At 36.1% G+C, this 69,218-nt stretch overlaps 2 protein-coding genes and 3 long non-coding RNA genes across 7 annotated transcripts in view; 1 reads left to right on the top strand and 4 right to left on the bottom strand.

The window, feature by feature from the left end:
* Positions 1–16,593: 16,593 nt before the first annotated feature.
* Positions 16,594–18,565, bottom strand: LOC140181947 (protein FAR1-RELATED SEQUENCE 5-like). Its single transcript, XM_072227745.1, has 2 exons — positions 18,169–18,565; positions 16,594–18,069 (listed from the first exon to the last, which is right to left on the bottom strand). The coding sequence occupies exon 2, from the start codon at positions 18,052–18,054 to the stop codon at positions 17,236–17,238; it is 819 nt and encodes a 272-aa protein (XP_072083846.1). The 5' UTR covers positions 18,055–18,069; positions 18,169–18,565; the 3' UTR covers positions 16,594–17,235.
* A 3,523-nt stretch (positions 18,566–22,088) lies between these two features.
* LOC140181785 (uncharacterized) lies at positions 22,089–26,842 on the bottom strand. The gene is made up of 3 exons (XR_011877092.1): positions 25,081–26,842; positions 24,319–24,494; positions 22,089–22,673 (listed from the first exon to the last, which is right to left on the bottom strand). It is a non-coding gene; the product is annotated as an uncharacterized lncRNA (long non-coding RNA).
* LOC140181786 (uncharacterized) lies at positions 26,369–28,669 on the top strand. The gene is made up of 3 exons (XR_011877093.1): positions 26,369–27,504; positions 27,612–27,656; positions 28,435–28,669. It is a non-coding gene; the product is annotated as an uncharacterized lncRNA (long non-coding RNA).
* Positions 28,670–37,545: 8,876 nt separating this feature from the next.
* On the bottom strand, positions 37,546–42,723 carry LOC112780090 (protein SIEVE ELEMENT OCCLUSION B). The gene is made up of 7 exons (XM_025824430.3): positions 42,471–42,723; positions 42,287–42,385; positions 40,988–41,433; positions 40,790–40,884; positions 40,156–40,286; positions 38,813–39,271; positions 37,546–38,369 (listed from the first exon to the last, which is right to left on the bottom strand). The coding sequence occupies exons 1-7, from the start codon at positions 42,672–42,674 to the stop codon at positions 37,794–37,796; spliced, it is 2,010 nt and encodes a 669-aa protein (XP_025680215.1). The 5' UTR covers positions 42,675–42,723; the 3' UTR covers positions 37,546–37,793.
* Positions 42,724–66,918: 24,195 nt separating this feature from the next.
* Positions 66,919–69,218, bottom strand: part of LOC112777635 (uncharacterized) — a 5,017-nt gene continuing 2,717 nt past the window's right edge. For 2 of the 3 annotated variants that reach the window (XR_003190524.3, XR_003816099.2), the window contains 4 exons: positions 68,799–69,218; positions 68,055–68,138; positions 67,584–67,816; positions 66,919–67,107 (listed from right to left, as the gene is read on the bottom strand). The exon at positions 68,799–69,218 is cut by the window's right edge and continues 325 nt beyond it. This is a non-coding gene — a long non-coding RNA (uncharacterized lncRNA). The remainder of the gene's footprint in view (positions 67,108–67,583; positions 67,817–68,054; positions 68,139–68,798) is intronic. The other variant, XR_003816100.2, reaches the window with a different exon arrangement.

Genomic DNA, 69,218 nt, shown 5'->3' with positions numbered 1-69,218 from the left:
CGAGCTCATTTTCTGTAAACCTAGTGATGCGCATAAACTAGTTATGCTACGATTTAGGAAATTGCACGATCGGCAAAATTCCTTCCGGCAAGTGCACCGGTTATCGTCAAGTAAAAACTCACAATAGAGTGAGGTCGAATCCCACAAGGATTGGTTGAGTGAGCAATTCGAATTAGAAGTGTGTTCTAGTTGAGCGGAATCAAGATTGAGATGAGAATTGCGGAATGTAAAATTGGCGGGAAAAGTAAATGACAAGAAAATTAAATGGCGGAATCTTAAATTGCATGAATTAAAGAGCAGAAACTAAATTGCTGAAATTAAAAGGGAATGGGGGTTGATTGCATGAATTGAGTTGCAGAATGTAAAGAGAAGATGGAAATCAGAATTGGGGGATTCATTGGGTTATAGGAGATATTGAGATCTCCGAATCAAAACATGTTTATCTCTTCCTCAAGCAATGCGTTCATTGAATTTTGCTTGGCAATCTTATATGATTGGATCCCAATCCCTTGGCTCACCAATTCTCTCTAAAAATGAACAAATTCCCAATCCCTTGGTTTAAATGTTCATAAGAAGAGATGATGCTCGATCACTGATTATACCACACAGTTTCATGAACCACAATTTGGTAGGATTACATGTCACAATATCCATCCAAACCCCAATCCAATTCACTGTGAGAAAGCTTCTCTAGCATGAATCCTCCATTCCTTTCCCAAGGTTCCGAAGGATTCCAATTATGGGTAGTTTCTTTCCCAAGACAACTACCCAATGGAATTAGATCGAGAAGCTTTCTAACAAAATTCAAGAGAAAAGATTGAAGAAGAAGATAAACTATTATTGATTCATTGAATTACAATAGAGCTCCCTAACCCAATGAAAGGGGGTTTAGTGAGTCATAGCTCTGAATTCAATTACAAAGATATGAAAACTAGCTAAAAGTGAAGGTAAAAGTCAAGTCCCCCTCAGGGGCTGGATTCCCTTCAATCCCCCCCTTTTCAAATGCAGAAACTAAGGCCTTTAAATAGGCTCCCTAAATTACAAAATGAAAATGAAATTCAAAGCAAATTACAATCAAATGAAAATAACTATTCTAGATGATTCTTGTGGCCTTGATTTGGTGTTGTTGATGGGCCTTGCTTGCTTGAAGGGCTGAGTGACATAATTGATCCAAAAAGGATAATGATCCATTAAACTACACTCAAATGTTGCACCCCTTTCTTGAGTCGTCACTTTGTTCTCTTGTCAACCTTGCCAATTTGATGCCAAATATAGACTATTATACCTCGTTGGAAAGCTATGGATGTCAGCTTTCTAACGCAACTGGAAGCACCTCAATTGGATCTCTACAACTCGAGTTATACTCCATGGAAGGTGAAGAGGTCAGCTGGCCTGATTGCATGTTGGTACTATGCTCTTCTATGCACATTACGGGGCTGTTTTCTCCCTCAATTTTTAGTATCCACCATGCATGCCATATATGCTTGGAAAGCTCTAGATGTCTTCTTTCCAATGCATTTTGAATCACCTCATTTGGAGTTTTGTAGCTCAAGTTATTTATGTTTGAAGAAGGCATGGTCAAGCTGTTCCATATAACACGTTTAAGCTTCAGTTTAAGGTTAAACTGAAGCTTAAACGTGGAAATGGAAAAGGTAGCCCTGGAGGTCGAACACGTTTAAGCTCCAGTTTGAGGTCAAACTGGAGCTTAAACGTGGAAATGGAGAGAGCAACCCTGGAGGAGAAAACTTGGTCGAACACGTTTAAGCTCCAGTTTGAGGTCAAACTGGAGCTTAAACGTGGAAATGGCTCCCTGGTGCTTTTCCCATTCTGGCGTTTAACCTCCAGTTTAAGGTTAAACTGGAGGTTAAACGTGGAACTCCTTCCTGAGTGGCATTATCATTCTGGCATTTAACCTCCAGTTTGAGGTCAAACTGGAGGTTAAACGTGGAATGCTTCTTGGTGAGACTTTTCATTCTGGCGTTTAACCTCCAATTTAAGGTTAAACTGGAGGTTAAACTTCAATTCCAGCATTATATGGCTTGGTAGTTTAAGTTCCAGTTTAAGCTTAAACTGGAACTTAAACTCCACATGTGATATTCAAGCTTCCTTTATTGATTTTGTTGCTTCCTTGCCTAGCCTCTTCTTCCCTGAAATCATCCAAACAATTGCATCAAAGTCTTGCAAAAATTCATGAGAATTCTTCCATTCATAGCTTTCAAGGAATATAACTAAAAACTCATGGAATTTGCATCAAAATCTTCATGTTGAATGATTTAAGACAAGCATGACTATTTGGCCCAAAATGATTACTTAAGGCTCAAGAAGATGCATAAAACAACTAAAAATAAAAGAAAAAGCTAGTGAAACTAGCTTAAGATGCCTTGGCATTACAACACCAAACTTAATACTTGCTTGTCCCTAAGCAAGTTCTGAATTATTGAGAAGAAAGAATGAAACAGAAAGTAAATTCATTAGCCATATCAGTAAGTAATTGACATTGATTAATGGGGTGTTCATGCAGAAAGTTGTTGCAGCATCACTTTATTGTTTCTTAGGTAAGAATGTCACTTTTTATGTTTCCACTAAAACACTGCTTATGGCCTCTTGTTATTCACATATCCTTGGCAAGTTTCTTTTCTTTGTTTTTCTTTTTCTTTGAGCTTATTTGCTCCTTGTTGCTCAGTGTCATGTGTTGCTCAAGCCTTTGGCATTTTCTTTTCTTATTAGTGCACTACACATATCCACTACAGGCATTTTAGTTCACATTTCTTCTTGAGACATTGGTGCCCAGCACCTCTTTGTGTGACTAAATGTTTTGTATTTAGGTTGCTCTTGATAATGGACTTTTGGTTGATAATCCCGGGTTAGTTAACCCAAGTTACCAAGTGTTGAAACACTCCTCAGAACCTATTCATCCAAGCATATCCTTAATACATAAACACCACAGGCATTTGTCTCAGAAGTTCAAACCATTGGTGCCTAGCTTATTTTCTCAATTTTTTTTGCTTTTTGGTTGCCCTTTTTCAGTGGCTTTTTCTTCTTCTTTTTCTTTCTTTTTCATGGCCAAAGACATTTATTCATCAAGATCCATAGACAGCATCCTAATTTCCACTAAAAGTGACAATTCTAACTTTATTTCTTAGTGAGCTGACTATTCAATCAAACATGCATACCACCACTTAATCTTATTTGATTTCTTACCAAATGGAATTGAGTTACTTTTGTTCAAACATTTCTTTTATTTTATGGAAACAGAACAAGCATGGCAAGCATTTGTTTAAGAAGATGAAGTTATCCAGACACTTAGACTATCACTTATTTGAAAATTAAACAAACAGACAAACAAAAACTGCAATGACTCAAACTTAAAGCAGGGGTGCATGCAAACTTCAAATATCAGCAATTCAAAGTACAAGCAATTAAGTGACAATACAACCTTTTAGCATCTTCTTTGTTGTTCATCATCCTTCCTAGCCTTGGTGTTCTCTTTGATGATGATGTATATTCCTTCCATGAGATTGATTGTCTTCCTGCAAAGCTATTAGAAGTTGCTTGTTCCCCAAGCACTTTGAGAATTGGTTAGCATGCATGTATGTTTGTGGGCCTCTGAACTTAGATTGGTGTGTGAACACCAAACTTAGTTCCTTGCCATATGCAGCAAATTGGATCATATGCAGAAAACCTCATGTGCTTTTATTAAGAAAATAACTATGAACTAGAAAAAGAAACTATGAACTAGAAATTAAACTATTGGTTAAGTAGTTTCCCTGATTGGTTGGAGCTAGTGACTAGTCATGCTGAGGTAGAAATGTGCTTTTAATGAAGTTTTTGGTGGAACACCAAACTCAGAATCTCACATTCACCCTTGAATTGTTTTGGTGTGCAACACCAAACTTAGCTCCTTGCAATACAGATAAATCTACTTAACTCTTTTATTGAAATAACTAGAAAAGAAAAACTACCTTTGGTTGGGTTGCCTCCCAACAAGCGCTTCTTTAACGTCATTAGCTTGACATGCTGTTCCTGACTTTCTTCCTCTTCTTCCAGTTTGTTAAGAGGAATGACTTCAACTGGATAAAGGAGCTAGTTAGTGCCCCTTGTTGTGAATGCTTCTTTCCAACAAGCTTTCCCTTGTGATTGGCTTGAGTGAACTTGCTTGTTGGCTCAGGAGTTGGATTGTTCTTCGACCTTCTCTTCTTCATGGATATGATCCTTTGTGTCTCGGTCACAATCCTCATTTTGGTGCTTGTTTCTACTGCCTTCATATCCTTGATCTCAGAACTTGGTTGTTGTTGGACAGTTGGAGTATCCTGTTCATCAAAAGCTTCCTGAATTTGTGGTTCAATGAACCCTTCCTCTTTGCAACTCTCTGTGTCATTGGAGTGTGATCTCCCTTGATTGACTTTCTCCCTTTCTTGTTCTTCTGATTCCTCCCTTGGGTTTGCCATGGTATCACTAGAAGAATTTTGGGTAGGGATTTGCTTTGATAGATATTCAATTTGTGCTTCTAGCTTTTGAATGGCAGCACCTTGATTTTGTAAGTTGGATATCACTTCTTCCTTAAAGCCTTTCAAATCGGCCACATCTCTGCCCATAGTTGCAATCATTCCTTCTATCCTGTTTAATTGATCTTGAAATTGTTGGTTCGGATTGGGTTGATGAGGTTGATTATCTTGGCTGTGATATGGTGGCTGGGAGTATGTGTTTTGTGTGGGCTGATAGAGTCTTTGGTTGGAGTGTTGGTAGTGGTATGACTCTTGTGTGTAGTGGAATGAGTCTTGTGGATAGTGAAATGAATTGTATGAATTTGAGAAGGAATTTTGTGCTGAGAAATGCTCAAGTGATGAAGAATTTGGATATGTAAAACTAGGAGGTGAGGTTGGATAATTCAGAGGTGATGGCTCTTGATGAATGGGGTGTGAATAAGTGAAATCTCTTTGGTTTTGATCTTCCCAGCCACAACTTGAGTAGTGATCAAATTCACCAAAACATGGACCATTTTGTGGCTCTGGGAAGTACCCCGTTTCCTGTTCCTGATACTCCCACCCACCATGAGCATAATAACATGAATCATTCTGTGGTGGTGGAGAGTTTCTCATGAATTTTGATTGACCAAAAGATGATGGATACTCCTTTCTTTTTTGCAATGTGCTCAGTCTCAAACAATACTCATCCAAAGATAGTGGAAATTCCATAGTGAGGCAATATCACAAACAGCTAGTGGTTAGTATGCTAACAAGTGAATAAGCAAAGAAAACAAATTAAAATTTGTAGAAATTAGCAGTAATAAACTGAAACAAAAACTATTCACAAAAGAAAAGAAAAATTGCTCAATCTAGTTAACTTCCAATTGGAGAATTGTCAATCGAAAACCAATCCCCGGCAACGGCGCCATAAACTTGATGCGCATAAACTAGTTATGCTACGATTTAGGAAATTGCACGATCGGCAAAATTCCTTCCGGCAAGTGCACCGGTTATCGTCAAGTAAAAACTCACAATAGAGTGAGGTCGAATCCCACAAGGATTGGTTGAGTGAGCAATTCGAATTAGAAGTGTGTTCTAGTTGAGCGGAATCAAGATTGAGATGAGAATTGCGGAATGTAAAATTGGCGGGAAAAGTAAATGACAAGAAAATTAAATGGCGGAATCTTAAATTGCATGAATTAAAGAGCAGAAACTAAATTGCTGAAATTAAAAGGGAATGGGGGTTGATTGCATGAATTGAGTTGCAGAATGTAAAGAGAAGATGGAAATCAGAATTGGGGGATTCATTGGGTTATAGGAGATATTGAGATCTCCGAATCAAAACATGTTTATCTCTTCCTCAAGCAATGCGTTCATTGAATTTTGCTTGGCAATCTTATATGATTGGATCCCAATCCCTTGGCTCACCAATTCTCTCTAAAAATGAACAAATTCCCAATCCCTTGGTTTAAATGTTCATAAGAAGAGATGATGCTCGATCACTGATTATACCACACAGTTTCATGAACCACAATTTGGTAGGATTACATGTCACAATATCCATCCAAACCCCAATCCAATTCACTGTGAGAAAGCTTCTCTAGCATGAATCCTCCATTCCTTTCCCAAGGTTCCGAAGGATTCCAATTATGGGTAGTTTCTTTCCCAAGACAACTACCCAATGGAATTAGATCGAGAAGCTTTCTAACAAAATTCAAGAGAAAAGATTGAAGAAGAAGATAAACTATTATTGATTCATTGAATTACAATAGAGCTCCCTAACCCAATGAAAGGGGGTTTAGTGAGTCATAGCTCTGAATTCAATTACAAAGATATGAAAACTAGCTCAAAGTGAAGGTAAAAGTCAAGTCCCCCTCAGGGGCTGGATTCCCTTCAATCCCCCCCCTTTTCAAATGCAGAAACTAAGGCCTTTAAATAGGCTCCCTAAATTACAAAATGAAAATGAAATTCAAAGCAAATTACAATCAAATGAAAATAAACTATTCTAGATGATTCTTGTGGCCTTGATTTGGTGTTGTTGATGGGCCTTGCTTGCTTGAAGGGCTGAGTGACATAATTGATCCAAAAAGGATAATGATCCATTAAACTACACTCAAATGTTGCACCCCTTTCTTGAGTCGTCACTTTGTTCTCTTGTCAACCTTGCCAATTTGATGCCAAATATAGACTATTATACCTCGTTGGAAAGCTATGGATGTCAGCTTTCTAACGCAACTGGAAGCACCTCAATTGGATCTCTACAACTCGAGTTATACTCCATGGAAGGTGAAGAGGTCAGCTGGCCTGATTGCATGTTGGTACTATGCTCTTCTATTCACATTACGGGGCTGTTTTCTCCCTCAATTTTTAGTATCCACCATGCATGCCATATATTCTTGGAAAGCTCTAGATGTCTTCTTTCCAATGCATTTTGAATCACCTCATTTGGAGTTTTGTAGCTCAAGTTATTTATGTTTGAAGAAGGCATGGTCAAGCTGTTCCATATAACACGTTTAAGCTTCAGTTTAAGGTTAAACTGAAGCTTAAACGTGGAAATGGAAAAGGTAGCCCTGGAGGTCGAACACGTTTAAGCTCCAGTTTGAGGTCAAACTGGAGCTTAAACGTGGAAATGGAGAGAGCAACCCTGGAGGAGAAAACTTGGTCGAACACGTTTAAGCTCCAGTTTGAGGTCAAACTGGAGCTTAAACGTGGAAATGGCTCCCTGGTGCTTTTCCCATTCTGGCGTTTAACCTCCAGTTTAAGGTTAAACTGGAGGTTAAACGTGGAACTCCTTCCTGAGTGGCATTATCATTCTGGCGTTTAACCTCCAGTTTGAGGTCAAACTGGAGGTTAAACGTGGAATGCTTCTTGGTGAGACTTTTCATTCTGGCGTTTAACCTCCAGTTTAAGGTTAAACTGGAGGTTAAACTTCAATTCCAGCATTATATGGCTTGGTAGTTTAAGTTCCAGTTTAAGCTTAAACTGGAACTTAAACTCCACATGTGATATTCAAGCTTCCTTTATTGATTTTGTTGCTTCCTTGCCTAGCCTCTTCTTCCCTGAAATCATCCAAACAATTGCATCAAAGTCTTGCAAAAATTCATGAGAATTCTTCCATTCATAGCTTTCAAGGAATATAACTAAAAACTCATGGAATTTGCATCAAAATCTTCATGTTGAATGATTTAAGACAAGCATGACTATTTGGCCCAAAATGATTACTTAAGGCTCAAGAAGATGCATAAAACAACTAAAAATAAAAGAAAAAGCTAGTGAAACTAGCCTAAGATGCCTTGGCATCACCTAGGCTACTAGTTTAGTATTTAAACAACTTTTAGAGACTTATTTTACATCTGATAACATTTTTAGATCTGAACTTTGTACTCTTTGATGGCATGAGTCTCTAAACCCCATTGTTGGGGGTGAGGAGCTCTGCTGTGTCTCGATGAATTAATGCAAGTATTTCTGTTTTCCATTCAAACACGCTTGTTCCTACCTAAGATGTTCATTCGCGCTTAACTGTGATGAAGGTGATGATCCGTGACACTCATCACCTTCCTTAACCTATGAACGTGTGCCTGACAACCACCTCCGTTCTATATCCGATTGAATGAGTATCTCTTAGATTCCTTAATCAGAATCTCCGTGGTATAAGCTAGAACTGATGGCAGCATTCATGAGAATCCGGAAAGTCTAAACCTTGTCTGTGGTATTCCGAGTAGGATTCAATGATCGAATGACTGTAACGAGCTTCAAACTCGCGAGTGCTGGGCGTTAGTAACAGACGCAAAAGGATGAAGAATCCTATTCCAGGATGATCGAGAACCGACAGATGATTAGCCATGCTGTGACAGAGCATGTGAGCATATTCTTCACTGAGAGGATGGGATGTAGCCATTGACGATGGTGATCCCCTACATACAGCTTGCCATGGGAGGACGTGCATGCGTGAATCAGAAGACAGAGGAAAGCAGAGATTCAGAAGACAAAGCATCTCCAAAACTCCAACATATTCTCCATTACTGCATAACAAGTAACCTTTAATTTATGCTCTCTTGGTTATTCGCAATTCAACTGATAAACATAACTGACTTCCTGACTAAGATTTACAAGATAACCATAGATTGCTTCAAACCAACAATCTCCGTGGGATTCGACCCTTACTCACGTAAGGTATTACTTGGACGACCCAGTGCACTTGCTGGTAAGTGGTACGCGTTGTGAAAAGTGTGATTCACAATTCGTGCACCAGCTATAAAGGTTGTAATCGGGGTTTAGAAGATGAGAAGCAAGTAATTTGAATGACAAGTAAAGTAAATGGCAATTAAAATAAATAAATACTGTAAAGCAGACTTTTGGCAAGGTAAGAGAAGTTGGAGGTCCAACGTAGTTATCTCTCTCAACTATAATGAAAGTTGAATCTAAACTCCACTTGATCAACCTGTACTAGGGCAAAGGAAAGTCAAGGGACTAATTAAATTGACCTTTGAATCCTATTTATTTCCTAAGAAAAGGTTGGGATTACTTAAGTTCAGCTCAATTAGCAAGATAACGATTATCAATTATGTTGAGTTTAATAACTGTTGAGTTACTGAATTCTTAACCAGGACCAAAAGGGGAAAAAGTAAAATTGCTGGAATAATAAAAATATCCTTAGATGGGAAGCAATGGTAACTTAAATCAAAGGGAACAATCATAAACTGAAAATACCTCAAATATTATTAATTCAGATAACAATCTATAACATGGAAAAAATTCATAAATTCACTGATCAATTCAAGTGCTGGAATAAATAAAAGTAAAAGGAAGCTAAAACAAAGGAACGTAAAACCTGGATTGAGAGTCACTCTTAAAGCAAGAAGAAATCCTAAATCCTAATCCTAAAAGAGAGAGAGAGAGGAGAAGATCTCCCTCTCAACTAAATCTAAATCATTGAAAAATAAAATATATGCGAGCTCTCCTTGAATGGATGCATTCCCACACTTTATAACCTCTGGTCTATGCTGTCTGTACTTAGATCTGGGCCAAAAAGGGCTTCAGAAATCGCTATGAGCATTTTCTGCAAATTCTGATACGTGGCGTCTGTCACGCGTCTGCGTGGGTCACGCGGTCGCGTCATTCGGAGCTTTTCCTTGCCACGCGGTCGCGTCAGTCATGCGGCCGCGTCGCTGCATCTTCGCTTCTGGCACGCGATCGCGTCGTCCATGCGATCGCGTGAATACCAGTTTCCTTCAAAGCTCCGTTTTGCCTTCTCCTTCCATTTTGTATGTTTCCTTTTCCATCCTTTAAGTCATTCTGCCTTAGAAAATCTGAAACTACTCAACACACTAATCACGGCATCAAATGGAAATAAAGGTAATTAAAATAATTAATTTCAAAGCTTAGGAAACATGTTTTTCACATACATCACGTAATAAGGAAGGGAAAGTAAAATCATACAATTAATGTGAATAAGTAGGTGAAGGATTGTATAAATCACTCAAATTAAGCACAAAAGAACTCATGAAATATGGGTTTATCAATAGTCTTTGAAAATTCTTGAGTATCCATTCAAGGTGTAGTCAAAACAGCTTGTCAAAACAGCAACCTTCGTTGATAATTAGTTTATATCAAACAATAATTAGTTTATATTGTATACTAACTATAATTACAATAATATGACATTATTATTTCTGAACAGAGATTTCAACTTTAGGCAAAGTCATTGCTTTAAGGTACAAATTAAGTAGCAGCAGCCAACACAAGAACAAGGCAGCAATAATACTATGCAGTAGCATCATATAAACTAGTTTAGCATAAAAGTAAATCAATGAAACAGCAACATAGGATCAATAACAGTTTAAACCTAATCAACAGCACCAAGCAAACTAATTTAGCACACAACAGATCAATAAACCAGCAGCATGAAACTAAATTAGAACAAGGCAAGTCATTACCGGCACAGGAAAATCAATTTCAGATAGAATAAACATCAGAGTTCAAACCTAAATCCACTACAAAATCAATTGACTACCTAACCACCTAATTCAACTAAGCTAACCTAATCAAACAGCAACCTAATATATCAAGATATTTGTTTCCATTAGGTGCTCTGCTTTATTAAAGCATTACTATGCCACTCTAAGGATCAAGTACATCTCAGTAAAAATCTTGTGATGTGCAGCTACCAATATCTTATTCAAACCTTCCTGCCCAGTACTCTGAAGAAACAAAAAATGTGCCAAACTTCACCTCAATAGAGTTGATACAAAATTCTCATCATAAGCTTCAAAATTCAAATTGCAATATTAATAAACTTGACTCATTGTTCACTAGTTGCATCATACAACAATATAAAAAAAAATTATATTTATATCTTTCTTGAAATTTTGGGAAAGGGGGGGAGGGAATGTTCTTAAAATTGAAACGATAACATTAAAAACTTGTTTCACTAATTAGAATAAAGTATTAAATTAGAAAATTAGAAAACTTAGCTAATTGAAATTATGAGATCAAATGCTCATTAGAATTGAAATTATGAGATCAAATTGAAAAAACTTAGCTAATTGTAAAAACTAAACTAATTAAATTGAAAAGAAAAGAAAGAAACTTACTTGGAATACTCAATGGTATGAATGAGTGCTGACACGAAGAGCTTTGAGGGCTATGCACACCAGCGGGACTGATGCCCAGCTTCACGGGTTGGAGCAAGACTTCGACGGACGGTGGCCTTCGAAGCTGGTGACCGGCGATTGGGTTTTGCCTGTAACATACAACAAAAACCCTCAGGCCTCAGCAACCAATAAACTCAGCAACCAATGACAAAATAAATTAAGCCCAGCAACAAAAAAGCTCACCAGACAAATCATGAATAGAATAACAATAAGCTCAGCAAGAAAATAATAACCTAAAAAAAATCAAGACCAGAAAATCAGAAATAACAACCAAATCACGAATAGAGTAACAATAAGCTCAACAAACAATAAGCTCAGCAAGCAAATAATAACCTGGGCAAAAAAAAATCATGAAGAGAAAATAAGAAAAAACAAATAAATCTATTCCAGCAAACAATAACCTCAGAAAATCCAGCTACTCAGCAAATGAATTACTAACAAATTACTAACAATAACCTAAGCTAATCCAGCTAATCAGAAAATCAACTTCTAAACCCTAAACCAGCAAGCACACGTCGAGGAAATCGCTGCAAAGTTTGTGAACAGAGTATTACTTACCGGTGGCGAGGAGGAAGGCGAGCAACGGCGACGGTAGAGGAGGCGACACCGACGAACACAGAGAAGGCGAGCTCGGTGACGACAACGACGTGGTGGGGGCTGTGGTGGTCGAACCCGTTGCTGCGGTGGCTACAGAACGTAGCAGCTGCTCGATTCATGGCTTCTATGGACTATGGTCCTCAGAGAAGAAGAGAGGAGCGGTGGGGGCTGTGGTGGTCGAATCCATCGCTGCGGTGGCTACAGGACGTAGCAGCTGCTCGATTCGTGGCTTCTATGGACTATGGTCCTCAGAGAAGAAGAGAGGATCGATGGGGGCTGTGGTGGTCGAACCCATCGCTGCGGTGGCTATAGGACGCATGCAGCAGCTACTCGATTTGTGGCTTCTATGGACTATGGTCCTCAGAGAAGAAGAGAGGAGCGATGGGTTTGTGTCTTTGTGAAGAGAGGAGCGATGGCTTCTAACGGACGGGCATTGAAACGACGAGAGAGGGGAGGAGGGTGCGCGTGGCTGGGCAGGCACTATGGTTCTCTTATTTCTTTTAACCCTAACTTAGGAACTTAGAAGATGATGAGGAGGGAATGAGGAAATTTGGGGGGGACACTCTTTAGATGCACTCACTTTTCCGATTAGAAGATAATAAGATTATAAGACCATACAAACATATCAGTATAAGTTAAAATGATATTGTACAGCTAAATACATTTCTTTTATTGGTTTTTCTAAAATTAATCATCACATTATTAATAACAAAAATCCACAACGAAGATAAAGATTTCATATTTTATATATAGTAACAATATAAGGGAAAGCCAATGAGTAATAGCTCAAATGGCATAGACTCCCCATTCTCAATTAAGAGGTTGCGGGTTCGAGTCTCCTATCTTTCCAAATTTTTTGGAGTAATAGCTCAAATGGCATAGACTCCCCATACTCAATTAAGAGGTTGCGGGTTCGAGTCTCTTATCTTTCCAAATTTTTAGCCAATGAGTAATAGCTCAAATGGCATAGTCTCCCCATACTCAATTAAGAGGTTGCGGGTTTGAGTCTCCTATCTTTGGTTTAAAAAAAAAACAATATAAGGGAAATGCACACAAATAGACACACACGAAAGTGTTGATTACAAAAAAAACTTAATTGGCTATCTAATTTTACATGAAAGTTTATGTGAATGGAATTTATTAAAATTTCTAAAAATAATAATTACTTAAGAGTTAAGAATGTAACTGCCATGCTATTTAATAAAAATACTTGTATTTATTCAATTTTTGTGATGAATGCTGAATGGTTTGAGTAGTTTTTAAGGTGTGGCAATACAAAAAATTGAACTCGATGTAATCTTTTTTTTGCACCGTATGTATATACATTAAATTAATTATATTCTTAAAAATGGATTTGCTAAATATAAATTAAATAATAATAATAAAGATAATTTATTTAAATAAAATAATTAGCTTTTATATTTAAGCAAATAGAACATAGATATCTTTAGGTCACTCTAAAAAATCGTGACCATAGATACCTTTAGGTCACTCTTAAAAACTGTGACCATAGACCCTTTTAGGTCACCCTTTCAAAAAACCGTGACCATAGACTCTTTTAGGCCACTCACCAAAATCGTGACCATAGACCCCTTTAGGCCACCATCCAAAGCCGTGACCATAGACTCTTTTAGGCCACCCCCAAAACTGTGACCATAGACCACTTTAGGTCACCCCTCAAAACCGTGACCATAGACCCTTTTAGGTCACCGTTTTTTGAAAAACCGTGACCATAGACCCTTTTTGGTCACTGTAAAAAATCGTGACCATAGACCCCTTTAGGTCACCCCCAAAACCATGACCATAGACCCTTTTAGGCCACCCCCCAAAACCGTGACCATAGACCACTTTAGGTCACCCCCCAAAACCGCACCATAGACCCTTTTAGGTTACCTTTTTTTGAAAATCGTGACCATAGACTCTTTTAGGTCACCCCCTAAAACCGTGACCATAGACCCTTTTAGGCCACCCTTTTTTAAAAAACCGTGACCATAGATACTCTATGGTCACCCTTTTTCTTAAAACCGTGACCACAGCTTTTTTTTTTGTCACGGTAAAAAACCGTGACCATAGAGGGTTTATGGTCACGGTTTTTTACCGTGACCAAAAAAACCGTGGCCATAGACTAAAAATGTTGTAGTGTGACTTGATGTTATGTTTATTTATTGAATTTGCTATTGCATTGGATGAATTAATTGGATTCCCTATAATTAGCAAATTGCGCAAATTGATTAGATTTTATAATTTATTACCTTTGCAATTTTTCTGTATTTTTTTTGTGTGCATACACATGTATTTTTTAGGTAATCCTCCATTTCCCGGAAAGCATGGCTAATTTTTGGCTCACCGCCATAAGCTGTCATCCGCAATAAAAAACTACGGTGCCTCGTAACTTTATAAACTTTGATCCTTAGTATTTCCTTCATGTAAACATTGTTGTAGCTTTTTAATATTTTTTTCTGGATTTTGTTTTGTAATTGCGTGTTAATATCAAAATACGCCCTCGCTCTGTTTTTGGGGGGTGTCAATTCAAGAGTGAGTACAAGCTGTTAGAAGATATGAATTGGAATGGCAAATAAATTGGTTTTGTGTGACAATGATACAATCACTATATTAGTATAGGTCTGAATCTGACATGTGACAAATTTTCTATTTGTTTCTGTTGTGCAAAATTGTAGAGCATATAGTTGCTGCTACGGCTTCTGGCAGTGTTGTTTCATATGTTTTGAGTCAAACAAATATATTCATGTGAAGTGTGTATGCTTTAAAGTTGGGTTGATGAAAAGGTATAAGTGAGAAATGTGAAGTGTGTATACTTTAAAGTTGGATTGATGAAAGATTGAGAAAGTCATTGTATGTGATGTTAGTTTGTTCTTCCTCTTTTGTCTTTTCTAAAAATAATTTTTACTATATGTTAGTATTTGTTCATGATAGATTTAGTTGCGATTAAAATGAATTGATTTTGTAGGGTGAATTCAAAAGACGAAAGACATAACTTTCTCAAGTAGCTTTATCCTTGGATAATGAGGGAGATGTTGAGGCATCTAAGGAAGGCCTAGATTTGTCAGATGATTACAATATTTAGAACGAAGTTGTGACAAAGGGGAAAAAAGCTGCTTTTGGTTTGGAGTTTTTTGGTTTGGATCTCTCTTCAAAGTTGGGTTCCAAAGATTGTTCAGAGATATTCAAAGACGATATAAATATTGTGCAAATTCACATGTGGAAAGAAAAGACAAGAGAGCAAGAAATGATCAATGAAGAGCAAAAAGTTAAGTTGAATGATGCTGAGCACAAGTTAAAAGATCAAGGACATCAACTAAAAGCTTAAGAGAAAAGAATTGGTTCTACTGAAAGGACATTTCATGCTTTATATAAAAAGTTGAATCTCCACACTTTCTTTAACCTTGTCTGTTCCTGCGAAAGATGAGCTTGAGACAGGCTTTAGTGATGATGAGGATGATAACATAAGTGATTGATGTTTGGAGTATATGTTCTTTTTTTTTTTTTAGATTAAGGAATTTTAGGTGAATTAGTTAGTATATTTTATTTTATTCATGATTTGTGACCTTTTTAAAAGCTTTCTTTATTTTAGTTTAATTATTTTTTTTATTTTAGTTTGATCACATTTATGGACAAAAGTTTTTTAATAAATATTTTTCTTAACTCTTTTATGGTAATTAACTTTTTCATGACTTTATTATGTGTTTATAATTTCAATGATGTAATATGAAAAATTTGTTTATTATAATGATCTTAATATAGAAAACAGACCGAATACAATTTATTTTCTAAAATATTTATATTATAAAATAGCAAATTATTTTGTATGAAAATTGTTTGAAATATTATATTAAATTCGTAAAAAATTTGTGCGAAAATAATTTTTTGTTTTGTATGAGAATTGTTTCAAATACATAAATTATATTAAATTAAATTTGTTTGAAATCTAATCAAAAAGAAATATTTGATTTGTCTAAAATTTGTTCGAAAAAAATCGGTTATATTTGAGTAAATTCGTTAGATATTTGTCTGAAATGAAGTATATTTTTTGTTTGAAATTTGTCAAAAATAAAATATTTTTACGTTTGAAATTTGTTTGAAATACATTGTCTTTATGTTGGCTAATCTGTCTAAAATTCGTCTAAAATACATCATAATAGTTAGAAATCTAGCAGATAAATGCCTATTCGAAATCTGTTACAAAATCGTCTGAATAAAATTTCGGACAAAATGTAAATTAGCAACAAGGCTTTTTGGGACAAAAAAAATTCGTCCCAATTTTGTTTGGAAGAAAAAATTTGTCTCTAATTTGTTTGAAATTTATTTCAATTTCGTCTCAAAATTCGTCCGAAAAAACCCTATTTCTAGTAGTATATCTCAAAGAAAAACAAGTTAACTCAATTGGTTAAAATGATATGCTTCCAACCTATATACTTGGGTTCAACACCCATCTTCATCATTCTTGGAAACTTTTTTTCTTGCATTAATATATTTAAATCAATATTACACCGAATTATATTTGGTTTCTCATATATTTTCATGCATTATTTTATTTTTTGAATAATGAAAATTATAGTATAACTAGTAGTAATATCAGTTATTAATAAAAAGTTAACATTTTATTTTAAATCAACATTACAAGTTAAATGTTACTGTATGATCAACACTGTTTACATTAATAAATTTTGATATTTTTATTTTATTAGAAATTTAAGATTTTATTTTTTTATATTATATTATTTGATTGTAATGAAAATAATACCAAAGATAATTAGTCTGGAGACTTTTGAGAGATAAATATTTCGATGCAATCCACAATCGTAACACGAACAGACTGTTTTAGAGACTCACGATATCTAACAAAAATTTATGTTGTATAACACAGCGCACCTGACTTTTCTAACTCTGGAAACTGAGTCTGAATGACAGTGCCATACGATGAACGAAACTCAAGCTCGTCCTTATTGTCTCTGAGGAAATCAACACATCGCTGGAAGTTTGTGACAAACTCAAGGACACCGTATCTCTTCTTGACAAAGCGACCAAGCTTTGCATGCAATGACTCACACCGGGAGGTTGTCCTTATGCCCACAAAGAAAGAACCATGAATGTAAGTCGTTGCCCAGCTAGACTTCTTTGTGTATAAATCCTAACCCACTCATGCTCACTTGTCCCACATTCTTTGACCATTGCTTGCCAGTGCATTTCAAACTCTTCAACCTCAAAGTCTACAAGCATTCAATGTCTGAACAAAGATGTGAATCTTGGATTACACACATTGGCTGTCGCGTTCCTTATCAAATGCCAGCACAAAGCCGGTGGTGAGCTTCGGGAAACACTTGCTGGATTGCTATGCGCATAGATTTATCCTCATCAGTGATGATTGCCGTAGGTGGTTTCCCACCCATGCACTCTAAGAACTTTGTCAAGCCCCACACGTATGAAGCTTGTGATTCATAGGAAACCACTGCAGTGCCAAAAACATAAGTTTGATTGTGATTATTCACCCCAGAAAAAAATCACCGGAATATTGTATTTGTTCTTCCTATATGTTGCATCAAAAGCAAGAACATCTCCGAATAATTTGTAGTCTTCTTGACTACGTCCATTGCTCCAAAAAAATCACACATGTGATTCCCAACCCCAACCTCATACCGCCAAAACATTCTATCATCAACCCTTGATGCATTGGCTAACACCCTCAAGGCAGCATTCACATCGCCATTTTGAAGGGCTCGCTGCCGCCTAACTTCGTTGTACATGTCTCGCTTAGTAAATGAAACTTGATTAAAACCACCAGCCTGTGCAGCTATCGACTCATATATTTTTGGAACTGATATCCCAACTTGTCTCATGCTATCCATATGGGCTATGTCAACATCTGAAATTTTACGGTGTGAAGGCAAGTACTCAACAAACTTGGCAGGTGGAAGATCATGGTTGTGATTGTCCACAAAACGTGACACATACCATTTGCCGGTGTTATCTCTTGGTTTTATCCGCATCTCAGCTGGACACCTGCACCTAATAACAACCTTATGCTCCCGTTTAAGATGATGCATCTGAAGCCATTTCTTATCTCTAAAGCCTTCACGGTTGCACAGATAAGTGAATCGCACAAATTCACCTTTCTTATTTCTTATTTTCTTCTCTTGTCGGCTACCAAAACTTCTCACACGGCTGTACTCCTCGTACAAACGTGCTACCTGCTTAGGATCATTAAACTCCATCTGTAGAATATCATCCACAGTTAAAGAAATTCCTTCAACAGACGTGTTGCCATTTTCCCGCATCTGCTTCAATGCTACACCAGTTGTCTCAACATCTTCCATTCCCATGTCTAATGTCACGTCCTGCACATATACGAATTAAACAAAAAAATTTATTTGGAGTTAATTATTCTAAAACCACATACTTTCTCACACATTTAATCAGATAACTATGACATGTACCTCTGAATTGCCACCAATATCCACTGTTTGACTGAGTCAATCAAATACATCTGAAATGCCCGCAACATTGTCAACTACAATTGTCGAATGATCTTCCATTTTCCTGCACAGTGCCTTCCCCTACCTCCGACAAACATCCAACGATATGATCTAGGTGCCTGTAGTTTTTTCTTTTAATATACCTATAATTTCACAAAATGTTGAGACATTAATTACTCATGCATAATTATCATTTCCATCATAAGAGCAACTCCAACATTGTCAGTATCACTTTTGACTTCCATAATAATCAAAATAATTTAAAATTAAAATTTTCATTTCATATATTTTCGAAATGATACTTGTATAAGTAACGAGAGATCGTATCACTTTGATGATAGATCCTTCAAATGCTGCAATTTTCATTAAACTCGTTAAATGAACTTTGTAACATTGTTATTGTAAAGTTGTTATAATGAAGACTCAATCAAAATATATCCAAATAAATTACATGTACTCAATTGTATTCTAATAATTTATTATTTTATTTCTTTATCATCTTCTTATCCATTTGGTAAAAAAATAGATCCAAATCTATTTAATGCAAGTTCTTTTCTTAACTATTTACAAAATTCTAAATTTTTCTCCCAATCCAAATGCACAAAATTTTCAATCTTCACATTCATTAAATTATAATTTTTCAATTGAAATTTTTTTAATCCAATGAGACAAAATTCTAATACTCATTTTCCTTCTCAATTTCAAGTCCCATCCAATTTGCAAGTTGTATTTTTCTCAAATAATTAAAATTCAGAATCACCTCCATTTTCTTTATCTATCCATTTAATCCAATAGTCGAAAATATGAGTACACTAGTTAATACATTCCAAACTAAAAGTGTTGGAATTCGTCTAATCCATCAATCCAAACTTCAATTGAATTAATACAGTACACAAATTTTCTCACAATGAAGATTTAGCGGCTATTGATTAATTAAAATTATTTAAAATAACTATAAATAATTTTAGTTTAAATTCAAATGAGACAAGCGTTACAATAACAAATTTCAAATTGAGTTTCTCCCTCAACTTTTATGATAAATAGTCTCACAAATAGTTATGTAACACTTTGTAAGATGCAAAATAAACTCAAACTAAAGCATTATAGATTCTCTAAATATCAACATTTCTAATATTTTCATAAGTATCATTATTTGTAAATCAAGCTATGTATGCCGTCTTCACCGATATTAAAATAAAGATCACAGATCTAATTCTAGAGCTAATACATGAAATAAACAAATCAGATCTTTATACCACTTCATAATTGTTCTATTTACGAAATCCACTACTAAAAAAAATTCCACAACCTCCGCACTACTAAAAAACTAGTTATTACAGATGGATATTTCCGACAGATTTTATTTCACGAAAATACAGACAGATTTTTCGAAGAATTTTTTGTCGGAAGAAAAGAAAAATAAATTAGCATAAATTACAGACGAAAAAAATCCATCGATAATCTGTCGGAAAAATTAATTTTTTTTTGTGAAAAATAGTTATCGACAGAAAATCTGTCTGTAATTAAATGAATAAAAAACGCTGCGTTTTATTAAATTATTATAGACAAAAAATCTTTCAGTAATTTAAAATATTCCATCGAAAATATTAAGTTAAACCCAATCCACTCCCACCCTCTTGAGCTCCATTCACAATCCAAATGAGCTTCTTCCTCTCTGCAGCAACATCTTCATAGTCATCTTCCTCTTCAGCGCCTTCATCCACCGCATTCTTCTCCCAATCTTCATCCGAATCATCACTTCCACAATTACCGTCATCAACACATTTGGAGCTTCCATCACTCTCATCGTCATCAATCACCATCTTCCTAACAATGGCATTATCGAACGATTTGACAGTACCTTCGTCATCGTCGAGCTGCTTCTTCTCTCTGTCGCACGGACTTCTTCTCTCTCGCCATTCGCTGTTTCCCGTGCCGTCCCTTCTCTTCACCTCTTTTACGAGTACAAACCCTAATTCTCCTTCTAGTGATTTTTTTTTTCTTCTCTTCAGACCCAACACCGATGGCGAGTATTTGAATTTTCTACTATATTTTTTTCTGTAATTTCTTTTTTTTCTTAGTGTTTGTTATGTTGAAGTTGTTGTAATTGTTTGTTTTTGGTGCTCTATTTTGTATAATTTATCATAATGATTATATCCTCATATTCATATATGCAATTTTTACTTTGGAATCTCTTATTTCTTTTTAATTTTACTAGCACTCAATATGTTCGATAAAATGCTTCAATTAAATTTCTTTGAATGCTTTATTTCTTATTCTTCTCTTGATTTCTTTGATATTTTTGTGCCTTGATGACATCATGAACTGGTATTATATTATTTACCATTGCTTTGGATTCTCATGCAATCTATTGTGTAGTGAATATACTGTGCGCACTGTGAATATACAATGCAATATAGATTAGATTTTATGGAAATGAAATGCATACTGAGGACAGGATATGTATATTAAAGTTAACGGACGTGTTTTGGATAAGTGATAGGAAGTTCAGTTGAAAATTATTGTATTGAAGCATTGAGTAGTTTATTATGAACAAAACAAATCACTTTCAAGTGGCTCATAATTTTTTACTATATCAGTAACGTGTTAACCTTTCTTAAATTCCAATTTGACGCGCATTCCTTCAATTATTTTTCTCCAAATCTTTGTCATGATTTGCTAAGCATTTTTTGAATGGCGCGCATTTTCTTCAATTATTTTAAATGATACATTTTTGGTTTATTGATCTTAGCAGGGGTCTTCTTCTCATTTTCTTTTTATGACTTACAGAGATGGATGACTAACGAAATTGATGAGTATTTGCATGGAAAAATCTCATATACATCAATTGTAACTTGGTAACATGTCTGGTCTCTAAGATTAAAAAACCATTTCAGGTACAACCAAAAAAAAGAAAAACATTTCTGCTGAACATTTTACATTTTGTGGTCAACTTCTTCTATACTTGAATTTTTTTTAGTCCTAATTAAACCATTCTAGTCCTATTACCAAGAAGTCAATCAACCCAATCGGACTAAGTATTACCCGATTGAGCTAGCAGATAGTTTCACTCTGAGTCTCTAATACCTTAATAATTTTTTGCATAATTGAAAGCATGATTGGAACATTGAATAAGCTTCTTGAAGCAAAGAAGCACTGACGGAGGAAAAATGTCGTTAAAGATTTTCACAAAAATATCGTGTTGCAAGTATAGTTCTAAACCGACAATTAAGCCTCAATCAATGTTTAGATTGTTTGTCACAAACACAAACCCAATAAAATTAACCGAAGTATTCAAACCTTGGGTCGTCTCTCAAGGAATTGCAGGAAAGTGTAGTTTATTATTGGTTATAGGAAAGTATATTTTTGGGGTTTTTGAAATAAGGAACAAGAAAGTAAAATGACGAGAAAATAAACTAATAACTAAGAAAGCTCTTAGCAAGGAAAGAGAATTAGAAGTTCTATCCTCATTACCATCGTCAATTGTGACGGTAAATGTGAATTTCCTTCACTTAGTTAACCTCTAACTAATGGAGGAAGGTCAAGTGCATACAATCAACTTGAGTTCACAAGTCCTAGTCAACTCATAGTGAGAGACTAGCTTTGGTGAAGTTCAAGCTAACCAGCAATCTTCAATCACCAATCAACAAAAGACTTTTGATAACTCAAGAGTATCTAATTAATCAATCCAAGTCAAGAACATAAAAATCTAATTTAAAATCCAACCAAGCATTTTATCAAATACTTGGAAGGCATAAAATAAAAACATAGAAAACTAATAAGACAGCAAAATCTAAGACTAACAATTGCAAGAGGGAACAATAACAACAAATTAAAGAAAGCAATCATAAACATGGGAACATAAATTGCATTAATATGGATTAAAGGAAACAAGAAAATTTCATAAACTAAATTGGCAACATAAAGAAATCAACGAGAGAAATAGATTAGATAAGTTAAAGTATTAGAACAAATAAAAGTAGAAGAGAAACTAAACTAAAGTAAGGTAGAAATCTGAATTTAAGAAGAAATAAGACTAAAAACCCTAAAACCTAGAGAGAGGAGAGAGCCTCTCTCTCTCTAGAAACCTACATCTAAAATCTAAAGTTATGTGAATGAAAGTGTGTCCCCGTTCCAGCTCCACTCTGCAGCCTCTAATCTGTATTTTCGGGCCTGAAACTGGGTCAAAAGCAGCCCAGAAATTGCCCCCAGTGAATTCTGTTTAATACAGCACGTGACGCTCGTCACACGTACGCGTCAGCCACGCGTGCGCGTCGCTGGACTTTTCACTGGCCACGCGTAGGCGTCAGCCACGCGTGCGTGTCGTATGTCTGCTGCACTAGTCACGCGTACGCGTCATCCACGCGTGCGCGTCGCTCCAGCTTCTCAAATCCTCAATTTCTTGTGTTCCTTCCACTTTTGTATGCTTCCTTTCTATCCTCTAAGCCATTCATGCCCTTGAAAACCTGAAAACACTTAACAAACATATCACGACATCGAATGGTAATAAAGGAGAATTAAAAATTAACAATTTTAAGGCCTAGGAAATATGTTTTAAATCATAGCACAAAATTGGGAAGGAAACTTAAAAACATGCAATTTACATAAATAAGTGTGAGAATAATTGACAAAACCCACTCAATTCAGTCGAAAATATATCATAAAATAGTGGTTTATCAAATCTCCCCACAATTAAACATTAGCATGTCCTCATGCTAAGCTCAAGAGAAGCTATAAAGAGTGAAGAAGGATGGTAGGACTTATTAAATGCAACCTATCTATATGAATGCAACTATATGCTGAATGCTTCTACCTACTTCCTTAAAAGTAAATCAACCTTTCAAAAATAAATATGAACTGAATTCCACTTATTCGAATCTCAAAATGAAATACAAATTGACTTGCAAGAAGAGAGCTCGTGAAAGTCGGGAATAAAGAATCGAGCATCGAACCCTCACGGGAGGTGTATATACTCTAATCACTCTTAGTGTTTAAGGTTCGATTCTCTCAATTCTCTACTAATCTTGCTTTCAAATTCTTGCTCTTCTTCTACCAATCAACAAAAATTTAATGCATGAATACACATATCAAGAGATCTTTTAAGGGTTGTAATGTGGTTAGGGTCAAGGTAGGATTGTATTTAGTCAAGTGGACTAAAATCTGAATCCTTCATTAACCTAAACTTCTCACCTAACTTAAGACAATCCATGTAATCAGAATACAAAATCTAACTACCCATTAACTATGTTTACCACATATTCATGTATCCAAATTTGAGTACAACTCATATGCATTGCTACCACCATTTACTTTGGGGCAATTTGTCCCCTTTTTATTTATTTATTTTTTTTTCTTTTTTTTCCTTTTATTTTTGGTTTTCTTTTTCTTTTATTTTTCTCAATGCATACGATTAAGATATTGAATGCATGAACATATCCTCAACATTCTTTTCACATTTTCACAAAAAAAAGTCTAACATACTCAATTCCCAAACCAAATATTTCCAAACTCAACTTACGCTTTCCCACACTTAAATCATAAACACTTTCACTAGTCTAAGCTAACCAAGAATTCAATTTGAGGTCATTCATTGTTTTTCGCTTATAGTTAATGATGTGCTAAAGTAAAGAACAAATGTGGGGTAAAATAGGCTCAACATTGGTTTGCACAGGATAATGAAAGGGTAAGGCCATATGGGTATGTGAGCTATAGTGAAACAAGGGCCTCAATCACGTAAGTGCGTGCATACATCAAACAATAGAAATATAGAATTAAGTAAGACAAAGATCACAATTTTAGAGAGAACAAAACACGTCATAATAAAATATTGGTTGATAAGATGCAACCAATCAAATAGGTTCAAAATCTCACTGGTTTTGTGTGTTCGAGCTCTAAACCATGTTCCAAAATAAATTTCTTCAAACAAGTTCAACAAAAATTTTAATTCAAATTAGTGAAATGCTATAAAATAGTTTCTTGGGAAAGAACTCATCACTTCAACCAAGTAGTACATACATGCAAGCAACTAACTACACATGCAATCTATTATGCAATGCAACAACTAACTAACAAAGATGATTAAACATTGGTGTTAAGACAGGAAGTAGTTACCCACGAAAGTTGGTCTCGACCTCCCCACACTTAAAGATTGCACCATCCTCGATGCATGCAAAGATGTGCAAGTGGACGGGTTTCTACAACTGATGCACTTTCTCAAAAGATTGTACACAGGAACTTGTTTGTCCGTCCCATTTAGAAATTTTTCATTTCCCTTCTTGGTGGCCATTCTGAAAGAAGAGAAAAAGGAAGAAGAATAACCCACAAACAAAGATATGCAAACAATTAAAATATGGGTGAGCTAATGCCAAATAATAATGAGGTTCTCAACTACATGGTAGCTACAACATGCAAGTGAGACAACAATATAGGCAAATGGCATATCAATAGTGCAATAATTGCAACAATGAGGGAGAGAGAGTGGGTCATGAAAGACACTATAAATTCATATCAATGCAAAAGGAATACAAGTGTCATGAAAGAGTAGCATTGACCTATAAATAATATCACCCAACAATATAAAAAAAGTCAAGAAGCACCAAAACAATGAAAAAAATATTCAACAGGTGGGTAAGAAAATATAACACCAATGGAAAAATAGCAAACTTAGAAAAAAAATAAAAACATGCACAAAGTTAAAATACAATGAATGAAAGTATGCAAATGCAATAACTAAAAGAAAATGAAAGATAAGAAAAATGATAAGTGAACTTTTGAAAAGTGAGAGAAGAAGAATGTAAGAAAGGAAGAAGAAAGAAGAAGAAAGGAAGAAGAAAGAAGAAGAAAGGAGAAGAAAGGCATAAACAAGGCACGAACGTGATGCACACGCATGTGTCACGCGTACGCATGAAAATAGAAACAGGAAGGTGATGCGTGAGTGTCGTCCACACGTACGCGTGGATGCCCCAAAATGAAAGGTGACGCGTGAGCATCGGTCACGCGTACGCATGGGTACTCGTTGTACCAGACGCACGATTCCAGCATATTACCGGCACAACTCTCGAGTTTTGGTACCAGAGGTAGCATTTAGGTACGATGCGTGCACGTCGTCCACGCTCACGCGTGGCAGGAAAAAATTGCAAATGACGCGTACGCGTGATGCGTGCGTGTCGCTCCAGTTTCTCAAATCCTCAATTTCTTGTGTTCCTTCCACTTTTGCATGCTTCCTTTCCATCCTCTAAGCCATTCTTGCCCTTGAAAACCTGAAAACACTTAACAAACATATCACGGCATCGAATGGTAATAAAGGAGAATTAAAAATTAACAATTTTAAGGCCTAGGAAACATGTTTTCAATCATAGCACAAAATTGGGAAGGAAACTTAAAAATATGCAATTTACATGAATAAGTGTGAGAATAGTTGACAAAACCCACTCAATTCAGTCTAAAATATATCATAAATAGTGGTTTATCAAGCACTAATACTTTTGTTTTGTTTTGAACAATGTCTGAATTTCATTATGTCATAGGATTTTCTGCATTTTCTGGAACAGTAATATATGCTTGCTTTCAGGTTCCTACTTTTAACTTATTGACAATTCTTGGAAAATAATTTTTTCCCTCAATAAACTAACTCATCAATTGATTTTGTTTTTTGGAGATGGTAGTCACTAGCCTTGGTGCAGCTCTGATAAATCTCTGGAACTGGATTAGTAGCTGGTTGTATATTTATAGCAGCTGCATTTTACCTTAAGGTATACCCTGAATTTGAAATTCAATAATATATTTTATGTAAGGGCAATTATATGGTATAGATTAAGGGATACATATTGAATGGGATGTTGACAAGTGGCGAGGATGGTGGATGCAGGGGACAGGCTTGCTAGAGGTCTGCAAGCTTGCCTGCTAGTTGTGTTGATGGGGGAGCCGGCTCATGGAGTAAAGCTATGTGGTGCCAATGTTTGGTAAATGGGCTGGGGCTTTGATTTCTTTTTTTTGGTCTTGGTCTTCAGTGGTGGACTTGTTTAAGGTAGTTGGGTCAATAGCTAGTGTGGGCTTATTCATTTTGCAATGGGGTAATGTTGTTTCATTTTGCAGGTCCAGAGCATAGAAAACAAGAGGAGGATCTGGAAGAAAAGAACGAGAAGCACAAAATACATATTCTATTGAGATAAGATTCTATCCACATCCAACATCACCCTATCCAACACCAACCGAGGGTTCTACAAATGGGCAGATCATATTCAACCTCATTACTGCTCGTTCGGTTTAGGTTTTGTCTACGGACAGAAATACAAATAGAAACCAACATTGGGTCCACGTGTCCTTGTATTTTGCCGATGCGTCGGATCAGTGGAGGGTCACCGGTATCGGGTAGCGGCAACGTCGCCCAGATCTTGAAGGGGGCTCAACTTGAATGCGTGGCGGCAACATCTCCGGAGGATCTCGCGTGCCCGGATGTCGCTGGAGGAGACACGTGTTAGGGTTTATTGTTAAGGAATCAAATCATGACGTTGGACCGCATCACGAGTCGGAGGTAAGAGATGCCATGGTTGAGTGGCGGCAGCCATGCAAGGAGGATGCTCTGTGCGGCAGCTTGATGGTAACAGTCCATTCAGCGTGCGTCCAAGAAGAGAATCTATTTAAAATACAGTATAATCCAACATCAGAAAAATAACCCATTCATACCTTCCATGCCGACCGACCAAGCACAGCAATTACGTCCGAACAATTCGGCAGCGGTACCGTCCACGGCCAGACGGAGAAAACGCCGATTAGGAGGGGAACCCACAACGTCTTTTGCAATTGGTTGCCAGCCCTATACCTCCATCGCCAAGGGACTTCGGAGGCTGTATCCCTGTCTGTTGAACCTAACTAGTCATATTTGGGGATACCATCTTCGTTTTTGCTTCGGCCTCCATGGTTGTCTCAGCACATGCATCTCTGTTTTCCTCCTCCCATTAACAAAGGGAACAAAAAAAAATATCCATCCTTACATACCCAATTTATTTTTTTTTTGTCAAAGCCCAAATCGAACAACCCACCAGCAGATTCCAAACCAAAAAAGAAATGGCTTATGGCTCTCAGCCAGCCCCTACCATGTACTGGGAGACAAGTCCTGCCACACTATAGCAACGTGTCAAGCTTCCATGCATTTAGGCAGAGAATCTGTAAATCTGTATCACTTTTAATCTGTACCATATAATGACCCTTTATGTAAAAGGTGACAATCATTATTTTGTGAAGGTTCATGAAGTGAGATTGGGGGCACTCCCTGCACTTGCTTTGATTGGCATACTGGTAGTGACATTGATGTTTATTTCTTGATGCTACTTCTTGCATTGGTCTTTGAAATAAATAAATATTGACTCATTTTCTACCTAACTCAACTCTTATGGTGATACTAGGTCTATATAGGATCATTTTCACTTGGAATGGGAGCAGTGCATTAAGTATGTATTCATTTCATAATTTTTTATTTTCTATTTTATTTAATAATGTAGAGAAACACGAAAGTTTTATGGGGAACAAATCAATTATTCATGCATTCTTGCTATATGCGTGGTGGTGCTACTAGGTATATATCTCATATATATGGTCTTTAATTTATTCCAATTATTCAAAAACGTACGAGCATGAATGTTTATGTGAGGCTCGTTTATTTAATCCTTATTATACATCTAAGTATGGCTCATTTTCAACATGAAGTAATCACTATCTTCAAACTCCAAGATATTAAATAGGTGTTTTACACAATGTGAAAAGCAGTCAAATCAATACGAAAACATGATGGACTTGACTGTTGAAATTAATGGAGATGCTGCTTCCTTGGAGGAATGTCTAGATCAGTTTACTGCCAAGGAGTGGCTTCATGTTAAAAATATGTATAAATGTGATGGGTAAGGCTACCTGAGAAAATGTGTGAACTCTACTAAATTAATTAATAATGTTTTAAGTGTCACTTGGTAGTTGGACATAAAATTTTAAATTAAAAACTCTTCAACAAATTTAAGAGCTGCTTTTGGTTCTGATTGTTAATTCCAGATTTCATAGTCAAGTTTTATTTCCTATTTAAATGTGTTTTTGCTGTTGTTATTTTATCATATTCTTTTTAAAGATGTTGTAGTGTATTTTGATGACTGGAATTTGGAAAGAGATTATTGCTATTATGGTCATGAAATATAAGAATTCAAGTACGTGCTATTGGTAATGTGCTTTTGCTATTATTAGGTGGATCCTGTCTCTGTTTGCAGGTGCAAAGATTATGTCAAGACTTGGAAAAGTCTCACTGTGAAACGAGCGCCAGATATTCTTACAATTGCCTTAAAAAGATTTCAGGTCTGAGCACTTGATCTGGATTATTTAACTTTTGGTTGTATGATTCATGGCTATCGCCCTCCATGCAGTGTAAATTGTACCAGTGGATTATGACTATGTTCCAATTAAATTGAGGAAACCATTATTACTTATCTTTTCCATCAATCATCGCTGTTTTCCGTGCCGTCTTTTTTCTTCCCCTCTTTTACAAGTACATACCCTAATCCTTTTTTAGTGACTTTTTCTTCTCTTCAAACCCAACATCGATGGTGAGTATTTGAATTTTCTACTATATTTTCTTCCAGTTTTTGATACAATAAAATTCCATTATTACAATGTAATTTTCATATCGTGTTAGTTTAATTTTATCATCATTATTAGATCTAATCATATGTAAGTCACTTAATTTTCTTTGATCTATTCCATTTATGCAGCTCCAAAGTTCAAGTTTGTGAAAGAAGCAACTTTGGCACCACCAATCTTATATTATGATTATATAAGATTTGTTTAGGAACTGCATGCATTGAGCTGGAAGAAAGGAGTGTTCCTGGTGCTTCATGGAGCATCCGGCTGAAAGAGCCTAGCAGCGGAAACGACACAAATGTCCAACACAAAAACAATATGGAAGCACTCACAACATAATATGGCAGCAACTATAACAAGCAAATATAGCAAGTAAAGCAATAATAAGAACACACCGAGATTTTAACGTGGAAAACCCCCTCAAGGTGAGAGGTAAAAACCACGAGTCGTCCAGACCAATGAAATAGCTCCACTATAATCAAATGAGGTACAAGAGAGTCTCAAACAAAGCACAAAAATGTGCATATAACCAGCCAAAACATCAAAGCACCAAAGCTCACAAATGAAAAGCAAGAAGATGAAATATACCCAAAAAATAGAGCTGCTGTCGAAGCCAATTTCTCTCTCTGTAGACCTCCAATTAAAATCTCCACCGTCCAGAATGAAGAACAAGATGTGAAGAATCTACAGTTCAAATTTCACGTCGATCCAACGGTGAAAGAATGAGAAACTACCGTTCCAAAATTGCTGCTCTGTGTAAAAACGGGAAACCTAATTTCTCTCTTGCGAAGCCAATTTCTCTCACTGAAAATCTCCAATCAACATCTCCACCGACCAGAATGAAGAACAACATGATAAGAACATGCCGTTTAAATTTCAAGCCGATCCAACGGTGAACAACTGAGAAACTGATATTTGAAATTTACTGCTTTGGGCAAAAACGGGAATTTTGTTTTTCCCCTTCTCTCTCACTTGGTGGCTACTCTCACTCACTCTCAATGACCCCAAAAATCTGAACTAGGGTTGTGGCACAATGGGTGCAAGAGACACCCTCAAAATGTTGGGCTTGGGCCTCACAAAGGAGAGAAAAACCCAACAAATCTCCCCCTTCTCGACTAGGTGGAGGCTCTCGCCATTCCGGCGATCAAACAACATGTTTCAAACTTTTCTCTTGACAATGCTTTTGTCATCATATCAGCACCATTGTCATCAGTGTGAACTTTCTCAAGTTCCAACAACTTTGAATCTAACACATCCCGTATCCAGTGATACCTAACATCAATGTGTTTAGATCTTGGATGAAAAGTAGAATTCTTGGCAAGATGAATAGCACTTTGGCTATCACACAACAACACATAACGATCTTGCTTGAAACCAAGTGCTGCAAGAAACTTCTTCATCCACAACAACTCTTTACATGCTTCAGTTGCTGCAATAAACTCTGCCTCTGTGGTAGAAAGTGCAACACACTTTTGTAGCCTTGACTGCCATGAAATAGCTCCCCCTGCAAACTTGACCAAATAACCTGAAGTAGACTTTCGAGAATCAATATCTCCTGCCATGTCTGCATCAGTAAAGCCAACTAGCAAAGGTTTCTCACCACCAAAACTCAAACTCAAGTTAGTTGTACCTTTGAGATATCTCATAATCCATTTAACAGCATTCCAATGTTCTTTACCTGGATTAGAGAGAAAACGACTCACAGTACCAACTGCATGAGCAATGTCTGGTCTAGTACACACCATAGCATACATCAAGCTTCCAACAGCTGAGGCATAAGGAATTTCATCCATTGCTTGTTTCTCCTCATCAGTGGTTGGACACTGCTTGGTACTCAACTTAAAATGAGGAGCAAAAGAACTAGCAACACATTTGGCATCATTCATGCCAAACCTTTGAAGCACCTTCTTTATGTACTTCTCCTGTGACAAATAAAGCTTCTTGGAATCTCTATAACGAGTAATAGTCATGCCCAAAATTTGTTTGGCAGGACCCAAGTCCTTCATAGCAAAGAACTTACTCAACTGTTTCTTCAACTCATTAATCCTCAAAGCATTCTTGCCCACAATCAAAATATCATCCACATAAAGCAAAAGAATGATAAAATCATCATCAGAAAATTTTTGCACAAATACACAATGATCTGAAGTTGTCTTACGGTAACCATGCTTCCCCATAACAGATTCAAACTTCTTGTACCACTGTCTTGGAGCTTGCTTCAACCCATAAAGACTCTTCTTAAGCTTGCACACAAAATCTTCCTTTCCTTTAACAACAAAGCCCTCCGGTTGCTCCATGTAGATCTCCTTGTCTAAATCACCATGAAGAAAAGCTGTCTTCACATCCATTTGCTCAATCTCCAAATCAAGAGACGCTGCTAATCCAAGCACAGCACGAATGGATGACATCCTCACAACAGGAGAAAAAATCTCCTCATAATCAACACCTTTTCTCTGGCTAAAGCCTCTAACAACCAATCTAGCCTTATACCGAGGCTTAGAATTGTGTTCTTCATTCTTGATTCTGAATACCCATTTGTTCTTCAAAACTCGCATACCCTTCGGTAGCTTCACCAACTCATAGGTATCATTCTCAAGCAAGGACTTCATTTCTTCTTGCATAGCTTCAAGCCATTGAGCTTTGCTTTCATCTTCAACAGCCTCTCCAAAGCATTCAGGTTCTCCCCCATCAGTCAACAAAACAAACTCATGTGGAGAATACCTTGACGAAGGCTTTCTCTCTCTTGTAGACCTTCTAAGTGCATTTGCAGGAATTTCTAAAGCTGGTTCTTCATCTTGATCATCATCACCAACTTCATCAAGTATTGGATCAACTGTTCCATCTTCACCTGCACTTGTATCATGCTCATTATTTTGAGCTTCAACTCTACCATCTTCTACCATAGGCATAGAGGGAGTAATATCCAAGTCAGAAAAATCATCACTAGGCTGAACCATTGGCTTTTCCGCATTATCAACATCCTTCAATGTTTGGTCTTCAACAAAGACAACATCTCTACTCCGAATCACCTTCTTGTTAACAGGATCATAAAACCTGTAACCAAACTCATCCATGCCATAGCCAATAAAAATACATTGCCTAGTCTTTACATCAAGCTTAGATCTCTCATCTTTAGGAATATGAACAAAAGCTTTACATCCAAAGACTCTTAAATGATCATAAAAAACATCTTTACCTGACCATACCTTCTCTGGCACTTCAAATTGCAAGGGAACACATGGTGTTCGGTTCAAGACATGAACAACAGTGCTCAAAGCTTCACCCCAAAAGGATTTTGCCAATCCAGACTGTGACAATAAGCACCTAACTCTTTCAACCAATGTTCTGTTCATCCTTTCAGCCAAGCCATTCAACTGAGGAGTCTTCGGAGGAGTCTTCTGATGTCTTATACCATGCTCTTTACAATAAGCATCAAATGGACCTGAGTACTCACCACCATTGTCAGTACGAATGCATTTCAACTTCTTCCCAGTTTCTCTTTCAACAGAAGATTGAAATTGCTTGAACACATTCAAAACTTGATCTTTGGTCTTCAAAGTGTAAACCCATAATTTCCTAGAATGATCATCAATAAAGGTTACAAAATAGATAGACCCTCCAAGTGTTCTTGTCTTCATCGGCCCACATACATCAGAATGCACCAAGTCAAGTATTTCTGACTTCCTTGAAGGTGGGTGGCTCTTGAAAGAAACCCTGTTCTGTTTCCCAGCAAAGCAATGGTTGCACTTTTGCAAAGCAACCTTACAACCAGATAAAAGATTCCTCTTGGATAACATATTCATGCCCTTCTCACTCATATGACATAATCTCTTATGCCATAAATCAGTTTCATCAACAAACTCAGCAGCATTAACAACATCTTTCACAATCTTTGCTTGAGTTAAATAAAGAGTAGAGTGTCGAGTACCTCTAGCAACAACCATGGAACCCTTGGTGAGCTTCCAACTATCACGAGAGAATGAGCTATCCAAGTCTTCATCACACAACTTACCAACAGAAAGTAAGTTCAACCGAATATCTGGAACATGCTTCACACGCTTCAAAGTCAACTTGGTACCGTTGGAGGTTTCCAAGCAAACCTGTCCAACACCGGCACATTTTGCAACACCTTGATGAGCCATTTTTACATCACCAAAATCACCAGGAGTATAGGACGTAAACAAATCCCTCCTAGATGTAACATGAATAGAAGCACCGCTATCAATCACCCAACTAGTGCTATTATCAACAAGGTTAACAGATTCAAACTCCTCAACAACAAGAAAATCATCATGAGTTACATTAACCTTGTCTTCCTTGCTACCATCATCTTTATTTGTGCTCTTATCTTTACTTGCCTTGGCTTTCTCCTTCTTTAGCTGCCAACAAAATTTCTTCACATGTCCCTTTTGACCACAATGATGACACTCAATATTCTTATACTTTCCTCGAGACTTGCTTCTACTTTGATCTCTACCTTTAGGACCTCGACTTTTGCTTCTCCCCCTAGACTCAGAAACAAGAACATCTGAATGTGTAGTCGATGTACCTTGTGACTTTCTTCTCATCTCTTCATTCAAAACACTGCTCTTGGCAAGATCCATAGAGATTACACCATCAGGAGCAGAATTGGACAATGACATTCTGAGAATTTCCCACGAGTCTGGTAAGGAGCCAAGAAGTAACAATCCTTGAACCTCTTCATCAAACTTGATACCCATGGAAGATAACTGATTCATAATTCCTTGGAAATTATTCAAGTGATCTGTCATTGATGTCCCATCTGTATACTTCAAAGCCAACAACTGCTTGATCAAAAACATCTTGTTATTCCCAGTTTTTCGAGCATACAACTGTTCAAGTTTAATCCAAAGAGTCCGAGCATGTGTCTCTCCAATAATATGGTTCAACACATTATCGTCAACCCACTGCCTAATATATCCACAGACTTGTCTATGCAACAAAGTCCAATCATCATCAGATTTATCATTAGGCTTCTCTGTACCAAAAACTGGTTGATGAAAATTCTTGACATAAAGCAAATCTTCCATTTTTGACTTCCACAAATCATAATTAGGACCATTAAGAGTGATCATCCTACTAGTATTAGTATTAGCTTCCATTGTTCACAAACTCACAAGCCCAGAAAAATACCAACAAGCTCTGATGCCAGTATGAAAGAGCCTAGCAGCGGAAACGACACAAATGTCCAACACAAAAACAATATGGAAGCACTCACAACATAATATGGCAGCAACTATAACAAGCAAATATAGCAAGTAAAGCAATAATAAGAACACACCGAGATTTTAACGTGGAAAACCCCCTCAAGGTGAGAGGTAAAAACCACGAGTCGTCCAGACCAATGAAATAGCTCCACTATAATCAAATGAGGTACAAGAGAGTCTCAAACAAAGCACAAAAATGTGCATATAACCAGCCAAAACATCAAAGCACCAAAGCTCACAAATGAAAAGCAAGAAGATGAAATATACCCAAAAAATAGAGCTGCTGTCGAAGCCAATTTCTCTCTCTGTAGACCTCCAATTAAAATCTCCACCGTCCAGAATGAAGAACAAGATGTGAAGAATCTACAGTTCAAATTTCACGTCGATCCAACGGTGAAAGAATGAGAAACTACCGTTCCAAAATTGCTGCTCTGTGTAAAAACGGGAAACCTAATTTCTCTCTTGCGAAGCCAATTTCTCTCACTGAAAATCTCCAATCAACATCTCCACCGACCAGAATGAAGAACAACATGATAAGAACATGCCGTTTAAATTTCAAGCCGATCCAACGGTGAACAACTGAGAAACTGATATTTGAAATTTACTGCTTTGGGCAAAAACGGGAATTTTGTTTTTCCCCTTCTCTCTCACTTGGTGGCTACTCTCACTCACTCTCAATGACCCCAAAAATCTGAACTAGGGTTGTGGCACAATGGGTGCAAGAGACACCCTCAAAATGTTGGGCTTGGGCCTCACAAAGGAGAGAAAAACCCAACACCGGCTTATCCAAAGAACTTGTTAAGTTACCGTTATAATTGCGATTCGTCGTGATTCTCAGTGTTTTTCCATTTTATGATTTTACCCGTCGAATTAAATTTTAGCATGCTTTGTGCATTGAGCATAAGTTACAAAATTGGCATACATTATAATATTTGAAAGTTACCCTAACCATGCAACACATTATCCTTATTTTAACAATTTATAGTGCCAATCCCCTCTTTAATTCTTGACAGGAATGCATAAACCTTGGTGTTAGAAAGTTCAATGTTAATACTAAAGTAAGAAAGGCTTACATGGATTCCCTCGTTACTCCACAGAAAGATCTAGTTCATGTTATGGCTTTTGCAAAGGAAGCCATGAAAGCTGTGGTTGCAGAAAAGATGCATCTCTTTGTTTCAGCAGGAAAGGCATGATTTTAGATTTCTGCATGTTTGCAAGTTGAAATAGAGATCTTCAAATGAGGACTATGATTGAATTTTGTAGTTTCAGTGCTGTCCCACTACCACCGTCACTGCCACCACCCTCAATCTCTTCGGATGAGGACTATGATGATGATGAGAATGAAGATGACACACTAAAGACTATAACTGATAGTTTTAGTATGGTTGAACAATATATTAAGAATTATAGTTAATGTATCCATATACTTTGTTTATGTTTTGAATTATATTGACTTGCTTGTTTATAGTACTTTTCTTTTAGTTTGATAATACGATGAATTTGCTTATTTTTTAAAATATTATAAATATTCGAATACAAATTAGATAAAAATTTGTATTTATTACATTTATATTTATTTTGTATGAAAATAGGTTTATTTTGCAATGAAAAAATTAAAAAAAAAATATTTTACCTTACTGATGGATTTACAGACAGATTTTCTGTTTGTATTCAGAGTTTGGAATGGTTTTCCAAGGCTCCAATTACCAACGAAAAATCTATCGGAAAATATGTTGCTAATTACCGACGAAAAATCCGTCGGAAAATCTGTCTCTAATTATTGACGAAAAATTCGTCGAAATATCTGTTTCTAATTACCGACGGAAAATTCGTCGAAAAATGTCTCTAATTACTGACGAAAAATCTGTCAGAAAGTTTGACATTCCAGGGAAATGGAGGGAAGAATTTACCGAGGGAAAATCTGTCTCTAATTGGTAAAATCTGTCGGTAAATAATTTTCGACGAGGCTTTTACAGAGGGACAAAATCCATCGGTAATTTCGTTAGTAACCAAAAATTCGTCTGTAATAAAGACCAAATCTATCTGTAAATCTGTTTGTATTAAGTAATTTTCTAGTTGTGTCTATGGCTGCAATATACTTTCCAAATACCCCAAACTACTAAACATACAAAACTAATCAAATCAAACTACATCTTAAACAACCCTAATGGCCACGAAAATAGTACAATATATCAGGTTAAAACATGACTCACACATTGCGCTATTATCACTTCAACTTATGGCCATAAAACCAAATACTCAATGCAAACACCAAACTTAACACTTCAAATCCAAACATTATACTTGAAAATGAAGTTTTTTACATTCACGCATTATTCCCATTAAACAACTCTCATATGGGAAAAACCTAATCCCAAAAATATTGCACATACAACAACTAAATTTCTAAAAAAACACCCAACATTAATAGAAAAATTAACTACATTATATTTATCATTTCTCATAACCATTTATCTGCCTTACTAACCTCGGATAGCCAACTATCACACTAAATTTTTGTCGGTTTAAATAATATCCCACTTCTCAAATAACATTGCCGGAGCGGTAATCTTTTCTTCTAATGGCATTTTTTACCTTCGGATTCATGGAACACGGGTATCCTTGATACCATCATCTATCTTTCCCAATAAACTCTCTTTGATACCACTCTAAAACCGAGTACAGCGGGCTCACGAGGGAATTTCATTCCTTATAAAATATGTATATTTGCTAGAGAAGCCTCGCCGAATTAGTTAATTCATTTATCACCAAATAATGTTACTATCTAATTAAATTAGACTTTTCTACTAGACATTAAAAAGACCATATTATAATTTTTTATTTTGCTAAACGACAAATATAACGGATTGACCTGTCCGTATTGAGAACATTGATGTTATAGTCAAGTAGAGTGGAACAACTGATAATTTTCCTATTGTTTATTTTTCAAAACCCACAACCTGATGGTACGTGGTACACTGGTATTCCAATAAAGTAAACGGAACACTTAAAAATTTTCCTGTACGAATAAGGGATTTTAATAGTTAATCTCAATAGAATTAATGTTACATCCATAGCCATAAATATGTATGTAACCAAAATTGTTACTAACATCCATGGTTATGATTAGATTAGGATTAGACTAAAACTAATTACTCTATTCCACAATTCATTATATGCATGGTTTCTATTGGCAAAAATTTCTTATTAAATAACTAATAGATAATAATACAAATAAATTCAGTTTAAATATCGAAATTTAAATATTAAGTTGATCAAGTAATAAACAATCTTCTTTTTTAATAGAAATAATCTTTATTAGTTTGAATTCTAGAAATGAAAATAATGCGTATTAAAAGAAATAACCTCTCATAGTATTTTAAATATTACAATCAGACTTTGATGATATATAGAATTTGAATATATGCAAATAAACAATATGAGAAGAAGCTAAGCTTCAATATTAAAACTTGCATGAAATTTGACCGCGGCAACATACATTACATAGCTAGAAAGAAACACACAATTTCTGAAGTGACACAACCATGCATATGTATGTAGTTAATTATTTCTCAAGAGAAATTTAATCCTCACACACATGACACAACCACTAAGGAAACCATAGGATTAGCTCTCTCTTAAAGGGTTTCAAAGCCTGAAGAGTGAACACAGATACATGCATGAAATGAAAGAAACATAAACCAAGACTCAAACAACTGATTCAACTCTCAATATAGGTAGCTAGTGTTTGTCATTAGCGGTGTACCCAGTGTGGCAGCACTTGTAACTGATGTAAATCTCCATAGTGTTGGGGCAATCAGGGCACTTTATAGTCTCTGGCAACTTTCCGGCGACGTTAGGAATCTCAAGGTGGGAGCAGCGGTGAGTAGTGCGCACAATCTTCTCATGATACTCCTTAAATGAGAACTCAAACCCTTTCCTGATCACAATCTCCTTCCACTTCTCAAACTCCGCAACCGTCTTCAACACCGTGTTTCCATGGCCACTAAGAACCACGGAGGAGCCTTTGGTGAGTAGGACCCACCCTGTCTCGTTCTTGTAGGAGAGCATCCTCTGCACTTCTTGTGTGACCGCATCAACGGTCCTGTGATACTTGGTGACGAACACGCTCTCAATTCCGCTCCAGAAGCGGCTTAGAAGGCTCTTGTCTTGCTTCTCCACGCAGAACAATTCTATTGAAATGTTTGCGGACTTTAGGGTAGCGTCGTTTACAAGTATGGTTGCGTACTTTGTGAACTGTTCGATCCATTCTCTGTCTTTGCCTCCATAGAAGAAGATGTACTTGTGCTGTTGAATCTACATCACATAGTAAATCGGATTTTATTCAAAATATAATTAATGGTGTCTATGTTTCAAAAAATGTTACTAAAAAAAGTATCACTTTAATTTTAATTTTATTTTATAATTAATATAATTATAATTATCAAAATATTTTTAAATAGAATCTTTTTATTTTTATATATTTTTTAATATTTTAAATTTTTAGGAGAGACATAGTATTTATTGTTATAATGGATGCGATAATTATACAATTTTAGCAAATTAGAATTAAAGTAATGTTTTTTATTACTTAACAACATTTTTAATTTAAAAAATAAATATAAAAAAACTATCACTTTAATTTTAATGTTGCTAAAACTGTTTAGTCAAGGTATTTATCATAACCACAAACACTAATCATTCATATTTCTGTTTAAATTATTAAAAAGAAAAAAGATTTCATAACATTTATTACTTACCCAGGCAGTTACCGCGGGGTGAACATCGCCGACAACATAACTAACCCAATGAATTTCTCTGTCAATCCTTTCTTGATCGCCAATGGTGAAGGGGAAGGCCTTCATTCCATAGGCATGGATGAGATAGAAGGCGTTGGAGTGAAGCACCTTGCCTTGAGGGTTCAGCGTCACAACCAAAGGCTTCTTCTTGAAATGCCACTCCTCCCTGATGTACTTGTACCCTGCAATGCTTCCAAAGTGCGTAACCACAAGCCATGGCATCTTTGTCATCAGAGCCTCGAATTTCTTCCGCAATTGCTCCGTCCACGTTTCCACCACCGGAATCCACACGATCTTGTACTGATCATGACTTTTGGTGTAATCATAAACTGGCCTCAGAACTGAGATTTCTTCATCCGTGATGTCAAGGGTGGATATGATCAAGTACACATTCTTCCTCTTTATTACACTGATGTCCACCTGTTTAGTTTAGGCAACAAAATGTCAAGGAGGATGTAACATTGCATTCAACTTGATTAAAGTTAGAATAATGTTTTATATGTTACTATTCAATTATATTGTTCATATCATCTGACCAGCGAAAAATGAGGCTAAACTGCTAAAGAATAAGAAACTATATTTACATCATTTTTTTGATATATTATTAAAAAAAAAGTCTAGGACCAGCACTTTTAAACAATATGGCCAGTACTTAACCATAAAAAAAAAAGTGAATGATGTTTCATTGTTATTTTTATAATAAAAAAATATATTTTTACTTTTTTTTTGTTTTTATTAATAGATCGAAAAGTATGTACTTAAAAGATATATAATTTCTTGTAATGAGTCATATCTGTCTACTGTGCATCATGATTAGTCATCATATTTCCCAGCAAATTTCTAGTTGGTTTTTTACGACGAGGTTTCATTATTGTACGGATTTTGCTCATTCCAGTTTTAGGTTCAGATTTTTTTATTACTTATATTAGCTCAACACAATAAATTAATTATCAAATAATATTTTATATGAAATATTTATTGTAATATAAAATATATATTAAAAATAAATAAATTATATATATTTATATAAATATATAATGACTAAAATGGTTAATGGATCTAACAATTTTGTTTTCCCAATCTGTGTGTAATTATTCATATTGACAGATTCGCAAATGAAGTTGTGACAGTATGGAAAAAACACAAAACAATTATAATTATATGACTAAGTATATTATATCTTACTCTCATTCTCTTTAGCTATCTTAAATAATTGTCCTTGCATTATTAGTTCAAAAGAAGAAGAAAAAAACTTATGGTCAATTGGTCATAGTTCCCTACAAACTTTGTAAAAAGTTACAAACCGTGGTTTTAGTAGCACAGTCAAACAGTTGCTGTGGGGCATCCTTTGGAAAAATGAGAAACCTAAACACCTCCATGATTTCAACTGGGGTTTGGAAAAGTTTCCTGAGCTTGCGAATATATTCTGCCTCCTCTGTAAAGCAAAAGTAGATAATAATAAAAACTGATTAGTATAGAAGATAGACCAAGAACTAACAGTTTTTTTTCTAATAATAACATAATATATTTATTTTCTAAATTTCCCAATCTCTCTATACAATATCAACTCAACCCTTAATTTTATACATTTACTATTTTATTAGCTAATTCTTTATTAAAAATAAAAACAGTTTTCTAGCAGATCTCGCTTAATTTTAATCTAGAATAATCCTAATAAGGAGCCAACTTTATATATAGTAGTTCAATACAGTCAAGGTTTGCACTTTTTATTAATTTTGAGTAAGGAGAAGAAATAAATAAATTACTCTGATCTATTTCATTTAGTTAAAACACGTAAACCATGTAAGTTCTTCATCTTGTCCTGTACATGTCTACATTTTTGACAAAACTATATTTATTAAAGATAATAATAATAATAATAATAATAATAATAATAATAATAATAATACTTTATGGGATCTAAAAATTTCTTCTCACCTATCTGTAGATTGCAGAGAGTGATTTGCTTCCTGAGTTTGCTAAGGATGATGTTGATCTTTTGACCATAGTGGGACAGTTCCTGCTTATGCTCTCTGAAACCAACCAAATATATATAAGCACATTATTCTACGTATTAATTAAGCAGCAAAGTTCACTATAACATTTTAATAAATCATAATCTATTTTCATACGTACGATTGAGTGGTGAGGCAATCAATCTGAGTAACAATGGCCACAACAGTGATGATAGACCAGTATACATCAACGGGGATTTGCTCAATAGCAGGCAACAAAGCAGGCACATCTTTAGTGTCGTAACTTGTGAGCTTCTCCAAAGCAAAGATCAACTCAATCACTTGCAATGTTGTTTTCACCAGATTGTTGAGCTCGATGATGGCCTCACGGTGCTTCTGCACCGCGGCTGGCCTTGCCAGTAGCGGTACTCTTTTAAGCACTGCCACTGACTTGGCCAAAAGATCTGTTGGCTGCTGCTGAGCCAGCAGCCAAAACTCACCGTACTCGAGAGCGAAAGAGGCAAGTGTGAGAACCGCTTTTGCGTCCCACTCATAGTTTGAGAGCTTGTTGAGAATGGCAACTGTGGTCTTGTGAGCAATTTCCTCACCCGGAGGTTTGCAAGACATCTGCCACAATAAATCACCTTACTGTTAGAAACTCTATCACATTGAAATATACCCAAGATCGATAAATGTTTCTTTTTTATCTTTTTTTTTTCTTCACTTTTTTGCTGTTGAGGTCAATTTGTTTTCCACAGAGTTCGGGGCCGATATTTTTAGCAGGAAAAATATGTTTAAACAATTTTTATCCAACCAACTTTAAACAATTACAATTAATAATCATTAATTTTTTATTTTTAAAAATAAAATTTAAATAACACTAATCAATGACAATTAATTAGTGTAGCAACAATATTTTATTTTTGTATCATTAAAGTTTTAAATTTAATATTTAAAATTTAAAATTGATACAATATTAAAAAATAAATTTTATTAGTAATATAATATTTTTCATCTTAAAAATGTACTAATTGAAAACTTATTTATTTCTCTTAACTCGGTGAAAATTTTCTAATAATTTTTTTTCTTTGGAATGTGCATTTGATTTGTCCAAATATTTTAGAAAATCTTTTGGACGCAAAGAGTATCTCTAAATTAAACCTTTTTCATGATGTCTGTCTCTCATATCCGATGCGTGTCTCTTATATTTTTTATTAGTATAAATTAAGTAAAAAATAAATTTTAACGGAAAAACATAAAAATTTGTCCAAAAAAATATACTTATACTATGTTAAAATAACATATAGTCATATAGTTGAGTCTTCATCATATATCCTACTAGTGGAGTAGTAGTGGTTATGACTTATGACATTATGTTTACTTCTCTTTGATAATGAACATTATTTTTTGCTACTTTTCTGTTGATATATGCTACATATATGTTTTAGTTTATTTATTCTTGTGAGAAAATGAGAGTGACCTCGTGCGAAATTTGTTTGAGGGTACAAAGTGGTGAGTTGAAATTAGGTTCGGCGTTCTTATCCTCTGCGTGGAGCTCAACGGTGCTTGTTTTGGAGCCCTGTAAATAAAATGAAGAGTCAGAAGAAAGTGTATCTGAAGGAGATTGAGTAAAGAATGATGAGAGGGAGAGTAAAGAGTGGTACCTGGACAACGTTGTCAACAATGGAGGTGGAACGCTTAAGGGTGTTGTCAACGAGAGTGAAGAGAGACTGAACGTCAAATTTGGTGTCAGAGTGGACATGGGTTGAGTATATTTGCTCCAATATCTGCTCATCAGACATGGTTAATGGGCTCTGAGTCTGCACGTTTTTGTTTAGGATGGTCATTAGGGAATGCTTAGTAGCCATGAGAGAGAACTCAAAAGAGATGTATAGAGATGGCAAAGAAGGATGGATATTCAAAGATGAGAGTATTGGTTTTGGTGATTATCCTGCTTCCCCACCTCCCCCTATTTATAACCTCCAAAGCTGCTTCATTTTCACGGGAGAAAAAGAGTTATTTATTTATTTGTATTTGTTTAATCTTATAATTATTACACGATTTCGTACAATGACTCAATGAGAGTAGTGAAGTATACAGTGACAGTTGGGTGGGTACGAGAGAGAGGACAGAGTACATAAACTCAAGTGTGAAAATAAGGAACTTTTTATTTTTAATATTGGAGTGGTAACGATGTTTTTTTTAAATATAGATTGTTGGAGTGTTATACTTAAATGTGGAATTGTTTAACTAGAGAAGTAGAAATCGGACCGTCCGATTTATTAGAATTGCAGAAATCGGACCGTCCGATTTCTAGAAACACACAAATCGGACCGTTCGATTTGTAGAGGTACATTATATGTTATGCAGGGACGAGTGACTCATTCGTACATTCACGTCTCGAGTAGGGACAACAATGGTGGAGGAAGAGGATGTAATGCCGACTAATGCCGAGGCGAGGGAGGACGCAGAGGCGAGTGACTCATTCATACATTCACGTCGCTATCGGAGATAGGTGAGATGAATGGCATGTCGCAGTTCTCCTTTAGGCAGTTACAAATTTTGATAATTTAAATTTTTAATTAATTTAGGTCAATTCAATGCTAATTGTAATTAAAATATAATAATTAATTATTGTTAATAATAAATTGGCGAATAGTATATTGGTATCCTAAATTTTTCCTTTTAATTTTGATGTAATGCTTTTTAATGAAGCCCAGTAAAAGACTAATCAATTAAGTGTGTATTTAAATTATTGTTTGTCAAATAGAAGTTTGAATAAAAATAATTTTAAAGAATTAATTTTGGATAGAAATAAATTTGTGTTAATATAATTTATGTTTGAATTTTATACTAAAATTAATTTTGATAGAATAAATATTATTTAAATAATATTAGTTAAAATTACTCTTAGATAAATAATTACTAAAAAGTCATAATATTAAATTATAATATTATTTTTTTAAACATATTTAATTTTTTGATAATTTTTTAATATTTTTTTATATAGTATTTTTTTAATATTCTTAATACTTTTTTAGTATGTTATAATTTTTTGTTACTATTATTATTTATGATTAATTTTATTTTAATTTACTTTAGCTAATGGGATCAATAAATTATATTATAAATAATAATAATAAATATAATACACAAAAACTACAATTATAAAAATGTATAATATCAAACAAAAAATTAATAAAAATAATAAATAATAAATAATAAAAAAAAGAGCTGATATAAAGAGAAATAATAATAATTTCATAAATAAAACAATAACATGTATGAAAGATAAGGTTGGTAGGAAAAAATTAAGAGTTTAGAGTCATTTCCTAAACCTCAATTAGTGAACGCAGAATGTAAGACCCGGTTAATTAACGGCTAATTAACCCATATATGAGAATTTATTCTAGAAAGCCAAAAATGATATTTTTATGGCTTAATATGATAGAGGAAATTGAGACGAGAATTTCGGTACCAATTTTATAGAATTCGGACCAAGATTGGACCGAACGGGCCAAACCGGGCCAACCGGACCCAAAGTGGGCCCTTGGCCCAACATAACTAAACCAAAACCCTAGTTTTCAGCACTCTCTCTCCTCACAACACACTCAAACACGCTGAAATTGAAGAGAGGGGAGGAAGAACACTCTCTCAAGTTCTTTCTCTCACTTGATCTTCAAACCACCATAACTTTTGATCTAGAGCTCCGATTGCCACTCCGTTTGCGGCCACGCGTTCACCGCGGAGAGCTCTACAAAACCTATACAACTAATCTTGAGGTAAGCCACGTGTTTCTGTTCGAAATTCCAGCCCTTATTTTCGAGTTTCATGGGTAAAATGTTGAGATTTTGGGTTCTTTGATGTTATAGGACCCAACTCTCTTGAAGGAGAAGGTTAATGTTGTCTCCTTGGACCTTGGGTGTGGTAAGATTCTCAACCCTAGTGTGATTTTGTTGTTCTATGACGTTTGGGTTTTGAGATGTTGTGTATGGGTATGATGGTTGTGGCTTAGGTTGTGTATATGTGAATATTGGAGCTTGATTGGTGACTTTGAAAAGCTTGGAAAGGGTTTGGTGGTGAAAAATCTGTTCTTGGAGGTGTTGAGGCCTTGAGAGCTTGTGGATAAGTGGTTTGGAAGTGCTCCGGGGGAGCTTGGGAAAATCGGCTAAGGTATGGTTTCGGTTTCCCGTATCTAATATGTAATGTGGTAGGAAATACTTAGGCTAGAGGACCTAAGATAGGCATTGAATTGTTGATGTTGTTGAATGATTGAGATATATGATGTGGTCATATATGTGATGATGATTATTAAGGCCTTAGTGGTATGATGTATGAGAAATATGCATGTTGTGATATATACTTGATGATTGGTTATGGTTGAATTGTGGGTTGAACCATGTTGATGGTGAGTATGATGTTGATTGTGTACAATAATAATTTACTGGAATTGGTGTTGTTGAGAATTGGCATGAGGAATAGTATATGATATGTCAATGTGTTTGAGTTTGAGCCACTTGGGTGAAGTGGGGTAAAATGATGAGATAGTGATTTTGGTAATTTGTGGTAATGTGTGTCAATGTGTGAGTTGAGGAGGCTTGATGTTGAATTTGATATATTTTGATTGATTTCAAAGAAAAGGGATGAACCTAGCATGTTTTGATTGGTTTTGAAAAGAGTTGGAAATGGCTTGTTTTGAAATTGGCACTTTGTGGTTTTGTATGAAAATATGGTTTTTGGGCACACTTTGGCGGGACATAACTTGGACTACGGATCTCCGTTTTGTACCAAATCTGTTTAGAAATGAAATTGGATCCGGGATGTCCATGCCGTTCAAAGAACGGGTGAAAAACGATTTAAAATGAGGAAGTTATGTCCGTTGGAAGATTGGGGTTTAAATCTGTGAATTCTGCAGCTTTTAACTTAGAAAATTTTTAGCAGAATGACCCCTTGCGCGTGGGCGCACCTGGCGCGTACGCGCCGATCTTCCAGAAAGCGCCATCCACGCGTGCGCGTGATGTGCGCGGGCGCGCCGATTGTGCTGCACCCAATGCCCAGCCATTTTCCAGAGAGTTATGCCAGAACTGTGCCAGTGTTGTGCCTGGGGCACGAGAACACCCACGCGTACGCGTGGTTGGCGCGTGCGCGTCGATTGGCAAATCTTTAATCCACGCGTTAGCGTGCATGACGCTTGCGCGTCGATGAGTTTTTGAGGCCATCCACGCGTGCGCGTGGAGTGCACGTACGCGTGGCCCTGTTTTCATCCCAAAGTTGATTTTTGAGTTTTAAAAGCCAAATCTCATACTTCTAAGCCTCCGATCTCACCATTTATGTCTTAAATCATTATGACATGCCTAGCTATTAAAAAGGGGCTAGTGAATGAGGTAACTTGCGAGTGAAGCAAGGGAAAAATGAATGATCAATGAGGATCAAGATGATTATGTGAGATGCGGAGGATGGTGGTGGAAGTGCTTGTTAAGCCATGGGCCGAAAGGCTATAATTGCTAATGAAACGGCTGGTTATGGATTTAACCGTGAGCCGGAAAGGCTGTGTATAATATGAATATTGGCTGGTTCTGGACTGAACCGTGAGCCGGATGGCTGATATGGATGTTGATCCATGGATGAGAATTCATGCATGCTTATGCTGAATTATTGATAATTGAGATTTGCACTTCCACTATCAGAGGCACGAGATCCCTGGGAGGAAGCAGTGGCTAGCCACCACGTGCTCCAGGTGGAGGCTCGAGACTCTGTTGACCCTATGTCGTAAGTGTGGCCGGGCACTGTGAAAGACCCGGATGAGCTCGCCCCCGAAATATTCACCAGTGAGGGTGATGGATATGGATCATGTTTATGATCAAGTTTATAACGAGTATAACTCGAGTTGGGGATGCGCGACAGAGGGACAGTCCAATGGTTAGCTACCAGGACTTGTCGGGTTGGCTCTATAACCGACAGATGATATCATCAGCCACTAGGGACAGGCATTCATCATATGCATACTATGTGAATTGTTTGAGATTGCCTATTTGACTGCATATTACTTGCTAATTGTCTAAATGTCTTAACTGCTCCTATTTGTATATTCTTTGTCTGATATAACTGTGTTTGCTATAATATACTCCTGCTGGTGGTTGGGAGGTTTGAAGGAATTGGAAAGGGAAGTATTAGTTAGACTGAAGAATCTTTAGTCAGATACCCTTATATGGTTTAGCTTGTTTATAAGCTTTGATATTATCTGGAGGAAGTTCTAGGATTGCCTTTGGCTTTCCTCTATTATTATGTATTATATATGTGGAAGCTGTTATCGTGCTGGGGACCTCTGGTTCTCACCCATGCGGATTTTGTGGTTTTCAGATGCAGGACGCGAGGCTTCTCGTTGAGGCATGCTGGAGACTTCTGGATTAGCGAAGATCCTTTGTTCTTGGGACTCTGTTTTGGTTTATATATCTTGTTTAGATACTTTTATCTCCATTAAATAATACAAACTGTGATGACTCCTTCTAGAGGGGATTTTGGAGAATAGGTTGTATGTATTTGTATCCCTTTGGGTTTCCTTTGGGGTTTCCTTATTTTATTATATGTATATATTATTATGCTCGGACCGGTTATCTTCGCAGCCGGATTTTGAGTCTTGATATTCCCGTTTTTGACACTCTTTATATATATGATCTTGCGTTAGCTTATCCTTTGCTCGTTACGTTATCGATCGGAGTGTTGCGCGTTCGAGTTACGGTTTTTGTTTACCCCTTTTTCTACAAAGGCTCCTAGTTATAATCAATTATTCATACTACTATACGTACTAAATTTTTGTTTTAGAGGTCGTAATACCTTGCCATCTCTGAATTATGACTTAAGCATAAGACTCTGTATGGTAGGGTGTTACATTATGGTATCAGAGCAGTTCGTTCCTATAGAGCCTGAGATATGGACTGACTATGCTTCTGTGCATTCTCTGTGTGTGTGTTATGTGCTATTAGTATATCTGCTTGATATAATTGGCATAAACGTTCATGAGCATGCATTTGGGATTTTGAAGCACTAGACTTCCGATATTGAGACTGATCAACTTAATATCGATTGTTGGGTGTGTATAGGAACCAGATGGCGCCTCGTGGACGCGGTAGAGGTAGTGCGAGAGGTCGTACGAATGCTCGTGCACCGGAGAATAACCCTAATGACCCGGTGAACTTTATGGCTGCGTTGGAGAACATGGCTGCTGCTATGCAAGCCACTGCTGAGGCTCTTGGTCAACAGATGAACAACCATGGTAATGATGGAGGTGGAGTTCAGGGTCCGATGACCTTGGCAAACTTTTTGAAGGTTAATCTGTCTAAGTTCAAGGGAACTACTAGCCCGACTGAGGCTGATACATGGTTTCAGGCTATAGAGCGAGCATTACAAGCACAAGTGGTACCTGAAGGACAGCGTGTCGAGTTTGCCACTTATATGCTCACCGGTGAGGCGTCGCATTGGTGGCAAGGCATCCGACGTCTTCTGCAGCAGGGTGATGACTATATCACCTGGAATGTCTTTCAAGAAGAGTTCTATAAGAAGTACTTTCCGACTTCTGCTAGGACGGCTAAGGAACTTGAATTGTTACAGCTGAAGCAGGGTACTATGTCCATATCAGAGTATACTGACAAGTTTGAGGAGCTGTTCAGGTTCTCTCGTATGTGCCAAGGGACTCCGGTGGAATATGAGGAATGGAAGTGTGTTAAGTATGAAGGAGGACTCCGGAGTGATATCTTCAGTTCAGTAGGACCAATGGAGATTAGGACTTTCTCCGAATTAGTGAACAAGTGTAGGGTTGCTGAGGAGTGTGTGAAAAGGGCAACCGCTGAGAAAGGGAGTCACAAAGGTTCATTTCCACAGAACCGAGGGAAGGGCTTTGCACCTAGAGGTCCGTCTTTCAAGAGGGGGAGCTCTTTCAGGAGGCCCAACAACAACAACAATTTCCAAGGGAAGAAGTTTGGGAAGCAACCTCAGAATGAACAAGCTTGTACTAGGTGTGGGAGTCACCATCCGGGAGTACCATGCAAGGCCGGATGGGGTTTGTGCTACAATTGCGGAAAGGCGGGGCATAAAGCCGCAAGTTGTCCAGAGAAGCAAAAGCAAGGTGCTGGGAAAGCACAACAGACGGGTCGGGTGTTCACCACCTCAGCTGTGGGTGCAGAGGGATCCGAGACACTCATTCGAGGTAACTGTGAAATGGCTGGTCAAACTTTAAATGCTTTATTTGATTCGGGAGCATCGCATTCATTCGTTGCATTTGAGAAAGCCCATGAGTTAGGGTTGAAGATCGTAACCTTAGGTTATGACTTAAAAGTGTATAATGCTACCCATGAAGCTATGGTAACTAGACTAGGATGCCCGAAAGTTTCGTTTAGGTTCAAGCAGCGTGATTTTGTCCATAATCTAATCTGCTTACCGATGATCGGTCTTGATCTTATCTTGGGATTGGACTGGTTATCCGAAAACCATGTCCTGCTTGATTGTTCTACCAAGTCGGTGTACTTTATGCCGGAGGATACAGAAGGGCCGGTTGTGGTGAATAATTATTACTTGAATTCAATGATGGTGAACTGTTCTGGAACCGAATGTCAGGGTATCCTGTTGTTAACCGCGGGTGTTTCGGGTGATGATCAAAGGTTGGATCAGATTCCGGTAGTGTGTGAGTTTCCGGAAGTGTTTCCCGATGATATTGAGGAATTTCCACCTAACCGAGAGGTCGAGTTTGCTATTGAATTGGTGCCTGGGGCGGGACCAATCTCAAGTGCTCCTTATAGGATGTCACCGTTAGAGATGGCCGAGCTAAAGTCTCAGTTAGAGGAATTGTTGGGTAAGAACTTTATCCGACCAAGTGTTTCCCCGTGGGGAGCTCCAGTGTTACTGGTAAAGAAGAAAGATGGAAGTATGCGACTCTGTGTGGATTACAGGCAGCTGAACAAGGTCACCATAAAGAATAAGTACCCATTGCCGAGGATTGATGATCTCATGGATCAGTTACAAGGAGCTGGGGTTTTCTCTAAGATTGATTTGCGATCCGGTTATCACCAGATAAGGGTGAGGGGTGAGGATATCCCTAAGACCGCTTTCAGGACTCGTTATGGTCATTACGAGTACACTGTAATGTCCTTTGGGTTGACGAACGCTCCTGCAGTATTCATGGATTACATGAATAGAGTATTCCGTCCGTTTTTGGATAAATTCATTGTTGTCTTCATTGACGACATACTGATTTACTCCAAGACTGAAAAAGAGCATGCGGAACACCTGAGGACCGTGTTGCAGATTCTAAAGGAGAAGAAACTCTATGCGAAACTGTCTAAGTGTGAGTTTTGGAAGGATAAGGTGAAGTTTTTGGGTCACGTGGTGAGTAAGAAGGGAATAGCCGTAGATCCAACCAAGGTAGAAGCTGTGATGGATTGGAAGCAACCAACCACAGTAACTGAGATAAGGAGTTTTCTGGGTTTAGCTGGCTATTACCGAAGGTTCATCAAAGGCTTTTCGCAATTAGCTTTGCCGTTGACAAAGTTAACTCGCAAAGACACTCCGTTTGTTTGGACTCCTGAGTGCGAGGAGAGCTTTCAGACATTGAAGAAAAAGTTGACCACTGCACCTGTGTTAGTGTTACCTGAGCCGAACGAGCCTTTTGAGGTGTACTGTGATGCATCGTTAAAGGGCCTAGGGTGCGTGCTGATGCAGCACCATAATGTGGTGGCGTATGCCTCACGACAGTTGAGACCTCATGAAGTTAGTTACCCTACGCACGATTTGGAACTCGCTGCGGTTGTGTTTGCCTTGAAGGTGTGGAGGCATTATCTCTATGGGGTTAAGTTCCAAGTTTTCTCTGATCATAAGAGCTTGAAGTATCTCTTTGATCAGAAAGAGCTTAATATGAGGCAGAGAAGGTGGATGGAATTGTTGAAGGACTACGACTTTGAGTTAAATTACCATCCTGGAAAGGCGAATATAGTGGCGGATGCGTTAAGTCGAAAGTCGTTATATGCGTCTTGGATGATGCTTCAAGAGGAGAAGTTGCTCAAGGGATTCGAGAGTCTAAAAATTGGTGCTCGAGAAGTATCTGGAACCTTGTGTTTGAGCCGATTAGAAATCTCGAGCGACTTTAAGTCCGAACTCCTAAAGGCTCATGAAAATGATGAAGCGTTATGGAAGGTGTTACCGGCTATCGAGCAAGGAAAACAGTGGAGAGTGTCGGAAGAGAAAGATGGGTTATGGAGATTCAAGGGTAGGATCATGGTGCCGGATGTTGGCACTTTGAGGCAAGATATCTTAAAGGAGGCACATAAAAGCGGATTCTCCATTCACCCGGGAAGTACTAAGATGTACCATGATTTAAAGGCGATGTTTTGGTGGCCGGGTATGAAGAATGATGTGGCGGAATATGTTTCAAAGTGCTTAACTTGTCAAAAGGTAAAGATTGAACATCAAAGACCTTCCGGGATGTTGCAACCCTTAGAGGTTCCGCAATGGAAGTGGGAAAGTATTGCAATGGACTTTGTGTCGGGATTGCCAAGGACTAGGACTGGTTTTGATGCTATCTGGGTGATCTGGACCGACTGACGAAGTCAGCTCACTTTTTACCCGTTCGGATGACTTACACCCTTGAGGAGCTAGCTCGGTTATACATAAAGGAGATTGTGAGACTCCATGGTGTACCTGCTACTATAATCTCTGATAGAGATCCTCGTTTCACTTCGAGGTTCTGGGGTGCATTTCAGAAAGCTTTTGGAACTCGATTAAGCTTGAGTACAGCGTACCATCCTCAAACAGATGGTCAATCCGAGAGGACGATCCAAACACTAGAGGATATGTTGAGAGCTTGTGTTTTGGACCAACCAGCGAGTTGGGATCGGTATATGCCGTTAGTAGAGTTTGCATACAATAATAGTTACCATGCGAGCATCGGAATGGCTCCGTATGAGGCTTTGTATGGGAGAAAATGTCAATCTCCACTATGTTGGTATGAAGCTGGAGAGAAAGGCTTGTTGGGGCCGGAAATGATAGCTGAGACCACTGAACAAGTCAAGAAGATCCGAGATAGGATGCTTACGGCGCAGAGTCGTCAAAAGAGTTACGCCGATCAAAGGCGGAAGCCCTTAGAATTTGAGGCAGGAGATCATGTTTTCCTGAAAGTTACTCCGACCACAGGAGTAGGTAGAGCGATTAAAGAAAAGAAGTTGAATCCTCGATACATTGGTCCATTTCAGACCTTGGAGAGGATTGGGCCAGTGGCGTATCGGGTGGCTTTACCACCCCATCTTTCAAACCTGCACGACGTATTTCACGTGTCGCAGCTTCGAAAGTACACTCCTGATGCTAGCCATGTGTTAGAACCCGAATCGGTTCAGTTAAGAGAAGATTTGACGCTTCCAGTGGCTCCAGTCAGAATTGATGATACTAGTATCAAACGGTTGCGTGGAAAAGAGGTTTCATTAGTCAAAGTGGCTTGGAGTCGAGGCAGTGTTGAGGAACACACTTGGGAACTTGAGTCGGAGATGCGAACGGATTATCCGCACTTATTCTCAAGTAATTGAATTTGAATTTGAATTTTGTGGGCAAAATTCCCAATTAGGTGGGTAGAATGTAAGACCCGGTTAATTAACGGCTAATTAACCCATATATGAGAATTTATTCTAGAAAGCCAAAAATGATATTTTTATGGCTTAATATGATAGAGGAAATTGAGACGAGAATTTCGGTACCAATTTTATAGAATTCGGACCAAGATTGGACCGAACGGGCCAAACCGGGCCAACCGGACCCAAAGTGGGCCCTTGGCCCAACATAACTAAACCAAAACCCTAGTTTTCAGCACTCTCTCTCCTCACAACACACTCAAACACGCTGAAATTGAAGAGAGGGGAGGAAGAACACTCTCTCAAGTTCTTTCTCTCACTTGATCTTCAAACCACCATAACTTTTGATCTAGAGCTCCGATTGCCGCTCCGTTTGCGGCCACGCGTTCACCGCGGAGAGCTCTACAAAACCCATACAACTAATCTTGAGGTAAGCCACGTGTTTCTGTTCGAAATTCCAGCCCTTATTTTCGAGTTTCATGGGTAAAATGTTGAGATTTTGGGTTCTTTGATGTTATAGGACCCAACTCTCTTGAAGGAGAAGGTTAATGTTGTCTCCTTGGACCTTGGGTGTGGTAAGATTCTCAACCCTAGTGTGATTTTGTTGTTCTATGACGTTTGGGTTTTGAGATGTTGTGTATGGGTATGATGGTTGTGGCTTAGGTTGTGTATATGTGAATATTGGAGCTTGATTGGTGACTTTGAAAAGCTTGGAAAGGGTTTGGTGGTGAAAAATCTGTTCTTGGAGGTGTTGAGGCCTTGAGAGCTTGTGGATAAGTGGTTTGGAAGTGCTCCGGGGGAGCTTGGGAAAATCGGCTAAGGTATGGTTTCGGTTTCCCGTATCTAATATGTAATGTGGTAGGAAATACTTAGGCTAGAGGCCCTAAGATAGGCATTGAATTGTTGATGTTGTTGAATGATTGAGATATATGATGTGGTCATATATGTGATGATGATTATTAAGGCCTTAGTGGTATGATGTATGAGAAATATGCATGTTGTGATATATACTTGATGATTGGTTATGGTTGAATTGTGGGTTGAACCATGTTGATGGTGAGTATGATGTTGATTGTGTACAATAATAATTTACTGGAATTGGTGTTGTTGAGAATTGGCATGAGGAATAGTATATGATATGTCAATGTGTTTGAGTTTGAGCCACTTGGGTGAAGTGGGGTAAAATGATGAGATAGTGATTTTGGTAATTTGTGGTAATGTGTGTCAATGTGTGAGTTGAGGAGGCTTGATGTTGAATTTGATATATTTTGATTGATTTCAAAGAAAAGGGATGAACCTAGCATGTTTTGATTGGTTTTGAAAAGAGTTGGAAATGGCTTGTTTTGAAATTGGCACTTTGTGGTTTTGTATGAAAATATGGTTTTTGGGCACACTTTGGCGGGACATAACTTGGACTACGGATCTCCGTTTTGTACCAAATCTGTTTAGAAATGAAATTGGATCCGGGATGTCCATGCCGTTCAAAGAACGGGTGAAAAACGATTTAAAATGAGGAAGTTATGTCCGTTGGAAGATTGGGGTTTAAATCTGTGAATTCTGCAGCTTTTAACTTAGAAAATTTTTAGCAGAATGACCCCTTGCGCGTGGGCGCACCTGGCGCGTACGCGCCGATCTTCCAGAAAGCGCCATCCACGCGTGCGCGTGATGTGCGCGGGCGCGCCGATTGTGCTGCACCCAATGCCCAGCCATTTTCCAGAGAGTTATGCCAGAACTGTGCCAGTGTTGTGCTTGGGGCACGAGAACACCCACGCGTACGCGTGGTTGGCGCGTGCGCGTCGATTGGCAAATCTTTAATCCACGCGTTAGCGTGCATGACGCTTGCGCGTCGATGAGTTTTTGAGGCCATCCACGCGTGCGCGTGGAGTGCGCGTACGCGTGGCCCTGTTTTCATCCCAAAGTTGATTTTTGAGTTTTAAAAGCCAAATCTCATACTTCTAAGCCTCCGATCTCACCATTTATGTCTTAAATCATTATGACATGCCTAGCTATTAAAAAGGGGCTAGTGAATGAGGTAACTTGCGAGTGAAGCAAGGGAAAAATGAATGATCAATGAGGATCAAGATGATTATGTGAGATGCGGAGGATGGTGGTGGAAGTGCTTGTTAAGCCATGGGCCGAAAGGCTATAATTGCTAATGAAACGGCTGGTTATGGATTTAACCGTGAGCCGGAAAGGCTGTGTATAATATGAATATTGGCTGGTTCTGGACTGAACCGTGAGCCGGATGGCTGATATGGATGTTGATCCATGGATGAGAATTCATGCATGCTTATGCTGAATTATTGATAATTGAGATTTGCACTTCCACTATCAGAGGCACGAGATCCCTGGGAGGAAGCAGTGGCTAGCCACCACGTGCTCCAGGTGGAGGCTCGAGACTCTGTTGACCCTATGTCGTAAGTGTGGCCGGGCACTGTGAAAGACCCGGATGAGCTCGCCCCCGAAATATTCACCAGTGAGGGTGATGGATATGGATCATGTTTATGATCAAGTTTATAACGAGTATAACTCGAGTTGGGGATGCGCGACAGAGGGACAGTCCAATGGTTAGCTACCAGGACTTGTCGGGTTGGCTCTATAACCGACAGATGATATCATCAGCCACTAGGGACAGGCATTCATCATATGCATACTATGTGAATTGTTTGAGATTGCCTATTTGACTGCATATTACTTGCTAATTGTCTAAATGTCTTAACTGCTCCTATTTGTATATTCTTTGTCTGATATAACTGTGTTTGCTATAATATACTCCTGCTGGTGGTTGGGAGGTTTGAAGGAATTGGAAAGGGAAGTATTAGTTAGACTGAAGAATCTTTAGTCAGATACCCTTATATGGTTTAGCTTGTTTATAAGCTTTGATATTATCTGGAGGAAGTTCTAGGATTGCCTTTGGCTTTCCTCTATTATTATGTATTATATATGTGGAAGCTGTTATCGTGCTGGGGACCTCTGGTTCTCACCCATGCGGATTTTGTGGTTTTCAGATGCAGGACGCGAGGCTTCTCGTTGAGGCATGCTGGAGACTTCTGGATTAGCGAAGATCCTTTGTTCTTGGGACTCTGTTTTGGTTTATATATCTTGTTTAGATACTTTTATCTCCATTAAATAATACAAACTGTGATGACTCCTTCTAGAGGGGATTTTGGAGAATAGGTTGTATGTATTTGTATCCCTTTGGGTTTCCTTTGGGGTTTCCTTATTTTATTATATGTATATATTATTATGCTCGGACCGGTTATCTTCGCAGCCGGATTTTGAGTCTTGATATTCCCGTTTTTGACACTCTTTATATATATGATCTTGCGTTAGCTTATCCTTTGCTCGTTACGTTATCGATCGGAGTGTTGCGCGTTCGAGTTACGGTTTTTGTTTACCCCTTTTTCTACAAAGGCTCCTAGTTATAATCAATTATTTATACTACTATACGTACTAAATTTTTGTTTTAGAGGTCGTAATACCTTGCCATCTCTGAATTATGACTTAAGCATAAGACTCTGTATGGTAGGGTGTTACACAGAACGCTAAGAACTGTTGCTTCATATAAAGGTGGTTTTGAGCATAAAATCATATTTGCTTACACAAGAAAAAAAAAAGTAGTAAACCAAAAATTAAAATTTTTAAGAAACTTATATGTACTTTTCCCCTTCCAAAAGTTAAAACATATACCCTAAAATGGTAATCGAAACACAAACACACAAAGTAATTATTTTTTTGGAAAGAAAATGTGTAATATTTATGTATGTTCAGATCAAGGACTAATCCGCTGTAGATTAGAGCTTCATTTTAAAGGTTTGTCGTTGGCTAGTGAGTTATTGAATATAGAAGGCGGGATTCGAACTCTCAACACTTACTTAAGCAAACTAGTGAATTAATTACTAGACCAACCCAACTTAATTTCAAAGTGTATTTTATTATTATGGTCATTTTATAAAATAGAGGTATTGATTTGTTTTGGAAAATTTTACAAATTTTATAATGTTAAAATTGAACCATTCGATTTTATTTTATTTTTAAATTAAAAAATTTAAAATATTAAAATCGGAGAAAATCAAACCATTTGATTTTATTTTTTTAAAAATTAAAAAATTTAAAATATTAAAATCGGATTTTTTTATTTTTATTTTAGAAAATAAAAAATTTTAAAATCAAAGTCAAACCCTCTTATTTCATCTTTTTTTTTTGCCTCTCAACAAATTTGATCTGATTCTCTGATTTGTTTAATAACAATTTAAAAAAAAATTAATATCATATTAAGAAAAAGTACCAATTATTTTGATAATGATGCATAACACCATTTTTATCCATATTAAAAAAAATTTGCCACAAAAATAATCTTCTGATCCCAAAAAATTTTTGATATATGTTTTAAATGTTCGAAATATAAAAAATTTAAGTATTATTCAATAGTTATTAATTTATATTTTAGATATTAAAATATTTAATTTAATTTTATATATTTTGATTTTATTTAGTTAATAGATTAGGTTTTATATTAGTGGACTTAAAATTTTTTATTTTAATCTAAAATGAGATTATAAATATTTTTTAAATTATTATAGTTACCATAGTGATTAGAGGTGTAAAAAATTCTTTTTTGATTTGGTGATAAGATAATGATGTGGATAAATAAAATTATTGAGTAAGTCTCTTTTTTATTGTATCAAAAATTTGGGTAGAAGATTGAATAATTTTTTTCGATTTAATTACCAAACTATGATATGAACAAGTTAATTTAAGTGAATTCCTTTCTTGTTGTATCAAGAAATTAGATAAAAAGGTTGAATGCTTTTTTGTATTCAATTTCAATCAATCTCTTTCACTCTTTATATTTTCAATTTCAATTTATCTTTTATATTCAATTTCAATCTTTATCTTCTCGTTATTTTTTTATCATTTGATATCATATTTTAGGTATTAAATTAATCTTTATTAATTTATATTTTTTTTCATGTCCTAATCATTAAAAAAAATACTTTTTTTTCAATTGTGCCTTTATTTTGTGGCTATTTTTTTCCAATATGAAAAGAACTTTGGAGTTACACGTTGAAATAGATGTACATGAAGTAATTACACTAATATGATGTCAGAGTAAAATGCAGGTAACAATTTATATAAAGTAAAATTTTTTTAATCTTTTACCTACAAAATGCAAGTTGCGATTTAATTTTTTAATTTTTTTATAATTTCAAACCTACAAAATGTAGGTTGCGATTTAGTTTTTTGTTTTTTTAATTTAAAACCTGCAAAACACAGGTTGCATTGCGATTTAGTTTTTTTTATTTATTTTGAAACTTGCAAAACGTAGATTACGTTTTGATTTTTTTTTAATTATAAACACAAGTTGTATTTTGTATAATAGAGATATTTTAATATGAGAATCTTGGTTATAAATACATTGCCATTTATCTTTCTATACTTGTGATTTTTTTTTTGTGACAATCAGTAGTATAAAAAAAAATTGGGGAGGTGAAGTTTAAGTTATGGAAGGTATTGCAAATTTGTAAATGTATTATATCGGTGAGATCATACCACACACACAAAGGTGTGACTTTTGTGTGTGATTCTCTATTTTTTTTTTGCTATTATTCCATGCACCATGAGTTCTGTAAAGTTACAAAACGATCTTTATGATAACATACAAAGTCACATTTCAAAGAGGACGAGCAATATTTTATATAGAAATTCTGTTGTCGTATTTGGTAGGCTAATATAATTTCAAATAATGCCCATCACTAATGACACATGTATGTCGCAGATGTTTTATATTTATTCTCGATTTTTCGTGTCGATGATAGAGCTGTACGTTGAGTTTGAACAACATATGTACCTAGACGCGGTTGGTGAGGAGTTGAATATGGATGAAATCAAAGACATATATTGGGAAGAAGATAACAACGACAATGAAGAGGAATTTGAAGCCAACTATGAAGTTGATGATGAAAACAATGATGGGAACGAGGGAGACAATCTAGCGGTCACTACAAGAAAAACGCTTAGTACCATCGGATTCTTCAAATAAATCCGTCGGTAATTAGTTTACCGTTAAATTTATCGTCGTCCTAGAGTTGACGGTATAAATGATGCCAAAAATTGTTTCCCGGCGGATCAGCAGATTTTCCGTTGATATTTTCAATGGATTTGTCGAGAGTGAGTTGATGATTATCGTCGGATTAATCCGACAGTAACTTTGGTGCCGTATCACATGGTTAAGTGCCAAGTTACCGTCAAATATATCCAATGCTAAATCCTATGGTAGTTTTTTATTTTATTTTATTTTTTTGACATAGTTAAGCCATAATTAGTAGTCAAATTTAAACTCTTATTAACAAAATTATTAGCAGAAATCTAAAATTATCAGAAATCAACAAATTAATTTATTAAAAATAAATTGTCTGAATATAATAAAATGTTACAAAAGTAGAATACAATGAAGTAGATAAAAAAATAAATTCCTAAACCTTATAGATCTAGGTAATCGCCACCGTCATTGTCGTCGAGGTCCCTCGGCTGAGGTGGCAGAGTAGGTGCTGATGTTAGTGCCCACCAACAGTGTTGCCGCTGCCTCCAACACAGATCTACTGGTTGTACACCTCTATCTGCTCTTACAAATGATCTAGCTGCTCCAATTTCTCCGTCAGGACCGAGTTGATGCCAACGGCTCCTCTCTCGCATGCAAGAAGGTCGTTGTACCTCTACTCTGACTACTCCGCTTGCTGATGAAGCTCTTGTATCAGCTTCTGCACCTCCTCCCTCAAGTCAACAACTTCCTAAGGATCGGCAAGACTAGTGACAGAGGCAGAGGCAAAGGTAGAGGAAGCCATCAATGCTGAGGAGCGGAGGCCACTAGCGAAGAACAACTCCAACGCGAAGCGGTGATTCTTGTGGGGTTCAGAGGTGGTCTCACACCAAACCCTATTAGGATCTACCATTGAGGTATCGAAGCCAGCTTCGTTGTTCCCACTAGGCGGCTGAGATTGCTAGGTCGCAGCCTCCAACCTCTACGTGTGATCCTCCTGTGTCACATACGTGTTGATTAGGATAACAACTAATTTACCTTAAACCAAATAAATTTGGAACTAAGATTGAATTTAAATTCACATAATGGAACCCAGACCACTCGTGAGCAAATCTCTCCTTGTTGGCCTTCAAGGTATAGGTATACTTGAATGTCTCCGCCAATATTGCCTCGCGATCCAATGACTTAGACTACAAATTATATCAATCAATAAAATAAATCAACAAATTAAACAAATAATTCAAGTAACTACTAAAAAATTAAACATTACTAGACTACTTACCAGTCTGCTCTTCATCTTCATGAAGGTTGCCAACCCACCCGTATACTTCGACGACCTAGGTGAAGCCTTATTAGCGACATTTGTCAGACGGTGACGCTTGAACCCCTCATCATTTCTAAAATGGGCCTCCAGTTCTTTCTTGAGAGAGGAACAGATCCAAGTCGTTAGGTGGTCACGCCCTTGACGAACGTCGCTCTTCATATGCTGAAGTGGTTTAGCTGTTCGATAGTCGTATATCTTCTTGATCATGAGATTTTGTTCCGCATCCCATATGAATTTCAATTGCACAAAGTGATTTAACAACATTAGTTAGTCATAATAAAATACAATTCAAATATAGTTAATTAATTCAACATTATTTGGTTCTTACCGCCCACTTCTGAAACCATCGCTCTCTGGTCTTAGCAGGAATCTTCGTGTAGCTCAGTCACGGATGGTCGTACATCGACTTAATGACCTCAGAGATCTTCTGTGTGCAAGAATTGTTGTTTGGTGCAAACCTATCGGAGAAAAAACCTAACATTAACAAACACACGTATATGTATAAACTTAATGTTAATAGACTTAATCTTAAAAAATTGTATGTACTCACACCTGCATGCCATCAGGCCAAATCCTCAGCCGGATGACAGGCGGTGGTAGAGAGGCATCTTGCTTGGGGGGCACTAGAGGAATCACCACCTCAGTATCTGCCGCTGGATTTGCAAGGGCATAGTAGAGGGAGGCACATTGATAAATCCATATTTTATTGATAATTTTTTGCTTGAAAAAAGTGGATTTTATAAATTTATCTTGCATTTATTCATTGAAAATGTATAGTTTTATGAATTTCTCCTAATTTGTGTTTAATGGTGAAAAACATACTTTTTATGATTTAAAATTGCTAAATTTAATTCATTATTATCCTATTTGATGCCTTGATGTGTTTATTTGAGTGAATTCATGGTTTAGAATGCAAGAATAACTTGAAAAAATGGAGAAAAAGCATACAAAAGTAGAGAATCATGAAGAAATGAAGATTGGAGGTTTTTATAGTTGTGCATATACATGGGTCATGCGTACGCATCATTCGCAATTCACGCGTACGCATGACCCCAGTCTCGTGCCTCACTTAAAATGGCACGTGACTCGTGATTTCTGACCCAATTTTGGCCCAATCCAACTCATTTCTGATGCATATGGAGGCAAGACTCAAGGGGGATGAACGAAGTAGAGTAGGAAGTAGTGTAGGAAGTAGTTTTAGTCATGTTTTAGGGTAGAATTTAGGATTTTTAGTTTAGTTTCTTCTTAGATTTAGGTTTTAATTCTTATTTTAGTGTAGTTTCCTTTATATTTTTATGTTCTAGAATCTTATTTTGCCTAGTTTTAATTGTTAGCTTCTCAATTTTGGTTAATTTTAGTTATTAAACACTTGTTGAATTTCAATTTTCCTTTAATGCAATTTGATATTTTCATTTTTAGTGATGCTTGTTTAATTTATGATTATTTCTTTCTTGTTTTGTTAGTTATAGATTTTATAATTCTTGCAATTTATGTTGTTTTTCTTTTATACCTTTCAAGTGTTTGTTAAAATGCATTTTCTAGTTTTAGAGTAGAATTTTGCATTCTTGGCTTGGAATTGAGAGCTTAGGTGACCTTGGGTCATTGATGTCCAATATTAATTAGTAATTTAGGGTTGTTAGTTGATTTTGTTTCTACTGACGCTAGTTTTTCACTAAATCTAATTAGTGAGTTAGCTAAGACTTACGGATTAAGATTAATTATGCCTATTTGACTTTTTCTCGATGTTTGGGAATAACAAAGTGGGATTAATTCTTCTTAATTGTCATGTTTGTGGTTATTGACTTGGATAGGATCGAGAAACCTTAACTCTCAATCCTTGCCAAGATGCCTTTTTAGCACTTGAATTTCTTTGTTTGCTCTTTCTTTCCTTGTAATTTAATTTCTTATCTTTTGCATTCAAAATTCCTTGTTCTCAAAACTAATGATACGCATACCTCACTGCAATTCCTTTGAGAGACGATGACCCGGGATTTAAAACTCCCAGTATTTATTGATTTATATTGTGACAACTTCTAAACTCTAATTCGGATCATTTGTTGGTTTGGAACCATACTATCAACGAAGCAATTTTTTTTGTGAAATTATAAACCGACATTTGGCCCGCGTTACATATAGTTCGAGTTTGGAACCATGATGAACTATTAGTCCGCTGGATCCGCCTGTGATGTCGTAGGGGGTCGACAGAGTAGTCGGGGTAGAGGGCGATGACTGAACAGTCCCTGAAAATTCGATGGAAGCCCTCCTTTTACCATGACTACGAGACCCATTCGATCTACCTCTGCTACCTGTCCTCATATCTACAAAGAGAATATATTATTAACACTAATAAGCATATATAAATACTGTTAACACTAATAAGGATATATACTATACGAATCATTCAACAAAACTCCTCGGAAAAATTGGACATAACCTCCCTTAAAATTCGACATATATCCACTTGTATAGTTTTCACAAATTCAACCAATCTCAATCTACAGTATCAGTCAACACTCAATTATATAAATACGAATTAAACTCAACTAAATAAGGAACATTCATGATTCAAATCCAAAGTAATAAGATGTAATATGCATAAATTCAATGCAAAAGCAATATATGCAAAACTTTTAATTTATTGTTATTGATTCGATGACAAACATCTTTATTCACATCATGCTAAAATAAAATCGTTACCTTATTAGAGTATCATATTAGAATTCTTCATGAGAAATGTTATACATATATATGTCAAGTATTTAGTTCAGACTACAAAAGCACCATAGTAACTCTATGTTAATATTGTATAAAATTTAAATTCTATGTAAATTGTATATCTATCAATAAGTATCTCTATAACACAACTCAAAAAATGAAAATCAAGAAATTGTTGATTATTTTTCAAGAAGGTGCACCTAATGTAAGGAGTGCAAGCAATGTGAGTAACCAGAATCATTCAAAAGAAACAAAAGTTTAATTATAGGCCAATGTGTTATAAAAGACAAAGTATGAGAAATGCATGTAATAGTATATCATATATTGGGAAAACAAATTGGTGACATAGTTGAGATAGCTAATGAATATTTAACAAGTACGTAGTATCCTACTTTGTAAGAGAAATTACTTAATGCTTGCTAGTATCGTCTAAGCACCCAACTTTTTCGCTTTCTACTTTCTTTTCTAATTTGTTTTAGTTGTTAACCAGTCAGATTTTGTTACAATTAAAATCTCAGCATATTATAACTGCCAAAGTCCAAATCAAAATAGTGCAACTCGTTATCTATTAATCGACCAAATCCCAATAAAATAATAATTAATAGTAAATGTTTTGTACAATATTATATATATGCACTAACTTATCTTCACATACACTTATTTACTACTAGATGAGTATGATAACAAATCAACTAAATTATATGATAACAAATCAACTAATTTTTTTAGCTAATTATTCTAAACACATTATAAACTAAATTAACCAACTCACATTTTTTACGAAAAATAAGTTAAAAAAATAAGCAAGCTAAGAAAAATGAACTAACCTGGACCTGGCAGACGACGAGGAAGTTAGACCTGGAAGCGGACAAAGCATGCTGGACCAGGGGAAGAAGTTGCCAACGCGAAGAACGGCATTCGTCGGTAGTGAGAAGAACAGCGGCTGTAGCGGAGGCGGCTAGGGTTTGCAACGGCGACTGCAAGGAAAGGAAGGAGGCAGCGACAGGAGGGGTAGGCAACGGTGGGGCTGACGGTGTGGCAGGGTTCAAACGCCACTAGAGAGAGAAAGGGAGATGAGGGGTTAGAGAGAGAGAGAGTGTGTGAGTGGTTTCGAATTGAAGGAAGAGAGGGTTTGCACTTTGAATTTTAGACTCATTACTGGTGGATAAATTTGACGGTAACCCGTTGTGGGTCATCAAAATACAGCGTTTCACTAAAATGGGATTACTGACAGACTGTGCCGACGGTAAATTCCATGCTAAATTTGGCGCCTATTTCCCCGGTTTTTCCTCCAAGTTATTATCAACGAATTCACCGTAAAAAATGAGAAACCGCCGGTAACGATTTGGCCAAACGAATTCCATGTCGAAATCATCAGTAAAGTCGACGCTAATGTGCAACGCTAAATCCGATGGTATTCAGCGATTTTCTTGTAGTGGGTGCAAAATAATGTAGATACAGTTGTCATCTAACATTCCTTTAGTGTTCTGCGTTTTATACGAGCTCTGGATCTTACAGTCATTATGCGAATATGAGTATGTTATGTTTATTCAATTAAGTTATCATTATCATATTTTTATTTTGCCTTAACTAACTAACGATAATTCGCATTTGATAGATAATAATAATAATAATAATAATAATAATAATAATAATAATAATAATAATAATAATAATAATAATAGTATAGCAACCATAAACAAATAAAGTTATCTATAATTAAAGGAAAAAATTATTTGCATATTAAAAGTGATCCAGATATATAATTATATGCTTTGAAACTAATGTAAAATCACGAGCTATTTTAATAAAATTAAGAGAAAAGGACAAATAGGTCCCTAACCTTTTGTCCCGCGGACATTTTTGTCCCTGACCATTGAAAAATACTTTTAAGTCCCTGACCTTCACAAAACTTGGACGGATCAATCCCTCCGTCCAAATGCCTCCGCCAAGGACTGATCCGTCTAAATGTCTCCGTCAGGGACTGATCCGTCCAAGTTTTGTAAAGGTCAGAGACTTAAAAATATTTTTCAATGGTCAGGGACAAAAATGTTCACGGGACAAAAAGTCAGGGACCTATTTGTCATTTTCTCTAAAATTAAATTTACACAGCAAATAAAATTTGTGGTGCAACTCTCACTATGAAAGCTCTCCTACTCAACAAGAACTTATTTGTGTTTTTCACTGATGAATTCTTCTTCACCTTTGCATAAGAAAACGCAAATAGAGGGAAGCATATAAAGGTCCATCATTGTATACATGTTGAACATGTATGAAAGATCATCTGCAAAATGTAAACACGTTTCAATGCATACTTACTTCTCACGACAAATGCAGCCAGCGTCTTGTGAACCATTTTACTTTATTTTTCCTTTTTCCTTACAAACCGCAAGTTGATCAGTTTTGAATTACTTTTTCTTTTTCTATTGACAAACATAGGTTGCATTTTGCAGGGTATGTGTATTCAACTCTACATTTTTACATAACACATCATTCATGATACAATATACATAAATTATACTTTATTTTTATTCATTGTTAAATTAATTTCTATCATTTTGTGTTCTTAAATATTCAAAAGAAAAAAAAGCCAACCGTACCATACAACTTCGTAATAGTAGGTCTTTATTATCTTTCGTCTTGTGTCTATTGTTTTGGGGGACGTTGTCTTCATTTTTTTTTTAAATTCACTTCTTGCTTATTTTATTTCAAAAGAGATTTGATTTAACAAAAATAGTTGACCAATAGCGTTCACGCTTTTTTAAGAGAAAAAAAAACATACAGAACAAAAAAAATGAAAAAATACAAAAAAAAAAAAAATAAATTGTCTTTTTTATTTAAATTTTTTATATACTATGTTGTCAACAATAAGATTTGAGGAAAAAAAGTTTTTGAAAAGGAAGAAAATGATACGTATTTCAAATATTATTTAATAATTATTAGTTTATATTTTTAAGTATTAGAATGTTTAATTCAATTTTATATATTTTGATTTTATTTAGTTAGTAGATTAGAATTTTTGTTAGTGAATTTAGAATTTTCTTTATTTTAATTTAATATGAGGTTACGAATATCTTCTAAACTATTGTAGTTATTATATATAGAGTGAATAGAGATGTGAAAACCTCTTGTTGCTTTAGTGATGTAACCACTGTGCGGATAAATGAGGTTGAGTGAATCTCTCTCTTGCTGCATCGAGGGGATTTGGTATCCCCTTCGATTCAATTCTCAAACTATAGTATGGACAAGTTTGGATGAGTAAGTCCTTTCTTATTGCATCAAGAAATTAGATAAAAAGGTTGAGTGATTCCTTTTGTATTCAATTTCAACTTATTCTTTTTGTTTTATTTATTTTATATTTTTATTCAATTTCAATTCATTGTGTTCTTATTTATCATTATGTACTTCAAATATTTGTGACATAAAGAGTTTAAGTATTATTTTATTGTTATTAGTCTATATTTTTTAAGTATTAAAATATTTAATTTAATTTTATCTATTTTAATTTTATTTATTTAGTTAGTAGATTGGACTTTAAATTAGTAGGTTTAAGGTTTTTTTTATTTTAACTTAGTATGGGGCTATAAATATCTCTTAAACTATTGTAGTTGTCGTAGAGTGATTAGAGGATTTAAAAAGTCATTTTTTATTTCGTGATGAAACTTTAGTGTGGACAAGTGATGTTAAGTGAGTCCCTCTCTTGTTGCATCGGAAAATTGGATAAAAGATTGAGTGATTCTCTTCGATTCAATTCCCAAACACTAGTATGGACAAGTTAGATTGAGTAAGTTCCTTTTTTGTTGCTTCAAAAATTGGATAAAAAGTAAAGTGATTTCCTTTATAGTCAATGTCAATCTATCATTTTTGTTTTTTATTTTTTAATTTATCTTTTTTATTCAATTTCAATTCTTGTCACTTGGTTTATATTATACTCTGTATCTATTTTAAAACTTAAAAGACGCAAAAAAGTACAAGGCAGGTAGAGCTTTTTTATTTAAATAAATATTTAAAATTAATTAATTTCCAAAATGTTCACAACTGAAAAGGATGATGGAAATGCGCTGGCCATCTCACCGGAGCCGCCCGCGAAATGGAATTCACCTCAAACTCATCTCAGGTACCCGCAAAACGGATGTCCACCACTACAAGGGAACCGGTATTTTGCGGCACTTTTTTATGATTTTCTGGCGGTTTTAAACTGCCGTAAAACAATATATCGGCAGTTCCAGAAACGTCGCGAGTTAGGGGGTGGAGATTTGATTTTACGGCGATTTTTACAAACCGCTGGCACAACCGCTGCAAATCAAATAATTGATTTTGCGACGGTTGCAAAACTATCGCTATTTTGGTTAGTGAATTTAAAAAAAAATTGCGATGGTTTTAAATTGCAGCAAGTTCATACAAGAGCATAAAAAAAACTGATTAACTACTCAAATGGTTTATACCATTTCTCTTTACTATAACATATTTTCTTTACATCATATTTATTAAACTTGAGATATTAACATAAAAAAATACTAAATAAATAATAGATAGATTACACCAGCCCAATCCCATCCTATTCCCTTGATTCATTCAAAGCTCCAGTTACCGTATACTGCAAGAGTAGTTACCACCTGCCAATTATAGAAAAATTTTCAATTACAATAGAAGAACCCAGTAGAATTGATTGGATATTATGGCAGAGTATTTGCCAGTATATTAGTAGAATAATAGCATATATTACAGCAAAATATTTGCTCATCCGAATCTGCAAGTTCTGTGGATTGTGCATCTGTGATTATGTATTCAAATTCTGTAGGTTAGCTCAACTGTAGGATAGAATCTAAAATTAGTGTATATTTACTCTATATATATCAGAATTCTCCAATAGGAGTAGAACACGTAGTTTTACCTACATCGAAGTTCTAAACCTGTAGATAGTCGCTTCTTTACAAGTTTTACACACAAAGATGCTAAGTACTAGGTATAAATATTCAAAGAACAAAGATTCTCTCCCAAGTTCTTTCTCTTTATATGAAAACAAAGCATCTAATAATAAAAGACATTTCCACCACAATGGCAATAATACTAGTAAAAGACATCATAGTACCTGGCCAACATTCAGTGATGTTTTCATGAGAAGGTGATTAGCTTCTTTTTGTACAACTGGCAAGATGATCCCTATAGAATCTGGCCAAATCCGCTTATGCAAATTCTTAACTAGATCATAATCTCCTTGTAAAGCAAAAGCACGCATCATGGAGAGGTATAGATGAGGTTTTAGTTTTAACTTGGCATTCCTACCAGCTTTCTTCAATATTTCTCCAAAAATATACAAAGCACCTAAATGCACAATAGAAATACATTGGTATCACAAGTTGAGCTTAGTTTTACCCCTTAATTTGAGAGATAAGGATAACTCATTAATTTCAAAAACATGAATTTGGTTATTATTTATCATCACTCCTCACAAATACTAATTCAAAATAACATCAATTTATGTTTTTAAGTGTTCCTGAAATTATCCTAGTTCTCTATTAAACAAGAAAAGTAAGAAACTTGTAGTAAAATAACAACATACCCTTAACCGAGCCACATTTAAGTAAAGCATCAATTATTGCAGTGTAAGGAGTTCTGAAGCAAGATCATTTGCCTCTCCAAAAGCCTGTATTTTACATAGAGAAACTGAGAAAGTTGCTGCTGGAGAACCATCCCAAACCAATAGTGTTGTAAATATTTTTGTTCAAAACACATATTGGGAGTATGAGCAAAGAGACAATGTAAACTGTGTGGAGCATAAATATCCATTGAATTAATATAATGGGCAGATAATGACATTTGTTAAAATAAATCTAGACAGTACAAACCAACTAAGCATTTTCTAACTAGCTGAGAGAACAATATTAAATGGATCAAGCAACGCCATATTGTCCTAATAGTAAAGCATGTCTATAGGTAAACCATTTACTTTTAAAACTTTTTAATGATTTTTTCCATAGTTTTCCATCGTGTCCTAACTGTAACTAACTAATTATTAGGCAACTCCATCTTATCTACCTCCTAACAAGTCTTCCCTGCACATGACTAAACTACTGTAGATGAAATCCTAAAATATTTTTCACAAGAGCCAAAGGAATACATGCCTGTCTAGCTGTCTCAATAATGGTAGCCTTGGAGCTACCCCTTAGTTCACTATTGATGAGTTAAGAATATTTTAATCGGGAGTTACACACATTATAAAGTGAATATCACTTTTGAAGGGACGAATTTATGGTTCTATACTACAACAAAGTAATCAAACAAATAAAAAAGTGAGAAATCTAACCTTGAGCATGTTGAATATGTAATGATATTTAGAAATAGATCTTCATGAATGAATTTTTCTGAATTGCCCTAAAAATATAAAAAGGAGAAACTTCAAAAGGTTTCATATTTATCTACCATAGGACCTGAATTTCAAGTGCTTACCTTCATTTTCTCCAAAAACTGCATTGCAGTATCCATCTTTTCACTCTTGACACATGCTAAAATTAGTGTATTATATGTGATCTTGTTAGGCCTTAATTTTTGATGTACTATTTTATTGAGCATATTTAGTGCAGTGTGAGGACAACCAGAGTTTATATACCCGTAAATTTTGAAAATAAGAAGAAATCAAGATTAAAATTCTATTATGACTAAGAAATTCAATGTATAACAAGTTAGAAAGAGTTACTCGTTTTACCTATCAGATTATCTTAATAAA

The sequence above is a fragment of the Arachis hypogaea genome, chromosome 19, assembly GCF_003086295.3.
Source record: "Arachis hypogaea cultivar Tifrunner chromosome 19, arahy.Tifrunner.gnm2.J5K5, whole genome shotgun sequence".
NCBI lineage: Eukaryota > Viridiplantae > Streptophyta > Magnoliopsida > Fabales > Fabaceae > Arachis > Arachis hypogaea.
Note: the sequence above shows the minus strand (reverse complement) of the source record. Positions and strands in the feature narration are given on the sequence as shown.

Excerpts from the sequence above, each read along its gene's own strand:
- LOC140181947 (XM_072227745.1), bottom strand. The coding sequence starts at position 18,054 with ATGGGAATGGAAGATGTTGAGACAACTGGTGTAGCATTGAAGCAGATG.
- LOC112780090 (XM_025824430.3), bottom strand. The coding sequence starts at position 42,674 with ATGGCTACTAAGCATTCCCTAATGACCATCCTAAACAAAAACGTGCAG. Across the intron at positions 41,434-42,286 it reads TCAAACAAATTTCGCACGAG|ATGTCTTGCAAACCTCCGGG; the intron begins GTCACTCTCATT and ends TTATTGTGGCAG. Across the intron at positions 39,272-40,155 it reads ACTGTGCTACTAAAACCACG|GTGGACATCAGTGTAATAAA; the intron begins GTTTGTAACTTT and ends TAAACTAAACAG.